Below are 72,089 nucleotides of genomic sequence, written 5' to 3'. Positions count from 1 at the left end.
CAACAGTTCATCCAAGCGACACCCTGACACCGTTCACCGCAGGGACTGGCTGGATATGAAATATTTTTACTAGCGTCGCTCATACATCTGCTGCTTTCGTATCTCACACATGAAACCCAAACGGATAGGTCAAAGTAACATTCTCTTCCTCTTGTTCTTCTATATTATTATTATTATTATTATTATTATTATTATTATTATTATTATTATTATTATTATTATTATTATTATATTTACTGTGCTCACAGATGCCTCATCTGGTACTTCACTAAAATTGCGTGAATTAATAATTATCAAGCACTATCATTACTGTAATCACAGCAATTTCTAAATTTTTACTGATTTTTCATAGTGAAACTTAAGCATAATTCCATAGGTGCTGAGAATCATGGATTTTTTTTTATGTTTCCGATCGTACAAATGGGCAGCTGAAGCTTCTTCAAGGACTGTTTCATGTTGATATGCACCAGTCCTGTTGCTCCAGTCACAACTGTTACAATCATTATTTGGTCCATCTTTACTTGTGCCTCATTTGATAAGCTGGCCGAATATATGAACTTCAGGACACTGAAAAATCGACCATCCAAGCTATGTTTGGCAGTGCCCTACCACAGAGTGATATCTGGTCTATTGCGTGTTACATTTTTGTCAGTCAAGACGGTCCTGTCCCAATACAGTTTGTATTTGCTATTTTCTAATACGTTGGCTGACTGGTGAGTAATACGGTCCCACTGGTGTTGTGACCAAACTATACTTGATGGCAATCGGGTCTTTCCTTGCAGTCTGTTGGTACCAGCACTGAACATCCAGATGTTGCATGTTTCTCTGCTTCTTGCTCCATATTGCATCGCGGCTACGGTTATTCTTGTCGTTCGGATCCTTCACCACTTACTTGATGTAATTTCTTGTACCAACTACGTGACCCTGGAGAGTATTCACGGATCCTTCTATTTCACAAGAAACATTTTGGTCGTTGTTCACCTGTAAGTTTCACGTGCCACCTGCTTTTTTGTCCCCACGTGGTTGTGACTGTCTCCAACGTGGCTACATTTTGACTGAGATTCAGTGGTGTATAGTTCCCATCAGGCAACCGTATCACTTTACGCGACTGAGAAGATTCAGAGTTGTTGATGAAAGTTGTGCCGCATGTCCTTCATCTGCCTTGACCAAAATTGTGTGATTTAAACAATCCTACTACCCTCGAGTTTCCTGGGGATATGAATTATCTCGACTGCACTATTCAGGTGATAGAAATGTGATCTTGTCATATGGAGACACGAATCAGTCGTCTTCAGTGCTTCTATGTTCGTGTCACTCCATTTTATTACATTAAATATTGATATGATAACAGGTAAGGTGTACGTATTCAGAGGTCAACCGAGCTTGCATGAATTAAGGAAAACCTCCATGACTGACTAGAGTCTTCGCATAAATTCATCTGGCAACTTCTCCTTAATGTTTGCATGTTCGACCAATTTACTTTGCTGACCTCTGACATACTTGTACCTGTCATCAAACTCCAAAGAGCAGATTTGTGGTAGTTTCATGAGCCATGCTCTGGGTCAGTTTCTGCTTTTCGACACACTGAATCCTTTTTAGTGCCTTGTCCGTTCCGGATGTCGGCGATCATCATGGCGACGTTGTCTTCTGATACGACAGCCTTGAAGAGCATTACATTGCCTGGATACTGCAGTTTCCTTTTCTTATCGGTAAATAAATAATAATAATCGTATGGTCTCAGCTACCGTGTGCAGACATTTCAATTTGACGCCATCTGGCTGTCTGTTCGTCAATTTCGACGTTCCGTTTTACTCTAGGCCCCCACTAGATGGCAGACCGAGTATACCGAAACTCTCTTGGGCGACTATGGCTGAGATTTAATGAATTTTGTCTGGTAAACACCAAATGTGTCACCAGAGATCTTTTACATGTCGACATCGTACGACATGGAGTGTCGAATGGACTTTTTTCCGTCCCTCAAAAATCCGACTACCTCTGCTGGGTTTGAACCCGCTATCTTGGGATCCGGAGGCCGACACTCTACCGCTGATCCACAGAGGCAAACACGAGTTTAGGCGTACAACCCATACGTCGAACGACATCTTCGTTCAAGATATGTTGGACCCACGTAATCTTGAACAGCCCCTGTAGATTCACATTTCGAAGGCTTGGATATTCTCCATGGCATTGGTTAATGCCCAAGCTTCTAAACAGTAAACAAGTGTGGAGTAGACCTAACACTCCACTATTAGCCTCTTCAAGTTCAGGCTGACGTCATGACTGCGTAGCATTTTAATTAAGGCGTTACTTGCTCGTTCTATCAGACATCTTCTAAAAAAGGATCCTAGTCTTCACTTAAGGTAAACCCCAAGTAGGTGAACTCAGTTACCAACTCAACATGTCGACCGTTAACCTTGAGTATACCAAGTCACTTCATGTTTGCTAATGATCATGTATTTATTCTCTTTATACATTAATATCAAGGTCGTAGTGATGGCTGTAATGGCACACTTCGTCTAAGAAAGTTTTCAGTTCCTTAATGCCGTTGGCAGTGAGTACGGTGTCGTCGTCATACCGTATACTGTTGATGAGATTATTATTGTTTTTCTTTTCTTTTCCCAAGTTTCTTTTGCAAATAACTGCAATTTATTTTTTTACTAGTGGCTTTACGTCGCACCGACACAGATAGGTCTTACGGCGACGATGGGAAAGGAAAGGCCTGGGAGTTGGAAGGAAGCGGCCGTGGTCTTAAGGTACAGCCCCATCATTTGTCTGGTGTGAAAATAGTAAACGACGGAAAACCATCGTCAGGGCTGCCGACAATGGGATTCGAACCCACTATCTCCCGGATTCAAGCTCCTAACCGCATGACCAACTCGCCCGGTAACTGCCATTTATTGACAGAGAAATGTATTATATATATCAGAATCTCCTTCCTTTTGAGCGACTGAAATACTCTTGACAAAGACCCTTGACAAAGAATACTGCAATGTATTCGAAACATCGAAAAACTGTACGTAATGTACAGAAAACAAGAACACGGTTCAACCCGGAAAATAAACTAAATATTTCTACACACCCTGGAAGCTTCACGTCCAAGATACGAAACCTATCACTCTTTTGCTTCTCTGAGAGACATCCTGGCACTAAAGCAGGCTTCGGACTCTTTTCGGGAACACTCCTGTTTGTCTCCCAAGGTCGATTATTTCCTGATAATTTCTTTCACTTTCCTCGATGATTCTTCCCAGCTGCTCTGGTATTGCACAAAAAGTCACAGTTTTTAATTATTTTAAAAGTGTACACTAATTTGCTATTACTATTTGGCAAATGGAATATTTTTAGGCAGTAAATTAATAATTTTGGAAGTTCAAAACAACCCACGACTACAAAATTACTTACAACGTGTTAATAATTATTACGACTGTTATTTGTTCATTGTAATAAACAATTACTATTTTCCCTAACAGTATTTCAAGTACATAAATAGATAAATGAAATGCGTAATACGTAAACAGACTTATTTTTCCACACACGGAAGTTAACTTATACTCAACTAGCTGATATACTCGTGCTTCGCTACGGGATTCTCAGAAAGACTGACTTGGTGGTTTTCCTAACTGAATTCAACATAGGTCATTACAAAAACGTCAGTAGGAATGTAGCGATTGAAAGCAATGTTATCATATATAATACTCGATCAAATGAAAAACCGCATACTTTCTCACTTTCAACGAACAGTACTACGGTGCCGATCTAACAGTCCAAAGTTTCAGAGCTGGAATAACCAGGTCGCAGACTGCCGTGAACACTCCTCTGTCATTATTCCGTTAAATATGCACACTACTCATTCCAATCAGTGCCTCAGAGTAGGGATTGAATAGCTCGAATGTTATGATGAAACCAGTGTGTTACGTAGTAGGTAACAGAAAATTTATGAACCAGAGGAATGGCATGCTAAAGAAGAAAGTTATCTAACTCCCCAGCTACTTCCCGCCAATATACAGGCAAGCTGTTACACTCGGTACGACCAAGCGTGTTGGCCGTGTGGTTAGGGGCGCGCAGCTGTGAGCTTGCATCCGGGAGATAGTGGATTCGAACCCCATTGCCGGCATCCTTGAAGATGGTATTCCAAGTTTCCCATTTTCACACCAGTCACACCAGACTGTACCTTAATTAAAGCCAAGGCCGCTTCCTTCACACTCCTATTCCTTTCCTATCCCATCGTCGCCATAAGACTTACCTGTGTCGGTGCGACGTAAAGCAAATTTAAAAGAAACTCGGTTCGCTGCAGTAATCCTATCTATCGGGGATGAGTGGAAACAGAAGACAAAAAGCACATCACAACAAACAATTGTCAATGTAATGTTATTGTTGATAAAGTTTATGAGCTTTCTATATTGCAGGCCTTCACATTAGTTTTCTTTCGACTCTGTGATTTTAGGGCGTCTTACAAAATTATTTGTATCGTAGACTGCAGTTCCTTATTCTCAGACTTTACATACCGATTTTCACTAAATTCTGTTTACCCATTTTCTCGGGACTCAGCGCTGATATGGACTTAGTAACAAAAATCCAAATTCATGAATATCTCTGTGATTATATGCGGTACGGTAACAATGTAGAAGACATAAGTGATCGGAAATTTAATAACTTCATACATAACTACTACTAACTTACGACATAACATAAATAACTTATTTGAGAATTACATTTTAGGCCTTCCCCTAAACTACCATTTCACTCAGCGTGAATAAAATATTTTGTAGCCTAGATTGTAGTGGTTCATCACCCGACTTTACATACCGATTTTCATTAAATTCTCTTCAGCCGTTTTCTTGTGATACGTGTACATACATACATACAGACAGACAGACAGACAGACAGACAGACAGACAGACAGACAGACAGACAGACAGACAGACAGACAGACAGAAATGACGGAAAAGTAAAAAATGCATTTCCTTGTTACTGTGGACATGACAGATTCAGAAATACCATTCTTTTCAAATGCTGAGCAATGTACAGACAAAACCCTTATTTTATATATATAGATGGTTTATGGTAAGTATGGCCAGGGCAGAGTACAAGCATGCGATATACAGTTGTTGATAACGCTGACCACGTAGGTCCTCCGAGAAATCATATTCTACGTTAAAAAAAACCAACAGCTTCACAGACTTCATCAAGCAAGTAATAACAAAGACTAAATAACAATGTTTGAACATTGACAAAAAAAAAAAAAAAAAAAAAATGGAGAAAGTCGGTCTCAAGAACTAGATAAAGTTAGAGCGAAAGTCTTCAGCTGACTGGGATGAAAACTCGTGTGTATCCTCATCTCCACACGCGTGTGCGGCAATATGATGACGGAAGCTGTGCATGCCCACACCCGCGCTTATGTCAAATACGGAGACCGCATACTGAGTGCAATTATAACTGTGGTGAAATCCATTATGTCACCGGTGGTTGCCGCCATTTCGGTTATGTACACCAGCCAGACTCGAACTAAAAAGCATCTGGAAGTGAGAGGTGTCGGGCGGACACAATGTTCGTTCATTTTTTACTTACAGGCTGATAGGGTTATTCAGATTCATTGAATAATGATATCCAAAGGGAAGTTCCTCATAAGTATTCGTATTTATCTGCATATTCTTTACTATGAAGCCAACTGGACTAGCTCAATAAGACGTCGGTCTTCTGTTCCCAAAGTAACACGTTCGATCCCAACTAAGGTAAATAGTATTTAAAGGCGACACTCCGTATGGTTGGCTTCCGGCACAGGATAACATTTCTAAACCCGTCAGTTAACATCTTTAGCAGTTATAACGAATGTTAAACATAAAGCATCACTATTTTAAGTATTTTTTGTTCCGTTTTTCGAATTGAGAATCTATGGACTGCGTGTTAACAACCAATCTCATTTTCAGTGTATGTGTCCTGTTCGTCTAGCGGCTTTGACATACTGTCAGTATCTTTTGAGTCCATCGTTCAGTTTCTTCCGCTCCTCTGGCAAAGGGCCTCTCTGTCTTCTGGGTACTTTTTCCACCTTAAAACCCTGATAGCTCTCCACCATCGTTCTAAACCTAACCCTGTCACTGATTTTATCATCGTAACGCCCAACTCTCTCAGATCTTTCCCACACTCCTGGAAGTATCTCAACTGGGATGCCTTTGGTTTTAAAAAAATTCCAGATTTTTGTGAGCCAGTCATAATTCATACGGAAGATGTGCCCATCAAAAAAAGCAATATTCTCTAATTGTTGTTGTTATCGGTTCCATCTTGCTGTATAGCCTACATTTTTTATTGGATTTCAGTTGAACCTGCCCGTCAACCCATCTATTGCCCACGATCTTCTGTAGTAGCCTGCGTTCTCATTTACGTACGGTATCTGATTGACTTGTCGTTTTCGATTTATTATTATTATTATTATTATTATTATTAGTAGTAGTAGTAGTAGTAGTAGTAGTATTGTACCAGGGGTACACCTTCCCCTCCTGTTTACAATGCGCGCCTTGTCTAAGGCCATCTATGTCAACAAACTTGAACTGGTGAACTCCCAGAAACTTTTGTCTTCTGCTAATAGATGCCTCTACCATCGATTTATTTGCTCCCTCTCGCGGGATAAACTATAATTATTTCATAGAGTAATATTTCTTTTTGAAGTTTGCATACCTGGTTCTGAGGATTGTTTTTTTAAGTTGTCAACACTTCATCTGGGTCCTCCTCGATTGTAAACAACCTATCGAATACTTGAAAATATTTTCTCTAGCCAATTAAAATCGTGGGTGTGTATAGTAATCCAGCCTATCAGTAAAGAGTTCTGGACTTCCCCTTGTGGTACTATAAAAGCAGGGCACTTTAGGACGGTCTTGTCTGAATTGCTCCAGTCTTTGGGGAGTGCGACGTGACCTAGCGAGGCGTGAGGAAGATCCAGCGGCTCAAGGTAATGGCAGATTTTCCTAGACATGTGATAGCTTCTCCGGGTAGTTTGAGGGGAAGGTTTCAACCTCTTTTCATTTAATGTAATTGTATAATCTGGTGGTTTTAAATGCAGAATTTTCGGCAAGTCTGAGCACTCTGATTCTATTCCCTACTGGGAAATATGCAATGTAAGGGAACAAAGAGTGATGACCCTCTGTCGTTTCCCATTCAACTTTGCATTGGATGACCAAAGCTTTCAACTCCTAAATTTCTTAAATCTCGTCTTGGCATTAATGCTTCCTCTTTAGTCACCCCGGCGTAGCATAGGATTAGTCTCTGTATCTGCGGGCTGTAAGCCCACTTAGAGTTTTAACAATTTCTGGAAGGATTGCAGGTGTTTCGCCTCCTTGCATTTTGTTTATGGCAGGTTATGTGCAACTAATTTCTTTTTTTCCATTAAAGCCATTTAGTATGGGCAATTATGCCCCTGTTTATTCGGTAACTGTTTCTGGTGTTAGCTCCCTTTGGGAACAGTGAATTATATAACTGTTAAGTAATAGATAAGCCCACACAACTGTGTATAAATACTTGGAACTTGAGTGCGCCATAATAAACTGATGTCTCCGCGAGGCTAGGCTATGGTATTTTTGGAGCGCAGACTCCCATGTAGTGTAAATGATCCGAGCAAATCGTACTCTTGTAAATTTTGTACTTGTCAAGATCAATAAGGCTATTTTCTATGTAAAGTAACTGCCTGCTAATTATTAAACGTTTTTGTACCTGATGATCCGACTTGTAAGTCCCTTAGATTATTAAAGCTGACGAGCTCATTAATAATCTGTTTTATTGGCTTGTTATTCTTTCAGATTCTCTATCATTTCAAGAAAGGAAAGAAATAAAATTTTGTAATTTGTTATCCTAAGAGTTGTTCGAAGTAATTCCTTATCCAGCCATTCAAACCAGGCGCTTCCTAATCCTCTGTGAGCCACGGAAACCCTGGAAAAATTATTAGCGTATTTTTTCCACCAGCTATGTCAAGATTACAATTTTGAAGTCCATTCAAGAAACCAAAGTCATGGTATTTAAAATAATATACCGTGCGCGAGAGTTTTGTTGAATGCTCGGTTTACGGGGAAGTGGGGACAGGCGAGGGGGAAGAGTGTCGTTTCAGCGTTCATTTCCGCAGTACAGGCAACTAAAAAGAGTGAAATTAATTGTGAAAAGTAGTAAATCGAGCTCAGTCTGAACAATGTGTACTTCGAACATGCATGTTTACTTAATGCATATAACTGAAGAGGAATAGAAATGAGAAGAAACACAGGCAAATGTGCAAACGTGCAGTGCAGTAGATGTTTGTGGCGGTCTTGCACGGACTTCGTCGTCCGAGAAACGTTCCCGGTAACATCACAACGAGATAGCCTACGTAGGAAATCAATTCGGAGGTAGGGGTGCAAATCCCGGTCAATCCTGGGATGGAATTTTCATCTCAAAAATCACGCGGCGTCAGGAAGGGCATCCGGCATTAAAATCCCAAGCCAAAACAAACATGAGACTGGGTGGCTCCAGGGACCCCAGAAATAACTGGGATAAGCTGAAGAAATGTTGATAAATTATGCACTAGAATGTCACTACAAATACTAAGAGATCAAGATAATAGACATAGGCCTATACTACGCGAATAGCGGGGATTCTACTACATGATGCTGTATTTGATTCCTCTGTTACGAAAATAAATCGTTTGCTCTTACATTTCACGCCGTTGTTATTTTATCAACTGCTGAAGTTAGCCAATCAGATCGCTTCGCGGGAGAATTCAAACGGACTTTGCGAGGTAGAGTTGCTATATCTGCACGTGGTTTAAGACCGGCCTTAGAGCACCACTGGAATAAAAAGAAATCGCCATGGGACGGATTTGAACACTGACCTCCGAAATGATAGGATCGCGCCACAGCTAGTACGCTAAAGTGACACCGGCTGAAACCCATAGTAGGTTCGTGTCCGATGGTGATTTCTCGCGATGGAGCGAGATATAAGATTTTTTCAAATTATTTATCAGCATGACCAAACTTCTAACGCTCAAATACCCTGTTCACGTTGTTTCTGACCACCCTGTATAAACAGAAATAGGTTGAACTCACAGAGAATGGAAACTAACCAACTCCCAAAATGTGCTTTGCATTAGTCCCCGTAAACGGTACCATAACAGGTTAAATGACCTAATCCATGAGATTATTATTATTATTATTATTATTATTATTATTATTATTATTAGCTATTATTACTTGCATCCCCTGTAATACCAAAACGTAAGACTCAGCTCAAATCAAAGGACATGTATTAAGAAAATAGATCTCGTGTTTACTTGGATCTGAGGGCTGGTTCGAGGTCCACTCAGTCTATGAGAATACACTTCAGGAACTATCTGACGGAGAATTGGCGACTCCAGTCGAGAAAGCCAAGAATAACGGCTGAGATTCGTGTGCTGACCACATCACACCTTGTAATCTGCAGGCCTTCCGGCTGAGCAGCGGTCGAGAAACTGTTCACTACAGATGCAAGAAAAAAAATTAAAACAGTTTGCATTGTTTGTGACAAGTATTATGATGACGATTGGATTCAATGCAATAGTTGCACAAAATGGGCTCAGGAAAACTGCGCCAAAATTCAGGATGAATTGTTTTATCATTGTCCTACATGCCAATTCATAGTGTCGAATTTTATTGCTTAGGATTTCATAATAAATACATTAAATAACTCGTAAGTGTTTATATTTACCAGTCCAAATTACACGATAACAAATTTTAGATTAAATATTACTTTTAAACAAACTCTACAGATAATATTAATATTTATTTTCACCAAATCATTTGGTAGGTTGTACTAATTATCCTGTATAAAACTGCAGAAATTTTCATTACAGTAAACAGAGTTGTGGTCGTTTAAAGTTAAGTGGTCCACATTACAAGAACTTACGCTACATCAACGCTGATTCGCAGTGTTATATTTTTATTACAAATATATTCAAGCATATCACAAACAACTACAATGATCAATGTTGACGTGATAGTAATGTATACAACTTGTGTGACCTTTCTGCATGAGTCGAAATATTTAAGCACCAGGTTCACCCTTCTCAAGTTATTGTTATTGTTATAACAAAAAAACAATTTTAAGGAAAGAAAAAGAAGTAAGGTTATAAATAACAATAGAAGTGTTGGGATTTCTTCGTTTATGTTGTAGTAAGCACGTACTCTTTGGCAGCGTGTATCATATTTGCGTGTCTTATGAAGTACGTACATGGAGACGACTATGCTGTATAGTAGGCCATGGATTGTTACTTACGTTAGAGGAGCCGAAAGGCTTAAGGCCGAGTTGTGAAGGCAGTGATGTAATAAGATAGGCTATGAACTGTGGGATGAAATTACTTTATCACACATGTGCGATAAATTAATTTTATTTCACAGTGTTAAGAAAAGGCCCACTTTTCAAACGCGAAGTTGTTTAGAAAGTATCTAGTTCTTGTTGTGGTAGCAGATAAAAGTACTAAAGGATTTAATGTTGTTCTTTCGATATTTATAAAACGGTAAATATTACGCTTTACAATAATACCAGCGTTCCGGAAACAAGTGAATTAAAAAATGCCCCAATCCACGTTTTCGCAAAATTAACTTTATGGCATATGCAAATAACTACGCTTAGAACATGTGCATTGTTCATATAAATAAAATCCCAATCTCAAGTTATAAGCTGTTTAAAATCATGTTTAACTTTGGGTAGAATATGTCATTCATTTCGTTCGTGTGTGCTGTACCCCGCATAGAATTTCCAGAGTCACACGGGAATTCTGAAGAAGAGTTTCTTTTAAACCATGAGTAAAGAGAAGTTCAAGGTGAGTGAATACAAAACATTCACATTTCCGCACTTCACAAATATGAAGTATCAGTTACTAAAGGTATGTCATCTACTGCTCCAACATACATGTTCCCTTCGATAAAAATACTGGTATCCTACAACTCACTTCTCAAGTTAAATGTTATGATGAGCAACACATCGCTGTGCAATCAGAGAAACTGAGCAGCCTGAAGAAACTGTGTGTATATAAATTTCGATGCCACAGATATGTTGAGAGAGGTGGGGACGGAATTTTATTCCACTTCCTCTTATCAGAGGTTGTCAAATTAAAAAGTACGATCACTAAATGAAATAATAGTTAAGTGTTATTTACCGGTATAAGCGATTTTTCATTAAAGATATTGAAACTGTCAGTGTAGTATTAGGTTTTAACTATACCCAATATTAAATTAAGATTAGTTCTGTACAATTTTAAGTATCCACTACAATTTTTGGAATGGTTCCTCCAGTAATTATCATTAATCCCACAACCTCGATGTTCCCATCAACACCTTACTTTATCTACTTCACTGTAAATACACATTTTATGTTCTTTCTACAGACGAGTTTCTAGTATTTATGTTCTTTTATCTCTCCTAGAAATATTAGTCTCCTGGAACTGAAACTTTTGAATTCACACGTTCAGCTGCAAAACAGGACTTACTTAGTAACCACCAGATGGCTCCTCTTATATATCTGCTTATTGATCCTTTTCCCTCTTTGTTCTCAGTTTTTAGCTAATCGCACACAAGTAGACTGATTACAGAGGAATGACGCTGTCGACAGAAGATTCTCGGAGACTCCAAACAGAGAATACGAACAGTTTCTGAGAAAAACTTGAGTGGAAAGCTAACAGGCGGTATGTTTATATTAGTGCAAGAGTAGCAGATGGCGCGATGACCTCAGGTCCAACGAGAGTTCAGTTGAACTGGAGACTGCGTACAGAGTTTAATTAATCCAAGAACCTGCCAGCACATGAACCTCGAGCAATAGCGCGTAACAAATGTGTAGATGTGTATAACACGCACTTGAGCAGCAGGACGTGACATAAATTTCATAATTTCTGAAGTTCTCACGAGGAGATCCCGTAGTGGCATATTAGAAAATAACTGTAATTTCAATCCTTCCGACAGGCGATCATTCTCACAAAGGAAAGGAATTAAAAGTAAGATTCTCAAGAGCTCACGGGGAGGGCTGGGGGAAAGGGGTATGGGGGTGGACAGCGGTATAGCTATGGAGTCATCGATTTCGTTAGAACTTTATAGAGCTACAGAAAAACCTCAGAAATAAAATGATCAGTTTGGCAACGGGTCGAGAGTCTTTAAACGCACCAAGAGCTTATCCTGCATGTGCGAGAGCTTCTCGCTTTACTCTGGAAAACGCCGGAATGGTTATGCAGTACTACAGTACTATGCCCGAGTACTTTCGAGCTCTCCCGATAGGCCAGTTTTGTGTTGTCACTGGATACAAAAGAATAGTATTCTTGCTCCAAAAGTGAGCTCAGCGAAGATAATTCTACAAGGTTGTCAAATTGGCACTGCGAAGCAAAGAACATGTGAAAGCAAAACTAACTGAATATAGAGTATTTATATTTTTCGGAACATTTCGAGTAGTTCACGTTCAGTTAGGGCAGAGTTCTCTCTAAGTGTGAATCTTCAGTACCTAAGTTATATTCAAAGTCTGCAATGTTTTGCCATATTAACGAATGGCTTCCAGTTCTTGTAGGAAGCGACGAACTTAGCAGATATACTTGATTTTAATACTGCAGAAAAAGAAGTTATGAGTATTAATAACTAAGGATGCTGGCAAAAACAGTTCTTTGCATCCTTGCCACCAGTACTTCTAGAGAAGAGAGAAAAACGCGATTACATCCAGAAACCGTGGATGCCATTCCCACCGCGCACAGTAATGCTAACATTTGAGTTTTGGATCAATATGCTTCCGTACAGTTTATCTTTATATTTTGATGGCTCTAGGCAACGTATTATGTGGTAGTTGCAACATATACATATAGGAGCATATTTCAGATTTCTTGAGAAATATAAATTAATTCTACTTCTTATATTTCTCAAAGATGTATAGTACGAATATTGTTTGTGTTTCCCTCCTTATACGGATAGGTTAGTTTTATGTTTATCTACAAAACTGCGAAGAACAACGGACTACTGAATTTTTGTTTATAACGTTAAATGTAATTCACTCCGATAAAGGCTCCTTTGGAATTTATACCCTCGTTTGTTATTTCATTTTGTATTTCCGTAATTCTATGCATACCCCTCTTCCCTCCCTCCCGCGGCTTCAGACTCCTACCGAATTTCGTTGCGTCAACTTTTCTAGCCTGCACTGCTACCGACAGACCGAATTATAAAATGCTGTCAAAATAGAGAACACTTAGATCAAGCTTAAGGTCTATAGAGACAAAGATAGATAATGATTGATTGTATTCTTTATGGTTGACGTGGAAACATATTATTTCTTTGGAACTGATAATGTTGTTTGTAACTTCATTTTGAGATTCTGAAGCTCTGTGCATCATATTATTGCTTGCAATAGTTCCAACATACTGACGACAATGTACAGTATATTTCTAAGAATGCATGTAATTTAGTTGCCTCCACTGAGCTACCACTTACAGTGCTAAATTATTTTCGTTTTTTTCTTCCGTTTGCAAATTCACAAGTTCCTCTCTTTGATATCTACACAATTGCCCTTTACATCGACTGTCGGGCGGGTCGCTCACTCACGGCCAACATTCGGGAGTGCGACTCTCGCCCTTGCTAATGTTACCCCCTCATACTGGCGAGAGTGTTTATCAGCTATTTTTTTTTTTTTTGGTTGACATTCTTCAGTTTGCAAATAAAAACTTAAGTATTCTATATAGTTTAATTTAGGAAACGAGCAACTTATCGCGTGTCTTCGAGTGTGAGAAAATTAATGTATAACAGATAATAGTATTTACAAATATATATAGTGTCTCTATAGACAGTTATTAGATCAAACCTCAAATTGGCCACATTCGGACATTCTGATACAACCTATGCGACCTTAAAGTAGGCTACGTTTAGCTGAATTCGGTTACGATTGCAATGTTGATACTTCAGTTATCCATTCCCCCTCTTCTCTCCCGCTCCCGGCACCAAACTCCTAGCGAATTTCGTTGTTAATTTTGCGAGCCTGCAATGCTACCAACAGACCGAATTATAAAATGTTGTCAAAACAGAGAACAGTTGGATCAAGCTCAAGGCCTGTAGGACAAAGGTACATATTGATTGTTAGTCTTGAGTCATAACATCAGCTACTCCATCGGGAACGTGCTGAAACCGTATTCTTTATGGTTGACGTGAAACATATTATTTATTTTTCTCTTAAAAAGTTTGAAGAGTATGATATATTAATACCTACACTTAACCTTCAGGGTTATTTTTCTACTCAAATGTTTCATAAACTTCTGTGCAATTCTGTCACATACCGGTCTAAATATAGCAGCTGAATTAAATTATGTTGGATAAGTTATGTAGGTCTCTCACTATCACGTCACTAAGGGAGAAATTGTAAAGATATACTGGTTGTATTGCTAGCTACTTGTGCTCAAGAGTGTCTAATCTTAGTATAAGACATTAATAATAATAATAATAATAATAATAATAATAATAATAATAATAATAATAATAATAATAATAATAATAATAATACCGAGCTCGATAGCTGCAGTCGCTTAAGTGCGGCCAGTATCCAGTAATCGGAAGATAGTGGGTTCGAACCCCACTGTCGGCAGCCCTCAAGATGGTTTTCCGTGGTTCCCATTTTCACACCAGGCAAAGCTGGGGCTGTACCTTAATTAAGGCCACGGCCGCTTCCTTCCCATTCCTAGGCCTTTCCTATCCTATCGTCGCCATAAGACCTATCTGTGTCGGTGCGACGTAAAGCAAATAGCATAATAATAATAATAATAATAATAATAATAACAACAACAACAACGGCTGCCCACTCAGATATTGGATTGTCATTTGGTCAGTGTGATGACTTGCTTAGCCCTAAAAGAGCTCTTCACTCGACTTTACGAAAGTGAGAGAACCCCGTTCCTACAACCGGCCGGGGTTGGGGACCTCCAGTAAGAGTAGGAGACGGTATCTATTGTGTAGCACGTTCATTTATGAACTGAAGATTTTGTCTTGAAAGGAGATTCCTGAAATTTTCTACAAGTCTACTACACAGTCTTCCATATTTAAGCAGCCGTACTGCGCCACGATTCGATACCACAGTAACGCGCGTCACACGCTGCCAACACAATCAAGGACAGTTGGCGCTGTTTTCGCTGGGGTCTTATGGATCACTCCCCTTGCTGTCAAGATCCGTCACCCTGCGGCAAACATTCCTTTGGTCTGCTGAAGAAAGGATGGATGTCCGGACATTTCATACCACGGACATTCCGTACCCCTTGATTTTTGGGGACATTTCGTACCAACTAGGTCCTTATCTACCTGCGAACGGTTTTCCCGTAATCCCCAAATATTTACGCCTGGACAATCTGTACTATCTGATGTCAAATTAGAATTCCATTTCCTCGCCAGCGGGTGTAATGAGCCTGACAGACACACTTTAGAAATCAGAAACAAAAATAATTTACAACGTTTACTAAAGAAAACTTCTTTATTATTTTAATAATTGCCCTTTAAACTACACTTACCACTTATGTTTACATAAATATTATCTTAAGAAAGTCGTGTTTTAGTATAAATTCTGAAACAAAATAATACAATAGAAATATACATCGTGTTCGGGCGCAATGTGCCTGACGAGCATAAGGATGGATAATATTACTATTATTATCATTTAGACTTTCACGGCCCGTGTAACTATTCATGAGGTATATTTTTGGGCTTATGCCGTGCAATTAATTATAAAAACACACTCAACGCGTTTCGAAAGGAACCTTGCCTTTCTTCATCAGGAGACACAGAGAAAATGAAATGACGTATAACAGGTTGCTAGGAGAAAGCAACAAGGAACTTGAAATGGTGCCCTAAGATGTAAACGGGACGCCATTTTAGCCCCAGACAGAGACAACGAATGGCAACAGTAAAGCATTACTCTCTAATGGTCCTGATAATAGGTAGCCATGATTCACTAAGGTTGTAGCCTGTATCGTGGTTGAAATTATCTGGGTGTTTACGTATTTCAACCGCCTCCCTGATAATTCTTGGGCGATATTGCTTTATACGGGCAAGAAAATCCACTTCTTGGAACAAAACATCATGACCAGGTGTTAAGGCATGATCAGCAACAGCTGATTTATCAGGTTGGTTGAGTCTGATACATCTGGTATGTTCTTTGATGCGAGTACATACCGTTCTTGAAGTCTGCCCAATATAAACCTTGCCACAAGTACAGGGAACTCTGTAGATGCCAGGTTGTTGCAATTTAGGCAAACTATCCTTAGTTGGTCGCAGGAGTTGCCTAATCTTAATTGATGTTCCAGAAACAGTTCGTACATGGTACCTACGTAAGATTTTAGCAATACGATCCGTCGTGTTATGTAAGGTAGGTAAGCAGTTCCTTTTACATCTTTTTTCTTAACAGACGTCCGATTATGTGTCGATTTAAGAGCCGTTGAGATCACAGCTCTGCTGTAACCGTTGCTCTCAAAGGTGGTTCTCAAGGTGTTAATTTCCTCTTGTAGAGCTGACACTTCACAAATCATCCTGGCCCTGGTGGTCAGAGTTTTAAGGATACCATGTTTCTGGGCAGGGTGATGGTGAGAATCTGCGTGGAGATATCTATTGGTGTGTGTAGGCTTACGATAAACGCTATGTCCTAAAGATCCATCCTCTTTCTTGGTGATGAGAAAATCTAAAAATGGTATTTTGCCGTCAGATTCCATTTCCATGGTGAAACAAATGGAAGGGTGCTGGCGATTAAGGTGATCCAGAAAATGACTAAGATTGTCTTCACCTTCCGTCCATACGACGAACGTATCATCCACATAACGCCACCAGATCTTCGGTTTGCAAGGTGCCGACGACAAAGCTTTCTCTTCGAAGTTTTCCATAAAGAAATTAGCCACAACAGGAGAGAGAGGACTTCCCATGGCCACGCCATCTGTCTGTTCATAATATTTCCCATTCCACAGAAAGTAGGAGGAGGTCATGCAGTGGTAGAAAAGCCTTGCGATCTCTTCCGTGAAAATATCGTTAATGAGAGACATAACACCATCAACAGGTACTTTCGTAAACAGACGCACCACGTCGAGACTCACCAAGATATCGCCTGGCTGAAGTGATATAGTTTTTAACTTCTCAATGAAATGTGTGGAATCCTTAATATCGGAAGGGGTGTTACCCAGGTGTGGTTGAAGTAGACTACCTAAATATTTAGAAAGGACATATGTCGGGGAACCAATCGTACTCACAATAGGCCTGAGAGGAACACCTTCCTTATGTATTTTAGGAAGCCCATATAGTCCCGGAGGAATAGCATCCCCTGGAAGGAGACTCTTCGCTGTATCTTCTGGAATAGAAGATTGCTTGACCAATTTGAGGGTCGCATTTGAGTAGCGAGTTGTGGGATCACGACTGTTAATCCTGTATATGGGATCAGCTAACAAAGACAAGATCTTGTTGTCATAATCATCCTTATCCATCACCACTGTCGCGTTACCCTTCTCAGCGGGGAGAACGATTATATCAGAATTGTCCCTTAGATCTTTTAGCGCCTGGATTTCACCTTGTTTTAAGTTGGACTTAGGTGGATTAGCGGTCTTAGAACTCTGGAACATTCTTGTCTAACTTCCTCAGCTTCTTCAGGTGTGAGCTTATGTACCGATGATTCTATAAATGTAATAAGTTCCTCAATAGGAATTCTTCTAGGCGCTACAGAAAAGTTTAGACCTTTAGCGAGAACTGCCTGTTGGGTTTCATTCAAAGGCATACCGGACAAATTTACAACAAGTTTGTTGGCCTCAGGACTAATGGCATGTGGTTTCTGCATCTGACATAACCTTTCATATTTGGAAATATGTCTGCCCCTTACCTGATCTAGTGTGCTGTTGGCTTGCACTGCAGTAATACGAACAAAGACCTTCCATAATTCCTCATTTACGGAGTTTGAGAGGCGTAGATGCAGCTGAAGCAACTCCTTCGAGATTAAATCCAACTCCTTGCGCGTCTGCTGTATCCTCTCTATCAAGGCGTTATTAAGTCTAAGTAACCAATCTATTTGATACCAGTGAAGTGCTTTTTCGTGATAGCCGACTTCACGAACAAATTACATTCTGACACACGGTCAAGATAGTACTTGATTATTGTAAATATAATTATATTCTGTATCTTTACGAGGTGATAATATCGCTAACTGGAAACATTGCGGGTGTGAAAAATGAATTTGATTAGAATGAGAGTTTACCTTGCGTATATTGATGGGAAGTTACTTCACTGGACAGTTCACGATGATACATGTTTGGAGTGTTGATATGGTAGGTCAGTTGCAGCCTTACACCTGAGTTATGCCGTGAATATCGTGAAGTTAGTGATTATTGTTTTCAGGGATATTACGTACTATCAAAAGAGAGTTGAGTTTAGATTGTATTGAGGAATAGATTAAACTATTCGAACATGTTATTTAATTTCAATTTCACGCTTTATTGTAGGAAATAGACAGTAATATTTCCAGGTTCGAGTTCAATTTTGTAGCGAATTTTACTTCATGTGTTAGAGTTTCAACAAGGATCAGATTTAAATATCCGGACATCGTGTTAAAAGTTTCCAATTCGCCTGGCAGTATGAATGACGTGTAGATACCATAACGATGGCTCAATGGTAGATTTAGGATGCTGCGTGCATTATATAACTTAAGGATGACTAGACACTGTGACTTTGGCTTAACGACAGGATTAGGGCGTCGTATATACGTAGTCAAGTCATGGATTAGGCATTTTTGCGAGCCGACTTGAACGATGTTAAGTGTTTGAAGTAGTGGATACGAATGTGAAAGATATTAGCGGGTACTATTTAGGCCATGTTTCGGCATAATTCTTACTAGCCAAAAGGTGCTCCTATAATAGCGTTGCATCAGTAGTGGCATAAATGAAAGGATTGTCTCACGTGGAAACCTGGCTAATGAGGACTGATCACTACTACTTAGCCGCGTGTGTTCAAGTTCGATGAACGTTTGTTCATATTTATTTACTTTTTCTTTAAGATATTTTATTGTTCGGATGTCCGTTATATTATGATAATGCCGTGTGTTGACACTTAATTGATTTTTGTGGGATTTACACTGTTAATATATATATATATATATATATTTTTGTTATTCACATAATTTATGTGAGACGTTGATCTACCGATCACTTGTAGTTTGGTTTAATGGGACAAGTGTAGGTAGAGAGATTTGTAATTGTAGTCGTAGTTATAGAAAATTGGAAAGATTTCCTTTTGACTGTTTTATATTGTGGACTTGTAATTTTAACCAAGATTAACGACGTAAGTGTTTCATAACCTGAATGTTGGTTTAGTAAGAACATTTTCAAGTGATTCATCACATTTCTGTAACTGCAGTGCTTGGCATTTCTTCAAAATGCATAATAAATTAATGTTTTCCTCCATTTCGCAGTTTTGTTCCTTCAGAACGATGTAACGTAAGATCCCATCGGATTAAGTGTTGTTGGTTCCTTCTGAACATCTGTTTGGGGTGACGCAAACTCAGGATCGGGATTCCTCTGTACCTCAAGGGTGTCACGAGAAGACAATACATGGTGGAATTTTATTTTTTGATTGCGACAATTGCTGTTAACTTGTAATGAATACAATGCTTTCAAGGAATATTTCGTAACCTATCCAAAGTGACTGATAGTCAATTTGGTTCGATTAATGATCCATTCGGGAGATGTTCCAATATCCGATAGGATAGTAGACTGGTGGATAACCTTAATTAAATGTAAATCTTGAACTCTACTTGTTGAAGGTCAGATTTTCCACGGATCGTGTGGATTAACTCTCAGTTATCGTTTAGATCAATGGTGCCCGATTTTCAGGCTTTATTCTTTTTTTCTGGTTTTTGCTGTCCATGAATTTTACATTGCATTTTCATTCTTTGGAAGACAATCATAAACAATTTCAATAAAAACTTTACGGCACATTGTGACGCTTTGTGACTGCGTTAAAAAGACATGTTGTGAAAATGTTAAGTGATTTTCTTGCCTATTTAATAAATAAATTATCGTGATTTACATTGAATAAGTATTTTAGTAAGCAGATATTTGCTTATCATTTGAAGTAGTTATGCTCGCCTCTGAACCCTATCATTTGGTCGAAGTGAGAGAAACAAACTCGCAACGACTCCAAGATCCAAGAGTACGATGTTGCTCTACTGAAGCTGCCGAGGCAGATGACTAACGATGGAACGGTAAGTTCAAGGGTTCAATATAACCAATCAAATTTTATACACACAGGCATTCACGGAGCTATGAAATAATATGTACACCACGAGTCCCTAAAATAGACAGTGAAAAATAAAAACCTAAGACAAGTTACACTTGATAGATATGGGTACTAAACATTCAAATATCTACACAAACTGATATCGACTTCTGGTTACATGAGAAGATAATATCGAGATCTACACTAATAATACCAAGGCTAAGTAATCGCGAACAGAACATGGAAACACTTGTTACTTACGGACAAGAGCCAGCCTTCTTCAAACAAATACTCACCTGAAAGAAAGAAAAATATAACATAAATATACATTATTTCTCACCACCTTTAACCGAGTTTTTGTCTTCAAAAAGTGCACATACGAAACATTACTAGAAATTCTTTGAAAGTTATGATAAAGAACTTATTTGGCACATATCTTCTTGCATCTCCAAACGGTGCAGCTCTCCAGCCCTACTGTAAAATCCTACTTGACTTCGAGGATAAGTGCTATAATTATATTAATAGGTGTACAGTTCTCATTAAATAACATACTCCGTTCTACATGATTTATCTCTGAATTTAGCATAATGTTTGCAAAAATAGCATCTTTGTTTTGCTAGTCGTTTAACGTTGCACAAACACATCGAAGGCGTCCGGCGACGAAAGGATGGGAAAAGGTTGGGATTGGGAAGGAATCGGCCGTGGCCTTAATTAAGGTAGAGACCGAGCAATTTGCGTGATGTGAAAATGGGAAACCACGGAAAACCATCCTCAGGGCTGCCCACTGTGGGATTGGAATAATAATATGTAAGAAACACAAATTCATTGATAAGCTTAGGTCTTAACACATATTGTACACTCATGTACATAAAAATCAGAATACCTTCAAGGACTAGAGATAGGAAGTTCATATTCACAGAACATGTGCATTAGTATGTTCTGCAGAAATGATTAGCATTTGAACCGTGTCGGCCCTCAGGTTCAAGATCCACATCGATATCTCGGCGCTTCACCACCGACTAGTAAAATGTGTCTACTGCTCTCGTTGTCGCTATAAACCGAGGGTAATGGATCGGTGTGACTTGAGCAGACGTGCATAATGCCTTACGGACGTATGCGAGAACCGAACCTTCAAATGAGTGAGTTTGATAGAGGGTGCATTATTGGAATGAGAGAACGTGATGCATCCTTGCGGAAAATTGCTGCTAATGTGGGACGAATTGCAGCAGTGCAATGGGTGTGTACAGAATGGTTCAAAGAAGGCCGTAGACCACGACGAGATGGGTCTGATCGCACCATCCAGACTCCCCCCCCCCGAGAAGATCGATCATTCGAATGGCATTGCAGGAGAGATCTGCGTCCTCCTCGGCTCTGGCGCAACACTGGAACAGTGTAACACATCGTACACTATCAGGAGTGACAGGCCGTCGCCGTTTATTACGGTCTGGGTTACCGCCGCGTCGTCCACTTCTCCGCCCACCTCTGAATAACGTCCATAAACATGCTAGAATGCAATGGTGTATGTAACGAAGTCACTGGGGACAGGAATGGGAGCAGATAGTGTTTGCGGACGAATCCAAGTTCAGTTTGTTTGTAAATGATGGTCGCATTTTGGTTCGCCGCAGACAGGGGTAGAGGCATCACATTGACTGCATTCGCACAAGACAAACAGTGCCAACTCAAGGCCGTATGGTGTGGGCTGCTATTGGGTACTACCACAAAACAAAATTGGTGCGTGTTCAAGGCACTGTGATCAGTTCGACCTACGTGAATGACATCCTGCGATCCGTAGCCATACCCTTTCTTCACGACACCCCAGAGGCCATATTTCAGCAGGACAATGCACGAACACATATTGCCGCACGAACACGTGCCTTCTTGTTGTGACAGGATGTCAGAATGTTGCCCTGCCCCACCCGATCACCGGAGTGACCCAGTGCCAACCACCAAAGAAGAACTGTGGAACCAGGTGAATGCATTATGGATCGCTATACCCCAGGACCCTATTCGCGGCTTATACGCGTCGATGCCATCATGCATGGAACAAGTTATCAGTGCCCATGGAGGATCCAGTGCCTACTAAGCAACAGAACACATGCCGAACCTAGGTGACTGAAATGCTAATCGTTTCTGCAGAACATACTAATGAACATGCCCTGTGAATATCAACTTCCTATCTCTAGTCTTTCAAGGTGTTCTGTTTTTTATAAAAATGAGTGCACGTAAGGAGTTTTTAATAAAACGAGTAGTTTCGAAGAAACGAAGCGAAGACCGTCGAGGTTACGTCTTAAAACATTCAAGTAGCAGCGTTTCTCGCTACCTTAAAACTATTCGCTTTACCACAAATTGTAATTTTATAAACTACTAGCAGTTACCCGCGGCTTTGCTAACGTGGATTTCGTAATTTGATGAAAGTAATCGTTCCTCGGTACTGTACTAACACATTATCTGAAAATCTATAAAGTATAACAACTCACCGAAAATTTGAGTTTCATTTACCCCAGAAACTCTTCGTAAACAACGTTTGTGGTATTGCCTTCTGGGGATAGGATGACCAAGCGACATAGAACTGTACATGGGAGAAAAAGTCTTCCCTCAAGTCGGAAAAAACTAATAAACATGTTTCTTTATTTTTAAAGCAGATTCCAAATACCTATTTCCACGCCTGTAACTTCTTCAGTTTTTGAGATATAAGTATCCACATAAAAAACATTCAGCCCCTTTATCAGTATTTCCCCACCCTCAGTCACACCCTGTAAGTGGATTTTCCGAAAACGAAAAAAAACGTGTTTCTTTATTTTGAATAGAGATTAAAAATGCCAATTTTCACTTCCGTAACATGTTAAGTTTTTGATATACTGTAGATATGCTCATTTCAAAATTTCACCCCCCTTTTAGTTTCCCTTAAGTGGATTTTCCGAAAACAAATCATCTAAGTTTCTTTCCTTTTACAGGAGATTCCAAATACCAATACGTCTGTAACATGTCACGTTTCTGAGATATACTGTAGATATAATATTTCTAAAAATTCATCCCATTTGTCACTCCTGCTTGCCCCCATTAATTGGATTTCCAAAAACAAAAATAATACCGGTATATGTTTCTTTATTTTTTAAAGGAGATTCTAAACACCAATTTTTACATCTGTAAACTTTTAAGTTTTCGAGATATAGATACACTCATTTTAAAAATTCACCCCCATTTTCACCGCGTTAGCGACGGAATATCCAAAAATCCTCCCTTAGGGAGCACATACATTGTAATATAAATGTATCCCCAAAATTTCATTTTTTTATGTCCCCTAGTTTTGGCTTGGCGATGATTTGTCAGTCAGCCAGTCAGTCAGGACAAGTTATTATATATAGAGAGAGATTTAAATTATCTGTATAAATACAAAGAAAATTACGAATGAGGCAATAACAAGAAAGGAAGAAACTTCAAACGAAGACACAGCTCAATTTTATACTAAAAACATTATAGTTCATATTTCCATCCCAATATTGTCTCCAATCAATTGCTAAACGGTAAAATATTATTTCATATTCACACTATATAGAATATTTCAAATAGTACATGGAAACGTTCTTTGGAGTTGTGCAAACAGGGCCATCATTGGACTGTAGAGCAGTAGAAGGAGTTATAGAGTGACTCATGGTACAGAGGGTAAAATAAATATTCATATATGTATGGTTTCAAATGATACACAAGCGGGAATTGTCGGTAAGCTAACTGGGTGTACGCACTATATTTCTTGATTTATAACAAAGTATTGTTTAACGGTAGACAAAAACGTTTTCTTATAATTAGACCGTAGTCATGTACAGTACGGAAACGTCGCTGACTGATGGCTAAAAACAAATAATTAATCGTGTATCTAGTAAAACAGTGAGTGTTAGTGCATGAAACTAATAGTGTATAGGAATGGGACGTTGATCGGGTGAATTGAAGACTGTTGTGGAGGACAAATTAGTTTCCTTATGGCAAGAGGGACTTCGATACCGAAACATCGCTAAGAAACTGAACCTCTCGCATTCTGCTGACCAGTAAGTTGTGAACAAATACAAACGAACACGATCTACGGCGAATGGGCGAGGGTCTGGACGTCCTAGAGCTCTGGAGGACCAAGAATCGCGACAAGTATTACAACAAGCGCCCAAGAACTCGGGCGTGAGCGCCCGAATGCTTGCTGAAGACGTCGCAACAGCAACAGGCAAGGAAGTAACACTTCAAACCATAAGTAAATACATTCGCGAAGCTGGCTTAAATGGCAGAGTGGCAAGAAAAGAACCATTAATTAACCAGCGCAATGGGGTGAAAAGTCCGGAGCTTGCTCGCGCATATCTCAACAAACCCATGGAATACTGGAAGAATACTCGAATGAGAGCTAGTTGAACCTTTTTGGATCTAATGGGCGAAGGTATACGTGGCGTAAACCAAATTAAGAATTTCACCCTAAGAACCCCAAGAACATTGTGCCAACTGTCAAGCATGGCGAGGTCATGTCATGGTATGAGGATGCATGAGCTACTCTGGTGTGGGAGAACTGGTTTTTGTTGAGGATAATATGACTGCCAAAGCGTGTGTGAGCATATCCCGGGATCATTTGTTTGGCCAGTATTGCAAAATTAAATCTTGAGGACTAGTCTGTTTTTCAACAAGACGACGATCTCATGCATACTGCTCGTACTAGGGTTGGAATTTAAATAGTGGCAACACTGCTGTGGAGACGCTACGCAACGGAATCTAATATTGTCGCTGATACCACACGTTGGTTACATACCTACCTTACCTCAGAGCAAATGGACTTGCCCTTCCTACATCACCTGCGTGCCCAAGCGAGAGAAACACAGTCACTTGTGAACTAGCGGTCTAACGCAACGTTGTCACTATGTTTTCCAAACAGGAACAACAGAGTTGGATCAAGATTGAATGTGTCAGAGGTCGTACAACACGACAGTGACATCAAAGTCTTCAAGAGGCTTTCGGGGAATCTGAATTGCCTTATAGAACAGTGGTACGTTGGGTAAAAGCCTTCAATGATGGTAGGCAAACTATGGCGGACATTCATCGGGCAGGTCGTCCTACGAGTGAAGAAGAAGTGCATGCTCTTACCGCGTTAATGGACAGTGATCGAAACCAGACGATTCGTGAGCATACGCTTCAGAACGCAGAGATTCGACAGGCAGTAGACCGCTCCATTCGCACCACCAAAGGAACAGTCTCTGCTAAAGGTACACTACGACTTCCATATCGCTGGCAACGGGTTATACACAACGCTGGTGACTACACTGAAGGACAGGTATCTGTTGTAAATAAATAGTTGCCACTATTTGAATTCCAACCTTCGTATAACGCAAGAACAGATGCTGTATAATGTTCGCGAGCAATTTCCAAAGCTTCCACAGTCCCCAGACCTCAATCCCACAGAAAATCTGTGGGCATTATTGGAACTGAGAGTAAAGAAATGGACATGCTCGTCGAAAGAAGACTTCATCGATTATCTGAAGAAGGAATGGTCAAAAATTAATACCGAAAACACATCAAACCTCGTAAGCTCCATGCCACGAATGCTTCAAGCAGTTATAGATAACCAGGGAATGCATACGAAGTACTGATTGTCAAACTTTGTGTGTTTGAGAACATTCAACAGGTATGAATATTGATTTTTCGGGCAGAAAATTATATTCGTTTCGTTTTGTTGAAAATATTGCATAATTTCTATCCGTAGGTTGTTCTTCACATTTATAATTCACGTACTGGGGCATAAAGTATTTGTGTTTATAAAGATACGTGACAAGCCGGAATGCAGTGTATGAATATTTATTTTACCCACTGCACATACTCTAGCACTCAGGTGGACGATTATGGACCTGGTGGATGCCTAGTGAACAAGGTTTACCAGAGTGCGTTATGTCGATAGTTAAGTGTGGTGGTGGTAGGGCCTGGGGATGTTATTTTTAGCTTACACCATTGATTTTAATCGAGGGAATGATGAACTCGGTATAATCCTAGACAGTTTAGACAATAATATGCTTCCCATACTGTAGCAACGGTTTGTAACAGGCTCCTGTCCATAAAGAAGGTTAACTGCGTCATGATTTGAAGAAAATGAGAATCTGCTTCACTGACCCGCTCAAGGCCCCGAACTGAACTCAATATTATACTATCTTTGAGATGAGCTGGATCGTCAGTTGCGTGCCACACCAACTCGATCAGCAAACACACGTCAACTATCCACAATGTTACAGGAATAATAGAAACAAATTTGCCTGCTGAGGACAATCATCAGTCCATAGCCTGCCATGTTGCTTTCTGCAGACATCAATGTAAACGAAAGAGTCGATGATGAGGTGTTCATAGCAGAAAATATAAATATTGTTTTAAAGTCGTAAGCTAGCTGTGCCAAACATCTAAAAATCATTTCGATACAGGGAAGGAGAGAAGCTGGCACACCCTGGATGGTGGTCAAAGAAGAAGTTGGATCTGTTCGTGACTGGCTGGCAAATAAACGGTCCTCCCTCCTCGTGGACTCCCGAGCTCATCCATGTGAGCTTGATCATGCGGATGAGGACGTCGTTACGCTTACACGTGACACTGAAATATCACCAGGCCACCACCTACAGCAATAGTCTTAGCAAATCAAGGTATAAAATAGGCTGCATGTGCCACGGGAGACCTACGTAGGTCGAGCCATAAGTCATGGCAACTATTTTTTTCTCGCGAACAGGAGACAACACGGAAAATCTAAGATATGCATTTGGAAACGTACGGTATGAACTTGCGTATGATGCCACTAGATGGTGTAATGTAAACAACAGTGTGGGTCTAAGCATGCTTCCAAGTTCCGTGTGTGAGTGAGAGCGTCACAAAATGGAAGTCAACAAGCAGGAGCAACGATCGTATATTAAACAAACACTTTTCCCCGGCAGAAATGCACACCAAAGTCCCCAAAGTCAAGAAGCCATTACGTGGACAACGGTTTGCTAACAAAGAGGACATCGTAACAGCATTTCGGAGAAGGTGTCACACGTTAGCGATGCACATGCAGCGAATGGTATTCAGCGCCTGCCCCACCGCTGACAACGCACAGTGGAAACCTTGGGTGATTATTTCGAAGGTCTGTAACCAGTGCAGACCTGTCCTTTGTACATCGTCTAGTGTATTTACTATCTATACCATAATAAAACAATGTTTAGCAATGGCCTGTGTTCTGTAACTTTCCTACGATAATCTCCTGAAGTCAGAATTTGTCTTCAGGCACTATACGTAAGTACATGCCCTACATTGCCAAATGCATATCTTAGATTTTCCGCGTTGTCTCCTGTTAGCGAGAAAAAAAAATAGTTGCCATGACTTATGACTCGACCCTCGTATATACAGAGTGGTCGGAACCGAGTATATGAGGGTTAGAACGTTGGTCATACTGATGGGTACTTTGAAAAAAAAAAAAAAACAATACGTCGACATCTCGCGCCGTTGTCTTTCTATTAGCTGTTGAAGTTAGCCAAACAGATCGCTTCGCGGGTGAATTCAAATGGGCTTTACGACGCGGTGTTGTTAAATCTCCACGTGGCTTGGTCGGGCTTGAGAGCCATACCTAGAAATGAGAATCGAACAATAACACACCGCGGGTTTCACCCAATCCATGTCCTTGTTCAAATCTCTCCCTTGGCGAAGTTCATTTCTCCTATTAATGCTCTCAAGCCGGTCATAAGCCGCCTGCAGATTTAGCAACACCGCCTCGCAAAGCCCATCTGAATTCGCCCGCGAGCCGATCTGGTTGGCTAAGTTTAGCAGCTGATAAAATAATAATGGCGCGAGATATCCAATTATTATTTTCCAATCATTTATCAGTATGACCAACCTTCTAACGCTCATATACCCGGTTTACGTTATTTTCTACCACCGTGTACAGTCCTTTGTCAATTATACATTGTTCACAACACCATCTGACTGTGCAGTCGCAACGGCCGAAATGGAGGGCAGTTCGGTGCACCATACACTCTGCCTCACATTGGCTGATTGCAAGACCTCTTTCAAACTCTGTTAGTTGTTCGTACTGACGTCTCGTGCGTCTTCGAGGTATGTGTCTCTCATGGATCATGCTAGTGTCGTGGATGTCACATCACACGTGTTTTTCTAGGGATTGTACACGTAAGACGGACTGAAGCGCCTTTGTAACAACTAAGTACCTATTAACAACCACAGCAACCGAATAATATGTTCGTCAAGTAGATTTTTATTGGGGACGTGATTATCTCAGTGGGTTAGCTGCTGGTTTCCCACCCGGAAGGCTAAGGTTCGAATGCCGGTCGATCCTGCGTCGAGAATTTCATCTCGAAAATCACGTGGCGTCAGGAAGGGCATCCGGTCAAACTAAAACGAGTCTGGGTGGCTCTAGCGACCCCAGAAATAACTGGGATAAGCTATAAGCCGAAGAAAGTTTTATTATTATTATTATTATTATTATTATTATTATTATTATTATTATTATTATTATTATTATTACTGCATTAATATGAGGAATTTTAACATAGAGATCATTGCCTCGTTATGAATACCTATACAGTCCATTATTTAAAGAATCCAATCGAAATACTTTGTCTATTTAAAAACATGTCAAATTGTAAAGAAATGGTACATGACTTATCTGGAGTCTCCCCTACACACACACATCTATAAATACTTCTACGGTTTGCGGGGACGCCGAGGTGTAGGAATTTTGTCTTCCCGTAGGAGTTCTTTTACGTGCCAGTAAATCTACCGCCACGAGGCTGACGTATCTGCGCACATACCGCCGGACGGAGCCAGGATCGAACCTGCCAAATTAGGCTCAGAAGGCCAGGTGTAAAGTAGAGAGAATTAATATCTCTTGCCACAGCTAATACTGTCGTAACTGTATTTTCCCTCCCTGAAGGTAGTGTGATATGGATGAAGCAGTCAGGCAACATTGTAGACAAGAAAGCAGAAGCTCATTCACCATCGGAAGTACGGCTGTCACACAGCTCCATCGCTGAAGTTGTTCTGTGACGCGGCACGAAGTTTAACAAGCAGACGTAAAGCGTTGTCAGTGTAGTCATAAAGAGCTTTACTTGTGATTGCATTGAAGATAAGCTCATCGCCGCTGTTAACTACAATTATAGTGATCCAACAACAAACATAATAATATGTAACGGTTTAACGGCCACAGAACAGCACAATGGGATGCAGCCATGCAGACGTAAACATGTCTGCGCCAGCTCTCTGATTTTCCCTCCCAAGAACCTCTCAAACTTGGCTTCCGTTTTAATCTGTCTTTCGGTTTCCATAACCAAAATACTTCGTGAAATAAATAAAAAACATGTTCTTCAGTTAATTTCCAATGACGAGTGAGATTTCGCATATAGAATGACACTCAGGTTTTTACCTGGTCTGTAAATATGTCAAACGATTCTCAAATAGTACTACATCGTCGCCATAAGACCTATCTGTGTCGGTGCGACGTAAAGCCCCTAGCAAAAAAAAAAAAAAAAAAAAATAGTACTACAGAGCTACAGTAGTTAATGCAAACACTCAACTGCTTTTAACAGCGTGTGGCCTTCCGAGAGACCTGGTGCAGGTCTTTCGAGATGACCCCTTACAGGTGACCTGCACGTCTGTGAGGATGGCGCCGTACCAATGATGAATTCTAATGCTGAAAATGGCACACATAACCAGCCCCCTATCCATCAGAATTAACCAATGAAGGTTAAAATCCACGAACTGGCCGAGAATCAAACCCGGGATGAAAGTCAGGCACGCTAATAATTTATCCATGGCGCCGGACAAAGAAAACGTAAACTCGTGTTCTCATCTTGAGGTGGTCTAGCTCTTATCAGGCACACCCCCATTTGAAGTGAGCTGGATGTACCGTTCTAATCACATATCAGGTCCGACTCGTTGGCTGAACGGTCAGCGTACTGGCCTTCGGTTCAGAGGGTCCCGGCCGGGTCGGGGATTTTAACCTTACTTGGTTAATTCCTACGGCACGGGGTTGGGTGTATGTGTTGTCTTCATCACCATTTCATCCTCTTCACGACGTGCAGGTCGCCTACGGGAGTCAAATTGAAAGACCTGCCCCTGGCGAGCCGAACCCGTCCTGGGATATCCCGGCACTAAAAGCCATACGACATTTCATTTCATCGCATACCAGCCCTCCTGCCGTTCATAAAATCTCTGGCAATACCGGGAATCGAACGCGGATCCTTGAGGACGACAGTTATTTGGGCGAACGGTTATGTTGAAGATTGTGATCATGTACCAATTAGAGAATTTAAGTTTTGTATTTTGATAGTTGATGTTGATACTGATGAAACAATTGACTCTAGCTTACTGTATGTTTATGAGGAGTAATAAACCACGATCTGTTAGTTTTCGTAACAAGTACGCGTTTCACTCAACACCCGTAAAACATTTCATGGTGCCGGAACCCGGGAAATTACTGAAAAGATAGCTTGTGTCCATGCGACGAAACGTCAGCTCTTGCAAGGAACAGCAAGATTTTACGATCATCCGGGCTTATTTCATCCAACTCAATCGTTGGAAAATGAATCTTCCAGGATACTTGGTGTCGAGGCATAGAGTGGGATGAGATTCTTCCCCAAGACATAGCCTTAAAATGGCAAGTTTGGATCTCGAGCATCAAACAGTTGTCACTTATAAACGTCCCAAGATGGACTGGAATGTATAAACAGATTTTAAACGCAACGAATATACATGTGTTTTGTGACACTTCTGAGGGAGCATATGGTGCCGCATTGTACACTAGAACGGCAGCAGACGATAAAATCTCAGTAAATTTGGCCTGCACCAAAAGATTGTCTCCAGTCAAAAGAATTACACCCCCACGACTAGAACTTCTGGCCACTTTGATAGGCTCCCGCCTCTTGAAATGTTTCTGCCAGTCGACAGGATTTGACAGCACATGAGCTACACTATGGACCGACTCTAAGGTGGCCCTCGCTGGATACGGAGTGATCTAAATCGCTGGAAGACATTCGTAAGCAACCGCGTGACAGAAATTCAAGACTATCGCCGGTTCAATGTCGATATTGTCCAGAGTGAAGACAACTCCGCAGATCTTTAGACGCGTGGAATGTTAGCGACAGATCTAAATTCATCTTCATTATAGTGGAATGGACCACAATGGCTTGCTGAGACTCTCACTCCTTGGCCAAGAGAAATCTCTCTTCATAAAGTATCACTACTAGAATTCAAGAATTCAATCCCTCAAGTCCTTGTAATCAGTGCCAATGAATCACCGATAAATATTTTACGATACAGTTCGTATTGAAAGCTAATACATATCACCTGTTGGATTTTACGTTTCGTGGAGGTGACACGGGGAAAGGTGCAGCATCCAAAGTATTTGACAACCACAGAAGTAGAAGCTGCAAGGCTCTACTGGATACACCGACTTCAGGAGGACTGTTTCAGTTCTGAGTTTGCTGCTCTGACACGAAAGGAACCGGCTACATCCACGATTGCACGATTCCATCCACTTCTAGAAGATAACCTGATTCGACTTGGTGGTAGGCTCCAGTTTGCAGATCTTTTCGAGAATGAGCGAAACACCTACTTTTCGATGACTCATCATTTCACTAAAATATTGTTAAATGTAACGCACGTAAGTAAGACTTCGTCACATGGGAGTTCGTGTTGTGTTATCGGAATTGCGCAGTAAATTCTGGATTTTGAAGGCTAGGCATGCAATCAAGAAGGACGTTTACTCATGCCTTCCTTGCAACATAATACATGCCAAGAGATGTGGACAGATTGAAGCCCCTTTGCCAATGGATCGTGTTTAGTTTGAACGGCCATTCACCGTTTGTGGTGAAGATTTTGCAGGACCGTTGTTCGTGAAGGTTGGAGCTGCAAAAAAGAGGTGCCGCGTCGTGTTGTTTAGCTGCGCAACGACGAGAGCCATTCATCTCGAGCTTACAACTGACTTGTCAAATGATAAATTCCTACTTGCCTTTCAGCGCGTGAAGACGTGAATTTCCGAACACCATGTATTCAGACAATGCTCAAACGTTTCACGCCGCCAACAGAATAATATCCGAACACCAGAAATTGTTAGAAGATTCAAGAGTACAAACTCGCATGTCACACCACCATGTTACATGGAAATTTATAGTACCGAGAATAGCATGGTGGGGAGGCTTCTGGGAAAGGACAGTAGGGTCCACTAAGATGTGCCTCAAGAAGATACTAGGACGAGCTCAAGGAGACGAGGAACGGCTAAATACTATTTTGGTGGGGATCGAGGCCACTCTAAACTCGCGCCCTATTACCGTAGATGACAGTAACTCCGATATCCTGACACCTTCACACTTCCTCATAGGAGAAAGGCTGACATCTCTTTCAAGCACACCAGATAATTCCATCAACCAAGATTTGACTAAGGTGTACAGAGACAAAAGCTAATTTTACACTTTGAGCAAAGATGGAAAAGGGAATACCTCCTTCAGTTATGGAGTTACCACGAAGTGAAGCAGACCAAGAAAGAAATCGAACTAAGGATAGGTGATGTAGTACTATTACAAGAGGACTTGCAGCCCAGACTGGCGTGGAAACAATGCCGAACTTGTGAACTGCGCCGAGGAAGAGATGACAGAATCCGAATAGTTATTCTTCTAGTCCCGGATCGCTCCATGGTCACAAGGCCAGGTGCAGCTGGTCGTTCCCTTACAAATCGATCGACCAGGGTGGGGAGGATGTTGAAGATTGTGATCATGTACCGTACCGGTTACGAGCGGTACAAGCCGTATTTTTTGACGATTAATTACATTTCATCTTCACGCAAGACATTCACTGCGAACTTGGTTTGTTTACGCTCGGAGAAGCCAGCCGGCTTGAACCAGTGACAGCTGTGTGTGTATGTGTGTGTGTGTGTGTGTGTGACGTAGCTGCAGGAACAAGATAGGCCACACGCCTGACGCCACGTGTAGCCTGCCTGACCTGCTATGTTACGGTGTGAACGTCACCCCTTCGCGAACATTCGATGTGAAAAAAATTGAAAATATATAATAATAATAATAATAATAATAATAATAATAATAATAATAATAATAATAATAATAATAATAATAATAATAATCGCAGCGACTCGAGAGATACGTCATTTTGAAGAGGATCACATAAAGGTCTCCAATTGAGAATCTCAAGTAAATCCGTCGAGGGATTCTCGAAATACTCAACTTCAAAGATATCACGCTATCTGATGACGTAGGAGCCCAACCTGAATATAAGGTGAGCTCAATTGACCCAAATCAGACAGTCACAGCTGGGAGGCCAGCCTGACTCTCCACGCTGCAGCATTACTGTTCGTCGAAGTACTGACAGAGTCTATCTTCAAATTGTTAGTCTTAGGATTGGACTTAAACTTTGACAGTCGAGTTGAACTTCGAATTTGTGCGCGTGTTGGAACTGTAACTGTGACAAGTCGTGTATTGGACTTCGGTGCTAACAGTCGAGTTGAACTTAGAATCTGTGAGCATGTAAAAACTTCTCGATGTGACCTACTTCGTGAATATGGAACTTATTGTGGAACTTAGTCTTTGAACAAATAGTATTCATTTCAATGCGACATTACTGCGATATACTATGAACTGTGATGTTCTTTTAAAATCTCAGTCAGCATAATTTCATAAGAGTGTTTATGAAAGTGTTCATACTTTCGCACTAATGTTAATGCAAGTGATTACCTATTGTAAAAGGTTTACTCGTGCGCTTCGACACAAGTGGTTCATTCGGAATTTAAACTGTGTTAAGGTACAACGGTACTTGCCAACTTTCATATTTTTCAATTTATAAATTGAAGTGAATGTTATTCGATTCAAACAGAACTACCTTCTGAACTGTGTATTATTTCTTCTTCAAAGGGTTCATTATTTGTGCGCTACTGTCAGCAGTGTCTTTCGATAAACTCTTGAGCAGTCGCATATTTTACTTTATGTCAAGTGCGCCCACCTTTCCGTGAAGTGTAACCACGAACTTGGCTTAATCATTTCCAACCTTATTTTTCCTCAAAGTGATTATTATTAGTGCATGACTGACAGCAGTGTCTTTGATAAACTCTAGAGCAGTCATACATTTCTTTAAATGTCAAGTGCGATCTTAATTAGTGGAAAGCCACCACGAACTGTGGCTAGTGCGTGAACAATTTCAGTTTCATCACTTCTATTCATGAACTGGGTTTTATTTATTTCCAAACTCAATGCTATCCGCATCTTCAACTTTAATGAAGTTATAAATTCTGTCTACAAGGGATTAAGAGAATTCGACTGCATATCACGACAATATTGAAATAAACAGTGTTGTTAAACAAATGTGTCAGGTGACTGTGCAATTGTGGACACTCGTGTGCGTTAAGTGACGAGTTAATACCCCGCAACATCGTCGGAGATTGTCGGAGACCGTCCCGAACATCAGAGATTCGAGCTCAATCCCATGTTGAGCCGACCTGGATGTTCCAGCCTCATCTCATCGTAACGTGCACAGCCTCCCGAACGAGTTCCAGTCCAGTTCAGCACGGTGACCTGAGAGCACGGGTCATCCGATAGACGATATTGAAGACTATCTACACTAAGGTGATGTGCACTACAAACATGCATTTTTCTGAATAAAACTCTATTCTTCAATATATGTTAACGTTTTCTTGTTGACAGGACCCTTCCTCCTGTACCAAGCCCTAGCTAGAAATTACGTGGTATTGCCCTGAGAGATACTTAATGCCAACTTAAAATAATTGATAAAGTCGGGCTATAGTTACTGGTACATTACCAATTAGAGAATTTTAGTTTTGTATGTTGATGTAGCTAGTGATGAAATGGTTGATTCTAGCTCATTGTGTGTTTACGAGATGGAATAAACCACGATCTGTTAGTTTTCGTAACAAACACGCGTTTCACTTAACATCCGTAAAACATATCAGGTTACGCTACTGAGGCGGACACGTCCACTTTTGTAAGTATAGCGTTATTGCATCGTTTCTCGGTAAATCTATTGTATCGTCGTATTTTCTGTTGCAACTGACTATGGGAGGTAAGTTAACTAAAATACATAAGAAAGAGGTTTAACTAACAGTTCCACATGTCTACAAACAAAGACATAATGAAACTAGACACATTCACTGATGTTAACTGATGTATATTCAAGGTAATTTTATAAATTTAATAATTACGTCGAATGTGGAAGTTGAAAATAATATTACTGTACATGCAATTCGTGACGTAGGGAGAATAGATCATTTTCGAACTCTTACTTCAGCCCTCTCTATCTCCGGTGCGCAAACTAATCCTCGATTGGACTGCATTCCTACTTGCATTTCCTGCATTTCAAACTGATTCGACGTGCTGGTAGGCTCCAGTTTGCAGATCTTTTAAGAATGAGCGAAACCCTTTACTTCTCGGTGGCTCTCATCATTTCACTAAATTATTGATAAAAGCAACGCACGTAAGACTTCATCACATGGGAGTTCGTGTTGTGTTATCGGAATTGCGTCGTGAATTCTGGCTAGGCAAGTAATCAAGTACGCCATTTACTCGTGCCTTCCCTGCAACATAATACACGCCAAGAGATGTGGATGGTGAACACATAAACGTTCGTGAAAATGTTATTCACAACTAGAATGACTTGAAGGAGTGATGATTGCCGGTGATTCTTTTGAAGGGACGTATTATAGGTACACCATCCCTGTTAACGACAGAGCTTTTGGTACGGCGAGCGAGTGTGTCAGGGAAGTAGCAGAAGCTGTTTCTCCTATAAGCTGCGTTCATTAGTCTCATTTTCCAATAGCAGTGGTCCAGCAGCATACTGATGTTTGTATGTCTACTCCACGTTGAGTGAACGTTGCATATTTTAGGGCCATCGAGGAGCTAATAGCGGTGTTCACAAAAACATTGCTGCTTGCAGTGTGCCGTGTCCGCTTAGATTTCTGGCTGAGAACAGCAATATCACTCGACAGTGTGAGAAGTGGCAACAGCGCACTGTTGAGAACTCAGTAGGTGGCACAGATCTGGATCGCTTGATGCGCTGTTCGTTAACGAGGATAGTGCGCGAGTATTACGACTAGATAACATTCTCCATGTTAACTGAAGCAAGCTTGTAGTTTTACATGGCTGCTAACATCGTGATCATGGAACTAGAAACACAGAGATGTGACTTTACATTTCAAAAATCCCACACACGTTGGCCGGAACTCAAACTGCGGCCACCTTAGTTAGAACCTAGTGACTATGCCACTCAGGTATGACACCTTCCCCACAGTTGAGAAACAGGAGCAGGTCCGACCTTTCGAAGAAATAAGATATCGGCAAAAGAAAGTAAACGCCCACCAAGGACACATTTGGCCTCGCAAACCTAACACCGGCAGGGTCAAAAGAGAAGAAGAGTTGAGTCTAAGCTTATGGTGCCATCTCCAATTGGTGTTCATCGAAGACTGTATTTCTCCACCAGTGGAAATAACACGAACGAATTTTTAAAAAAAAGGAATATCATAACGAAGTTACTTTCACGTATTATGTGTATTGCATATGTTAAAGTGAACAAAAGCATTAGAGTAAGTTTATTGGGGCCAGAATTTATTTCTACATGGGTTAATTTGTTTAACAATCTGGCCCAAACTGAGCTTGCCATTACGACGTAGAACAAGAAATGTGGGCTTCAGATTATAAAAAAAAATTGATATAAAAGTTACTAAATTGCCGTGCCGTAAAGGAAGAGCAACAGAGTGCTTTATAATGCACAGTTCAAAAAAATTAGGGGAACATGTTTTTGAACGTATGCCACGTTCCACAAAACAATATCTCACATCCAGGTATATTACCAATTAAACCTTTATTCTTTACCATTGAAGTATACAAAAGAACATCGATAGATTCGCGTTCATTTTCAGAACACAAACGGAAATGTTCTAATAGCGGCAAAAACAAAGTGATAACAGTCCTCCAGTCTACTGAGGTCACGTTGCGGTAGTAGGTCCCATTCTTCAATGAGAGCCTGTTCGAGGTCTTGTTTTTTTTTTTTTTTTTTTTTGCTAGGGGCTTTACGTCACACCGACACAGATAGGTCTTATGGCGACGATGGGATAGGAAAGGCCTAGAAGTTGGAAGGAAGCGGCCGTGGCCTTAATGAAGGTACAGCCCCAGCATTTGCCTGGTGTGAAAATGGGAAACCACGGAAAACCATCTTCAGGGCTGCCGATAGTGGGATTCGAACCTACTATCTCCCGGATGCAAGTTCACAGCCGCGTGCCTCTACGCGCACGGCCAACTCGCCCGGTTTTCGAGGTCTTGGAGAGTCTGTGGTGGAACACGGCGCCTACGAACATTTCTGTCAAGCCTATCCCATAAATGCTCGATGGGATTAAGGTCGGGACTCACTGCTGGCCATTCCATCTCTTGAATATCCAGTCTCGCAAGACTGCTCTGGTGATGCGCGCTACATGAGCCCTAGCATTATCGTGCATGAGTACAAATTCAGGGTCTCAACACCGTATGCAGCAACCACCACACGCTGTAGCAGTATCTGCTCGATTTACCCCGCAGCGGTAAGATTTCTACGGACGGCGACAAGATCAGTACGGGCGACAAGATCCGTACGGCCATCAATACTGATGCCACCCCACACCATCAGAGAACCTGTCCGAATCGGTCACCTTCCTGGACAATATTTTGGCATGCTCAGCTCACCATGGTGTCCCCACACACGTTGATGTCCATCACGCTGTGTTAGGGGAAATCTGGACTCGTCTGTGAACAACACAGGTCTCCACTGGCGAAGTTGCCAAACGGGCAAACAGAAGACGACCTGCGCGATGTTGTTGTGTTAAAAGGGGCCACTCGAACAGGACGTCTGGGTCGTAAGGACACTTCTCTTAACCTCTTCCTTACTGTCTGATCAGACACCTTGACTCCAGTCTTGTTGCAGTTCTCTGGCAGTTGCTGAACGACGCCGCAACGCAGAGATGGCCAGATATCGGTCATCCTGAGGGGTTGTCATGCGTCGATCTTGACCAACCCTCCATGTGAACTGGCCTCTCATTGTATCGATTCCATAAGAGGTGAATAACTGACGGACATTGAGATCCACAGCAACACGACGAAAATCCATCCTTGCTGGATCAAGGTGACGGCCCTTGCGACTTGAACCTCGTTAAGATGTCTCACGAGATGTGCTGGTTGACGTACAACGTGCTCAAATGACCGCAGGAGTCTGTGTACCTCACAACGACACACGGACGCAACGCTATTTACTCTGTTTTGAGGAGTCACCTGACACTTTAACGCGTGGCTACGCGTACAGATGGAGTATAACTTCGATTTGACATACCCTGAGTAGCTAACGTCTCAAGGTATGCTGTACGCCCATTGCAACCCCATCTACCAAATTAACGTTCACATACCAGACGTTACAAAACATGTTTCCCTAATATTTTTTTGAACTGTGCAGTAAGGAATATACTATTAGATACTATGTAGGCTCTTCTCCAATTTGTATATTTTCCTTTTAAAAAGGGATTTTCTCTCTATTATCTCTGGACCCAAAGAAGAGAGCATTGACTATGATTTAATTTAGATTAAATTAGTCCTAAAAACAGGGTTGTCGTTGTGAGGTACACATTCATTTCTTTATCCCTTTCTTTATGTCGTCTGCTTGAAATTTCAAACCGAACGATGAGATCCATAATATCTGCTTGGAAATGTATTTGGTTAATCGAGATCATGCCCGATTCTATGATTATTGTCATTTTCAGCAAGACAGTGTAACTCTTCATGAACCTCTTTGTCTAATCCCTTCGTTCGGGCAGAGATGGCAAATTCTTCATGAATGGTGATATGTCGTTTAGTCCACCGTAGTTCTCCCAGAGGCCACGTTCCTAGCACAGGAGGAAGGTTTCATATTCACTAAACCTGTTATCAGCAGCGGCTTATAATGGAAGAACACCCTGGAAGAGAACAGACAGGTGAAGCCATCGCTCTTATTTTTAACATGTTCCTCTATTCTGAAATGGAAAAGCCTTGATTCGTTATCACCTAGGAGTTCGCAGCTGTAATCTAACTGAATAGTTACTTTTATATTCCAGATCCCTTGAATATTACTTTGCTGTACAAAAATATTTGCATGGAATTCGATCAACATACGTTAACTATTTGCTTCATAATCCCAAAACTACACCTTTATTGCAGATATTCTACTTTCGAGATATAATTCCGACTTGATGGTAAAACTAAAATGAGAAACATTGTATGGCTTTTCTTATGAAGTACTACAAATTGCAGAACGCATATGAGGAGGGGCGATGGAATAACAAAAATAACAAAACACTGAACTATAGAGAAAGAGAGAGAGAGAGAGAGAGCGCGCTCACAATAGGGTGTATGCCGCAGAGATGGGCTGGGGGAAGTGATGCAGCCACCTACACTTTTAACGAGGAAATGAACTCCACAGCAACAAGCTAGTAACAGCCTCGGGGAGAAACGTTCGCTTTTCTTTGAGCGCAAGAGTTGGAAGATAACGCGGTTAGAGGAAGAAGCTCTGATTTACTTCATGTTGCACCGTCCTTAGTCTCAATGTATACAGGTTTAATAGGAATTAATTTGAATAATGCCAATGGAAAGGAAATATGATTTTCCTCTTGGTTTAATTCATTAAATCACCAACAGTTAAATATCTATGAACATCCCTTCTTGAGACCGCTTAACTTCACGAACCTGAAAATTACAGAATTTCAAACATTCACATCACCAAAATAAACTCTAGACTGAGTTATGAAGGAATAATCTTATCAACATAAAATTCATTATTATTATTATTATTATTATTATTATTATTATTATTATTATTATTATTATTATTATTGTTGTTGTTGTTTTCGAATGAGTCTACTATGAACCACGTTAAGCATCATTCATTTACGGCTCTTCCTCTTTCGATCGGCCCAGTACTTCTTCATCCTTTCGGAGTGGGCTTCTTTACGTTCTCGTGACCAGTTGTTGCCGGTCCGTTTTTTGCTACTTTGATCTTGGAATCCCTTAATTTTGTTGGTGATTTTTCTGTATTCCTGTCGTGGTGCAGCCCTTATTAGGCAGACTCTCCAACGAGGGTGGGCGGCATCTGCCGTGTATGGGAAAGTGCATGGTATTGTGGTGTAAGATAGTATAATGATAATAATAATAATAATAATAATAATAATAATAATAATTTCGTGTGGCTATTTCTAGCCGAGTGCAGCCCTTGTCAGGCAGACCCTCCGATGAGGGTAACTGCGTGTTAATTTAGAAAAAGTCAATGGAAGAATGGAACGTTTTGGTGTCTTTTTGCCTGAAAGCGCTCAATTATTTTTTATACTATATGTGATCATTCTTCACTCTCGAAAATACTGGAAATGTGTAAGTCCACTCAACACACACACACACACACACACACACACACACACACACACACACACACACACACACACACACACAGATACGTCTTATGGCGACGAAGGGATAGAAAAGGGCTAGGAGTAGGAAGGAAGCGACCGTGGACTTAATTAGGGTATAGCCCAAGCATTTGCCTGAAGTGAAAATTGGAAAACTCGAAAAAGCATTTTCAGGGCTACCGACAGTGGAGTTCGAACCACGCAGTCATTTGCTCGGTACTTAAGTTATAACTTGAGTCTGCTTTTATGTGCTGACCAAGACAGCAAATAATTCAAGTCAAACGACGAACATTACGCGAGGTACACAGCAGAGTTGTGGTCATATACCATGCCTACTATGTTGACTGAAGTACACACTTCTTCATTAAAATGCAAATATCTAAGAAAACCACTGATAATTTTTTGCATCAAAATTGGTACAAATGCAGGAGATGTTATCTATCAGATAAACCTACTTTAAACGAGCAACACGTTCTTTTAGTTTACAAAGCCCTTTGATTTTGTTCTTAAAGTTTTACCGCATAGCAGTCACCTTTCAAACAGTGCTTTTTTTTTTTTTTATCAATGTCGTAGCAATTCTGTCAAAAATAAATATTTATCTGATAAAACATACGCAAACGCCAACGATTTCACGATCTCAATGTTTTATTCTTACGCCTTGCATATTCATCTCTCTTCATGGGTGTCTACTGTAAGGATTTATTTAGCAAACTCTTCCTCCCGCTCAATACAGTGAACGTCCGCCGGAATCCGGAATATTTATTCCTATTAGGAAGAGGAGTTAGGGATTGGTAATAATTTACCACGGGAATGTTCAACAAACTTCCAAATTCTCTGCAATTATTAAAAAACAACTAGCTAAACAACAGATAGGGAATCTGCCACCTGGGCGACTGCCCTAAATGCACATCAGTGGTGACTGATTGATTGATTGATTGACTGATTGATGTGAAACAAACCATTCGGGACGTAACTGTAAGAAATCGTTCATGATAGCTCAAACAGGAATGTGTTTGATTAGGACAGGGAAGCCAGTTATTTGCAGTATTGCCACTTTAGGAACAGTCTATACCCCGGCGGCAGTTCGCTGTGTTAACCGAGAGGATGAGCTCGCTAGAGAGGTCCCTGCGGTCAGTGAATTTGCAATATTCATGTTCCAGGAATTATCTTCATAGGCCTATTGTTACGGCATTTCAGAGCGAATTAACAACGAAGTAAATGGTATTGGTAGTATTGCAGGATTCGACATGCTGATACGCTGATCACTTTTGCACGATATTTACTACAGGCAAGCGAATGTAATATAGTAAGCACACAGGTTTTATCAGACAAGTTGGAAACACAACTGCATGGTACTGACGACTTTACCACAACAAACAACAACAAATCCGTGGCGCAACAGCCCTCTGTCAAGACGGTTGTTGTTTGCGTATGTTGGGGTGCCTCGTTTCCAACGTGATGGCATACTCAGTTGTTTGCTTGACTTCTCGGACCGGGTTCGCTGCTTCTCCCCTCAGCCAGCCGCTTAGTTGGCCACATAAAGCTAAGAGAATCCCGTCTCAACCTTCAATCCAGAATTACATAAAATTTTGAACGGGCCAAGAGTCGAGCCAGAAATATTGTCCTATGACACTGTGTTTAAATGCTCAAGCTATGATGAAGATTGGATACTCTCCAATACGTGATATGGCTCAACTCCTACACCTTCAGACACACACACCATTCCAATACACGTCTGCTTTCCTATTATCTTCTGTCCTACGTCTGAGAGCAGGAAGCACACCACACGTCAAAGACCCTTGTTTCTATTTAAAGTTCACGACTGTCTCATGTAAATGTTTTATTTTTCTATGTCTCATAAGAGGAACGGTGCATGCTACTAAGAGGTGGTTGCGAGATCAGATCTAGCGGTATGTCTTTTGTGTAGTGTTCCTCACGTAAAACTAACCTTGAAGTGAGGCGTTCGAGAGCGGAAGAAGCAGACTGTGCCAACACTGCACCTGTCCTCCAAATATCAGCTATGTCAGGCAATGAGATTAAAGAAATTCTTGGAGTAAGGGCACAGTAATCTTGGCATCACCGCTATTAGCTTTTCCAAGCCACCATACTACCATTACATGAGCCGTCCCCAAACACTCGGCACACAGCGCACCAACGATCCTTTTTAATATAATATGAGACAAGAGCTTGACTATAACATTAAGCACAAGTATGCTCCAGAGAAGTCTTAATATCTTAAGAATAAGTTGACGTGAACTGGTTTTGCCAGCAACTTGACCTAGGACGCCTGGCTATAACAAGGACATCCGCATGGTTTACAATTTTGACAGTTATTATTTATAGGCTGTACCTGATCTCTTACGTTTGTTACATTTAATTATTAAAGTTTTCACTTGTTGATTCGTCTGTTGACAGTACACATGAGAATTGCTCAGTGTATAAATAAATAAATAAATAAATAAATAAATAAATAAATAAATAAATAAATAAATAAATAAATTCGCAAGAAGCAAAGAAAAACGCAACAGACAGACAAAAATGGAACTGAACCTCCTCTCGACTTTTGTAGACCTAATCCGAGATAAAGAAAAGTACGGGGCAAAAATCTGAAGAGTACAGAAATAATTATAATTTTATTTATATAGATTTTGAAGCTGGCGTGTTCTATTTTCAAGCATAAATATTTCTTGCCGTATATTTTGAAATTAATAAAGAAAAATGTAGCATTCTGACTGATCAAAGCGCTTGCCAGTACAAGGCCGCCTGAATCATGACAGCGCTGAGGCGTGCCGCACTACAGATGAGGTGGAAGGGGGTAAGCACGCATGCGCAGTCAGACGTCCTCCTGGTCAGCTGTATTTCATGGACAGGATTAGCCGCTGATTAGCTGCCGAACTTTGAACTATGCACGTTACATTCAAAATTCCTCTAAATTCAAATGAGAGTTCGGCCTCTGGACTAAAATTAAATTCCAAAGCTGCCGACAATATTCGATTACCACGGCTCAATATAGGATAACGCCCCAATGGCAAAATGGTCGTTCATTAACGTGTGTGAATCGTCTTCTAAAATATATCACAGGTAACGACATTTCATACCTTCTGCTGGGAAAATAATTATTCATCGTTCTTTACCTGTTTTGCCACATGCTTATCGCCAAACAATATTATTTGTTTATAATTGTATTAAATACTCTCCTCTTTGAACTTTCTTCAAAATACACCGCTCACAAAAAATGTGCGAGCAAAATCACAAACAAACAAAAAATAGAATTCGCTGACCTTTTTTCAAGAAATCGGAAACGGGGGGGGGGGGGACTATCTCTTTGTAGGTGGTGACGGAACAAATATTACTGAACTATTAGCCAGAATTTTAACACATGATGATACAGTGATTGAAATGTATAGCCAAACGTTCGTTTCTGAGAAATATGTCATCATTTTCTCGAAAGTTCACAATCTTAATTAATTCATTAATTAGAAAGTAATTGGGCTTATACGCGGTAGTTCAAAACCATACCGTAGCGTCAACAGATTAACACTGAAGATGAAATCTAGCTACTTCAATTTCCTACATAATTCTTGAATTACTTAGAATTAATGGTTTGCATCCACATGTTCTTAACCTAAAAATTGGAGCCATAGTTACGCTCCTTAGAAATCTGAACGTTTCCCAACGCCTTCTAACCGGAACCAGATTAGGGACTAGCTCTAACACGTATGTACGAAAACTGTTTAGATTTGGAAATGCTATGTGGGGATAATACTCTAATCCCTTGAACTGACTTAACAACATCCGTTAAAACACTTCCATTTTCTTTCAAGATCTACACTAGTGTCCAAAATTTAAGCATAATCATTAAACGAGGTCATACCGCCTGATAGGAATGTCAGACGGATTGCTGAACAAACGGAAGCTGACTCTCACACTATATGTCACACAACTTGTCAAAAAAACACACACCCAGTGTCAGAAAGGTTCTGATAGCTAAGGTACACCTTTGACAACAACTAACAAAACTTGGCAATGCCTTCCACAACAAAATATGCCGTTAATATGATGTATGGTTACCCCGAACGGCCACACATGCTTCGCAGCGACGTGGCATGCTCTCTATCAGATGATCCAAGAGCTCTTGTGGCAGTCGACCCCATTCCTCCGAAAGGGCAATGCGAAGGTCTTGGAGGGTCCTTGATGGAGGCTAAGGGGATGGAATTCGCCTCCCAAATGCATCCCAGGTATGTTCTATAGGATTCAGATCCGCAGACCTTGCTGGCCACTCCATGCGATGAATGTCTTTCCCAGCCAGAAATTCATCCACCAGAGCATCGCGGTGCGGTCGGGCATGATCATCCATGAAGAGGAAGTCTGGACAACCGAACCTCTGAGGAGTCGAACATGTGGTCTCAGTACCTCATCCCTGTATCTCCGAGTGTTAACAGTGTTCCTCGGACCACCCAAGAAGATGTGCAGGCCCGTACGGCCATTGAACATGATGCCGTCCCACACCATGATGCCACCACCGCCACAATACTGGTCCCGTTCCATGATGTTCCTGAGGTTTTATCGGTTACCCGGTTCTCTCTAGATTAATGTGCGACGGGAATCGTTTTGCAAACTGAAGCGGGATTCATCTGTGAAGAGCACATGCCTCCAATCATTCACGGTCCAGTTTCGATGTTGATGGCTCCACAGTAAACGGCCCCGTCTCTGAGCTGGAGTGAGCGGGACGCACACCGCTGGACGTCGGGCAAACAGCCCTGCTGTTCTGAGCCTCCGGTACACAGTTTGCCGGGAAACGGCAACCCCTGAGACGGCTGCAAGCTCCGCCGACATATTATCTTGCAGGTGCACTCCGATTTCGCCGGGCGGTTAAAGCCAGATATCGGTCCTGGTGAGGGGTGGTTACCCTTGGTCGATCTGGTATTCGCCTAAGACTAATATCTCATGTGTCTCGAAATCGTCTCCAAAGCCTGGAGATGACCTTGTGGCACATTCAAGGATACGGCGACTTCGGTCTGTGTCTGGCCTGCTTCCAGGCGACCGAGTATTCTACCCTGCAAAATGGGTTCGAAATGGCGTCGTTGTGCCATTATGTTGTCATGTCCACCACGAGGCTACACTCCGCACACTATAACGGGACAAACGCGACTGAGGGAATATGGGGCGCAGGCACTGGCTGTGTTTACCTTGCGGTTACGCCGCTAGTCAAAGCAGGGAACACTCCTTTCCTATACAGAGCGAACGCGTAAGGTTGGTAGGTGCATGTGTCGTGCGATTTGCGATCTATTTCCTATTGCCCTGCTTACTCATAACTTATGATTAACTTTTGGACACTTGTGTATTATTTAATGAGTATCCAATTAGCTTGGGAATGTGTATCACGATCAATAAACCTTAAGGGACGTGAAGGTCTCTATTTACCTCACCCAGTTTCCAGCCATGGCCAGTTAAATGTTCAAATGTCAAGAGAGCGATATTTTAAAGTTGCAATAGTGCCAAAAGGTAATGGTACAAGGAATGCACTGAGGAAGTGGCTGCATGGTTTGGGCCACGTAGCTATCAGCTTGCATTCGGGAAATAGTGGGTTCGAACTCCACTGTCAGTAGCCCTCAAGACGATTTTCCGTGCTTTCCCATTTTTCCACCAAGCAAATTCTTGGGCTGTACCTTGATTAAGGCGGCAGCCGTTTTCTTCCCACTTCTAGCCATTTCAAGTTTCTTTTCCAAGCTGCTTTACGTCGCACCGACACAGATAGGTGTTATGGCAACGATAATAATAATAATAATAATAATAATAATAATAATAATAATAATAATAATAATCGTATGGCCTCAGCTACCGTGTGTAGACATTTCAATTTGACGTCATCTGGCTGTCTGCTCGTCAATTTCGACGTTCCGTTTTACTCTAGGCCTCCACTAGATGGCAGACCGAGTAAACCGAAACTCTCTTGGGCGTCTATGGCTGAGATTTAATGAATTTTGTCGGGTAAACACCAAATGTGTCACCAGACATCTTTTACATGCCAACATCGTACGACATGGAGTGTCGAATGGACTTTTTCCGCCCTTCAAAAATCCGACTACCTCTGCCGGGTTTGAACCCGCTATCTTGGGATCCGGAGGCCGACACTCTACCGCTGATCCACAGAGGCAGCTATGGCAACGATGAGATAGGGAAGGCCTAGAAGTAGGAAATAAGCGGCCTTGGCCTTAATTAAGGTACAGCATTTGCCTGGTGTGAAAAATGGAAACCACGGAAAACCATCAGGGCCGCCGACAGTGGGGTTCGAACCCACTATCTCCCGGATGAAAGTTCACAGATGCGGGCCCCTAACCGCACGACCAACTCACCCGGTTCTAGCCACTTCCTGTCCCATCGTCACCGTAAGACCTACTTATGTCGGTGAGACGTAAAGAAACTTTTTTTAAACGCAAGGAATGCTGTACATAAGGAAAGCCTTCAATACATATTTACCCCAATGACCGACATGTTTTGACGGGTTTCAGATAATAATAATAATAATAATAATAATAATAATAATAATAATAATAATAATAATAATAATAATAATAATAATAATAATAATAATAATAATAATAATAATAATAATAATAATAATAATAACGGATTTGTCACACTTGTAGAAATGTAAAGTAACCTCCTGTAGAAATGGCTACACTGCTGTCAAGTTTCGTTACGACGAATACAATACTCTGCAAATCTCCTGAGCTGTTAGAAAATAAGTAGTTTACGCGTGAGCGCAATAATTAAATATACGAACAATCCTACTGAATTGTCCTCACATGTTAAAAAAAATGTGACGCAATTATAAATATGAACTTGTTACTGCAACTTGCTAAAGTTTAATGGACCCATTTTTCCTTTATTTAGAAGCTGAACAAGTTTTCCATATAGCTGCTTATATCATGCAGGTTGAAACACAGTCATTACGGCACTGCTTAACGCAAGCATACGGAAACAATTTATAAGTTCGGTAGCACAATAGGATGAACTTTTAATTGACTTGCATACTTTGACTAATTACTTTACACATAATACAATTTTAAACGAGTGTTTTATAATTACACAGAGATCTTGACTCAGCACCATCACCTTGCACTGACGATGTTCTTGTTTGTTCTCTACTTCAAATGAATTTCCGATTTGTTTCTTTTGCAGAAAACAAATTAAATCAGTATAATATGGTAACTACCATGAACTTACTTTTTTCCGTTCTTCCTCTTTTTCATCTTGCTCATTTCCCTTCATTTATCGTTTCTTTTTCCTCTCTACTTCATATTCCTTCCTTTCGTCCTCTCTATCCCATCATTCATCTCTTCCAAGCTTCCTCTCTTCTGTTCCGTCGAGTTTTCTTGTTCTCCTTCTTTAGAAGATTTATTTTTTTCCTTTCACCATATCGTATTGTTTCTTGTTCATTACCCTGTACGCATGGGCGTAACATACATCTACAGTTTCCCCTGCCTGTAGTACAAGGCGACTAAAAGGGGAATCCCCAGAGGCACATCAAGACGTGGGTGGGATTGCTTCCATTTACATGCACCAGCCTCCTCGATTTCGTATTTTTTATTTCCCCCCCCCCCCCCCCGAATCAACTTTTGCTCTCTTCCGTGCCCGGGTTGTATTAGGTTCGAGATGCCTAGGGCCCTTCGTTTTCCTTTGCTGCTACCATATCTTCCGTTTCTTCCTCTGACGACCGGAACTACCAGCATTTCTCAAAGATATTTCTCAAAACCCTGACATTCATTTCTAGAGGCGTATATGAGAGAGAGAGAGAGAGAGAGAGAGAGAGAGAGAGATAGTGCGTTCATGCGTGCGTGTACTTGAAAATCATAATGACACGTGCAGAAGAGCTGAAGCTGAAGCCTGAAATGACACAGGAGAATGCTTCAAGTGAGGAAAATACATCGAGCTACAAACTGAGAGAGAGAAAGAAAACCGACTACACGAAGATAAGTCGAAAGAACGAATCTTGATACAGGCAGAATATATGACGACGCTACATGAATACTGAAAGCAGATATTAGAATATATTCACCCATTACGTTTAATTAAAATGGTAGGTAACATCTGCGTGGTTTGTGGAGAGAAAATGTACTTCCTTTATTTCGGTTGTTACAAAAAAAGATCGAATATACTTCAGTCCTTGCTCTGTCAAATTACAAGAACAGATAACTGAAGTTAATTTAAGCGCTTCTCAGAACTGACCATGTGACAGTTGACGAATCACAAACACATACATATTTTAGGAATGACATCACAGATCCAAGAACATTTAAAAGAAACGCGAACATCTGAAAGGAAACACTCAGGACAGCCACTGTTAGCGCGTTTTAAGATATAACTCACCAGTCCTGTTGTGAACGTGAGCAAATGTCTTCGGCTATTAAAGTGGTTGATTATAACGAGACCGATCTCGATAGCTGCAGTCGCTTAAGTGCGGCCAGTATCCAGTAATCGTGAGCTAGTGGGTTCGAACCCCACTGTCGGCAGCCCTGAAGATGGTTTTCCGTGGTTTCCCCATTTTCACACCACGCAAATGCTGGGGCTGTACCTTAATCAAGGCCACGGCCGCTTCCTTCCCATTCCTAGACCTTTCCTATCCCATTGTCGCCGTAAGACATATCTATGTCGGTGCGACGTAAAGCAAATAGAAAAAAAAGATCATAACGAGGGTTCGTCAGAGACATGCTCAGACCTCGTGGCGCCCAACATAACAGGTTTCATGTACGTTGCAAGGAAACCATTAGTTAGAAAAGCATAAGCAAAGCCGTCCTTTTATCACGTCTAATCATTAATCAAGTGTTGCGGCCCATCAGCTCATGTACAACATCCCACCAAGCCACGCCCTGGAGACCGAACACTAGCTCGATATTACATCATTATTATTTTTCCTTTATAATGCACCGGTCCTACTGCATTACAGAGTCGTTCATATTGAATTTTCTATATACCAATGTCTGTAAATCCTTACGTATTTGATTACTCGTCTGACTGGGGACTGTCTGCCGAGAAGATAAGCGTGCCTGGTTTACCTGAAAGGCCAAGGTTCTATTCGTCGTTAGGAAATCCAGGAACATAAAAACGAGACTACATCATCTGGAAAAGCATATGGCGCTGACGCTCACCATGTCTAAATTGAAAATGACCACCAAAATAAAACCTGGCGACAAAGGCGGGCAGACTAAGGTTATGAGAAAATGCCGTTCCTCGGGGTCACTCTTCTTTTAAATCCATTTATTGTCCAGGGTTGGTTTTTTCCTCGGACTCAGCGAGGGATCCCACCTCTGCCGCCTCAAGGGCAGTGTCCTGGAACGTGAGACATTTGTTCCGGGATACAACTGGCAAGGAGGATCAATACCTCTCCCAGGCGGCCTCACCTGCTATTGTGAACATGGACCTTGTGGTGGATGACAAGACCGGCAGGGATAGACAAGGAAGAGGGAATGAAGCGGTCGTGGCCTTAAGTTAGGTACCATAATAGAATATAATATAATACAATCAGTCAGTTAATTCACAATATCTATTGTATGGAAACATTTATTTCAGAAGTGAAGCTTCCACGGTGTGTAGAGTTAGCTAGTTAGTTTCTCTTCCGGTTGACATTTTGAACTACATCAAATTTGACACCTAGGACATAAAGGAACAACCTTATGGTAAAATTACAACTTCGTACGTTAAACGGTTTTGGAGGGATGAATAATTTCGTTTCCGGAGCTAACATCATTTAATCCCTTAGGGATGGAATGTTTTAAAATATTTCCTATATTACATCTAGTATTTAAAAATATATACCACCATTTGGAATGTTTCACTGTATACACATGCCAAGTTCAAACATTTTATCTTAATCTTGCAAGTATGTTAAATCACACAATATTTGATAAGCGCGCTTTTTTTTTTTTTTTTAATTCCAAGCCCGGTTTGCCGTTTCTATCTAAGATACCGTCGATGACTTCACCTCCCGTAATGCTTATTAAATGGATGTGTCCTTTTTATTGGTCTTACGTGTTCGCTGGTTGAGTCGAATCCCACTGTCGGGAGCCTAGAAGATGGTTTCCTATTTACAGACCAGACAAATGTTAGCGTTGTCTCTTAATTATGGTCACGGCTGGTCACAGAAATACCTATCTGTATTGTTAGTAAGATATTAAACATATAATAAATAAATAGGCCTAAACAAATAAATATAATAATAGACCTCATTTTACCAACAGCATTACATACTCTGAGGTGCCTCGAAGAAGCTGCGATACTCAATTGAAGACTTGAAACTCCAAAATGACTAAGTATCATATTTAAAAAGAAACAGCGTTTATAGGAGGCAAGTACCAAGGTCAATACCTCATGACAGGAGCTAACCCCGGAAACTCACCTGAGTTATATGGCTGCTCAGATAACGTTGGGGCTACGACCAAAGGGCTTGAAATGTCTAAGTGTGCTGAGTACAATTGCTACTACTCAGCACTCGGCTTTTTTGTTCAGTTGTCGTTCGTTATCCAATTCTGATATAACAGAAGAAGCGATAGAAGGGTGGGACTGGTGGTGGCTACGACTGGGGTGATAACGGGTTGGCTTTAATCAAGATATACTCATCTGGTGTGAAAATAGGAAAACATGGCAAATCATCATCAAGATTGCCGTGATGGGGTTCGAACCCACCATCTACCGAATCCAAGTTTACGGCTACCACGGCATATACCACGCAGACAACTCAGTCGGTGTGCAATGAAGGGAAAACATGGAAGTGGCTGTAATAGCCATTCAAAAGAAACAAAGTGTGTCTCTAGTTTAGCATACAAGACAAGGAAAGCAGAAAAAATTCCTTCCAAATTACAGAAAAAAAATACAGTTAATGCTCTGCATGCAAGTAAATCATATTTGCACAGCACCAACATTTACAGTATTACAACAGGAGACAGCACTCCTTTAAAACGTGAAATTTTATAGCAACATGCGATTTTGATGAACAAGAAATAACCACATGGACTTAACCTATTTCCAAAGTTCAATTTGATATTACGTGACATACTCATACTACGTGTCCAGTTAAAGTATCTGGGTTGGAAAACACACTGCCTGGTTTATTTTGAGAGACGGAGATATTCTACGGTCTTCATGCATTGTGTTTTTTTTCCCTTTTGCTATTATCTGGAAAGGCTTGATTTTGCTACATAGTTTCTTGCAATTTTAAACTATTTTAACTGTTAGAGCTGTCAAGAAACACTTCGTAGTTCACTATAATGTTAATTACAATTTTCTCATAATAATAATAATAATAATAATAATAATAATAATAATAATAATAATAATAATAATAATAATACAGAGCTCGATAGCTGCAGTCGCTTAAGTGCGGCCAGTATCCAGTATTCGGGAGATAGTAGGTTCGAACCCCACTATCGGCAGTCCTGAAGATGGTTTTCCGTGGTATCCCATTTTCACACCAGGCGAATGCTGGGGCTGTACCTTAATTAAGGCCACGGCCGCTTCCTCCCCACTCCTAGCCCTTTTCTGTCCCATCGTCGCCATAAGACCTATCTGTGTCGGTGCGACGTAAAGCAACTAGCAAAATAATAATAATAATAATAATAATAATAATAATAATAATAATAATAATAATAATAATCCAAAGAAATATTTCAATCACGACGTTCGTGAGACAGACACCCAAGCAACTACGAATAGAATACAGAGGGGAGGGGGCAGTTTGAGGAGCGCGAGACAAACAATACGCCAAGAAAAACAGCGAAACACAAGGTCCTCCTCCCAACTGTGACATTCTGAAACTAATCCAGCAGCTGCGGGACATTAAAAAACTGGGGCAAGGCAGTGGTCGGGTAAAGGCCTGTCACAACGACTCCTAGCGTGCCACTCTTCATTAAAATTCTTGACCGAATGTTGGGTTTGGTTTGCAATGCAGTTCACTACCTATAATCGTAACTAATTACTGTAGTCACACAGTACACTATGTATTCCTTCCATAATAGACTTTCAAGATTCTGGGAATACTCAAATAAAACACAATCACAGCAGCCCTTTAAATACTGGGCGATTTCCGACAAAAGAGTAGCGTTACAAAAAATGTTGCAAAATTTGGGCTGGGAAGACTTGGGAGAAAGGAGACGAGCTGCTCGACTAAGTGGTATGTTCCGAGCTGTCAGTGGAGAGATGGCGTGGGAGGACATCAGTAGACGAATACGTTTGGATGGTGTCTTTAAAAGTAGGAAAGATCACAATATGAAGATAAAGTTGGAATTTAAGAGGACAAATTGGAGCAAATATTCGTTTACAGGAAGGGGAGTTAGGGATTGGAATAACTTACCAAGGGAGATGTTCAATGAATTTCCAATTTCTTTGCAAATCATTTAAGAAAAGGTTAGGAAAACAACAGATAGGGAATCTGCCACCTGGGCGACTGCCCTAAATGCAGATCGGTAGTGACTGATCGATACTCTTATCGATTACTAGCAATCCGCACTGGAACAATTATAAAGTATGGTGACAGGTCGTATACTATTTCCTTGTAGACATTTGTTGCTCTTTCTCCTGATGTACGAAGGTTGTAAATAAAGTACTGGCAACGTAGTCCAGTGTAACGGTTCAAATCCCGTTACAAATATTCCTCTGTATTTATTATTATTTGTATTATTATTTTTAACTATTACTATATTTTGTATTCAACTCCATCATCTGATTTCGCTATTTATTTTTAAGGTCTTCCACTGCGTTTTGTATCCAATACTGGACCAGTTGAGAACGTCTGCCTCTTCAGTTTTCGTACATTAGCTTCAGTTCGGGCTGCTTAATTGAAGCGATGAGATAAGTTTTCTCTGATTGTTTTTTTTCTTTTTTTTCATACGTTCCGCCAGTTCGGATTTTTTCATGAACCTATATGCTAACAAGGCGTTCCTCAAGTGTGCATTTGCGTGCATCCGCTATCACTTACAGAACAACGACGAAACAGCGTAGCGCAACAATCAATAATCAACTGAGAAATGTGCGCCGAAAAAATACCTGGTTATAATATTAACATTCACTGAAATCTACCGGGACAGAGACTATCGCAGTCCAAGGTATCTGAAGGGAGAAACTATCCCTCTCGGTACAAAAAACCGTTGTACGTTAGTTTGCGCTTGCGACAGATGTTTATTTCAATACAAAGTCTGTCCGATCGTGACTCTGGATCCACACTGTACATTCTCAACACACAAATAAAATGCAAGGATATTTATATCAAATGCCATAAATACTGATACTTACAACATCAAAAATTACATTACTGCAGTTCCAATTTAAATTAGTAGCCTATTTTACAATGCCTAAATACGTGTTCCTTGTCTCATAGCTCTTGAGAAGACATTCCGCAACATGTATTCTCTTTTGAGCCCAACGACCTCGAGAGAGCTATTCTTCAAGTCATTGTTACAGACGTTCCTGAGGTGCTGAAAAGCTTCCAAAGCCGCCCGGTCGCCAATACTTCCCGTACGCCTGTCTAAATCCGTCTTCGATTTGGAAGCACCTGCGCCATTAAAAAACCGAAACAACTAATTTATTCTTCCAGAAAACAAGAAACACGGCGAGAATCTAATGAACACAACACTATTTTTAACAACACTGCGTGGTTAGTGCCAACGACATGAAAGGCAATTTCTGGCGCCAAATAACCAGTCAGGCTCGGAAGATGTATGGTTATGAACAAAATAGGAGCTACAAGACCAGTGTCGGATACAAACGACATGCATATTGCCATGCACTGACGGAATTCATAGCATCTACTTTGCGTTGATCTAATAAAGAATTCGCTTTTAAGAAACGCTGGAGTGGTGAAATCTGCCCTTTATAACGGTTCTTTTGTATTCAACATCTTTTAACTGACAACCGATTGTTATGGGATTCCATTGGTGCTAGTCGTGGTGGCGATTAATATCTTAAGGGGGGAGAACTCCCCTTAAGTTATCATTCATTTTTGTCTGCTTTGCCCCAAATTTGGAAGAACAGTTAATATCCAAATTAAGAATAAATTTAGTTTAATTTGAACAATCAGTTTCGGAATTATGGCCATTTCTTTTCTGAAGACAATGCTCGTATTCGAAATACTCCAAGCACACCAATTCTTTGTTTCCTAGTTTAGAACGTGTTTATTAAGCTTAGGAACGTCATTTTAACAATAACTTGAAGTATTATGTTTGGTTACCGATTAAAAGCTTATAAATAGCATGCTTATTAATTTGTGGTATCGCATCTTTAAAAAATCCAGGATTTTTCCATGCGTTGATACAATGCGTTTAAAACTTATTCTTAAATACTAAAATGTATGAACATATACATTCACGTACATGCGAAGTTTGCAGCTAATCAGGTAAAAATTGATAATTCCCTCCCCCCCCCCCCGGGTGTGTGTGTTATGTCCCACCGACACGGACTGGTATTGAGAGGATTAGGAATGAAAGTACAGCCGGGTGCGAAAGCGGGAAATCACAGAAAACCACCTTCAGGGTTGCTGACAGTGGGTTCGAACCCACTATCTCTCGAACGCTTTCTCCTTCTTCTTCTCTGATCAGACTCTCATAGAAGTAAATGCAGTCAGATAATATATTGGCTCTAAGTTGACATATCTGTTAAAATTAGTTTCGTTCAGTTAAGCAGAAGTAAAACAGAAATATTTTAGTTCATATATCAATGACACACAAACAGATTACTTACACATTTCAGCATTATTGGGGCTCGGACATCTATAACATGTTATATTTTTATCCTGGTCTCTTATTACAAAAAGCCGGGCTGAGTGGCTCAGACAGTTGCGGCACTGGCCGCCTGACCCCAACTTGGCAGGTTCGATCCTGGCTCAGTTCGGTGGTATTTGAAGGTACTCAAATGCGTCAGCCTCGTGTCTGTAGATTTATTGGCACGTAAAAGAGCTCCTGCGGGACTACATTTTGGTACCTCGGCGTCTCCAAAAGCCATAAAAGTAGTTAATGAGAGGTGAAGATATATTATTATTACACAAGTTAAATTAACTAGATTTGTAGCTTTTGTGAACACAATGACGCGATTTTCATTGGTCATATGTACATATTCCACAATATTTTATCAAGCCATATCTGACGGAAAACATGGTATAAAAGCATACTTTGGGTCACAGTTATAGCCATTTTCGAAGTATATTTAAGTTTACAAGTTTCGTGTTGGTAATGCCAAATGTTTTTGTTTGGTTATTTTGAATTCTCCTTCCTTAGATACGTTTTGTTATTCAATGAAGTTTGAACGTAACGTACTCCGTCAACAGTAAGCTGTCAAAATAGAAAGGACAAAAAAAAAAAAAATGTGAAGAGTGTATCAGTTTGCTGCTGGTCGTCTAAGTAAATTTTCGTCAATATTTCCATGTGCGCCGTCATATTTTAATATTTTTAGGCCATAGAAATCCGTACCTTACGGCGTATATTACCCGTCACCGCCTGATCCACTTCCTTCGCTCTAGCACCGAAGGTACGGCCATATGATGCATGCGAGGACTTATTTACTTTACGTGCCGGGACTATCAGAGGACAAGTTCTGTTCGCCTGGTGCTGGGCTTTCCATTTGACGCACAAGGATAACCTGTGGGATGATGATAATGAGGTAAGGTGAGGGTGAAACCCGGTGTCGGCACGTAGCCTACTCCTGCCGAATATCACCAAGGGGTCTGCTCGAGGCTTTACGTCCCCATCCGACGGATGAATAACTATCAACAGCGTCATATGCTCTCACTTCATATGATCATTGCGGAGAGGTCTGGTATATAAGCCAGGCTTTTAGCACGCAATATAGTGATTAGAAATTGTATACCACCGCCTCTTCTACCCTGCCGAACAACATTCTGACGGTGAATATATTTTTTGACCAACGGAGCTCGAACCGGATAACCGTGGTGTCAGACCATTTGGACCTTACACCTTAACGACCATGGCCCGCAGGCGGGCTGCATGCGAGGAATCAGAGCACGATGGTGCAAGCAGCTGACAAAGTCTGCTGTACCGTATAGACCTTTCTAATAGATTATTAACACATCGATGCGGGGAGTAGGAGGTTTGCGTTCGAGGTAGTCGCGATTACTTTCATTTCATGTAATGGCAGCACTGCTTAAGAAAACCAAGTAGCACATTAATACTACAGCTGGCAACAGAAAACTATGTTAAATGCTTACTGATCCTTCACAGGATGACTTCATACCAAATACTGAGTTCCTGAAGGACGTGTTCGACGAAGCTGAGAAATGTAATAGAGAAAGAGATCAAAAACCGTTATGGAACAGGGAGAGAGGTAGTGCAAGGAATAGAATTCTCCTCTCTATTATCAATATGTAGCGGTACTCGTGCAGTTCGCTGCACGTACAAAATGCAAATTAATTTTAAGAAAAAAAGTTCAGTCATAGATATAAAGACAAAGTCACGTCCGTACAGGCCATGAAGGCCCTTGGAAGAGTGGAAGGTAAAGGCGTCCACCATTGTTAACCTCGGCACTTGATGGGGTAGAGTGGTTAGCTCTACGCCCGGCCGCCTTTGTTCCCAGGAATTAACCTGGTACTCATGTTTGGTGTAGGCTGAGTGAACCTCAGGGCCATATGCACCTCCGGAAGTGGAAATCTCGTTTCTTTTTTTTTTTGCTATTGGCTTTACGTCGCACCGACACAGATGGGTCTTCTGGCGACGATGGGTCAGGAAAGGGCTAGGACTGGGAAGGAAGCGGCCGTGGCCTTAATTAAGGTACAGCCCCAGCATTTGCCTGGTGTGAAAATGGGAAACCACGGAAAACCATCTTCAGGGCTGCCGACAGTGGGGCTCGAACCTACTATCTCCCGAATACTGGATACTGGCCGCACTTAAGCGACTGCAGCTATCGAACTCGGTAATCTCGTTTCTTAAATTTTACGACTTCCTGACGGGTATTCGAACCCACGTCCTTCCGGGCGAGCCGAGCATGCCTATACCGCCTAGGCCAGGCAGCCCCTGTCATAAATATACAGTTCCTAAAGAAATGGACCTTTACATGTACTATAGTTATTTGTGCTATAAGAGAGGTAATGAGTTCTTCCCACAGTCAAGTATGATTTTGAGCCTAAGGAAGAGAGAGACCTGGTAACAAAATTTAAGAGTGGTCAATTCTCATGATTTGCTGCACATAATATTTTTGTACTTCTACATTCCAAATAATAGGTTCTCCAGTACCATGTTTTAAGTTTCAGGGACTGGAAGTCCCGTATTAATTCACGATTATTTTCATTTGTATAGCTGCCTTTATAGATTGCAACACTTCAACTCACATTTATTAATATAGATAGGTAAATACTTCAACATTCCCCATTTTCCTGACAGACAGAGGTTCACAGCACTGTTCTAGTTACACCCTCAATGCTTAGGAAATACATCGTCGCCTTTCACGAACTGTTCCATAAGGATTGAACTGCCAAGCGTAAATCATATTTAGAACAATGAGCGTGAACTAATCAGGACCTACTCAGTGTATTTCCTCCGAGATCAATTTGTATAATTAGGTACTGAGTAGCCATTGCCTAGGTTATAGGCAACGGTGTAGTGCACGATGATACTAAGACAGAAAAAATCAAGGGCATTCCTCATATGTACTTTCTAAATTACATTTATATTATATTTCCACCCTTTCTTGTGTTTCTTTATTTCTCTTTTGTACCACATTTACATATCCTTTCTTTGCCAAAAGGGTTAATGCGGTTCTTTTTTTAGAACCGTGTGCCTGCGATTTTTACTGAGACGATTCACTTAATTCTTTTTATGTATATTTTAAATTGAAGAAGTTTGCGTACAGATGCATTATCGCAACATTCCCCAGCTGATTATTGATTTTATTCACGATAAATTGTCGTTTTGAATATGAACATGTGTCACGTGTTTACTTCGCCGACTGGTCGAGAGGTTACGCTCTGTCGTTAAGATGATAAATAACGAGTTCCCTAACTTTCCATCCATACCTATTGAGAGCTAATGTCCCATTCAAAGCAATTCTTAGTTCCTCCCCTGCTAAGTAGCATATTGGGCAACGAAATTTCTCTAACGAATTCTGTCTGTCGCCAGATTTTCAGTCTCATTTTAGTGGACACCCAAGTGTGAAAAGTCCTTCGCAAACGTTCAGTGCCTCGCTCTTCTTCAGTGACTGCCTGTAAGTATCCATATCAGTGCAGTTTATTTAGGACTTTTCAGTCCGTACTGTTGTACTACCATCTTGCATGAATTTATATGCCTTCTTCGTCTTCTCAGTACATTTTCGTGGCCTGACAAAACCGGCCATCCTATTCACCTTGGTGGTCATCTACTACAGGGGCTGCCTGGCCGAGGCGGTAAAGGCGTGCTCGGTTCGCCCGGAAGGATGTGGGTTCGAATCCCCGTCAGGAAGTCGTAAAATTTAAGAAACGAGATTTTCCACTCAGCCTACACCAAAAATGAGTACCAGGTTAATTCCTGGGGACAAAGGCGGCCGGGCGTAGAGCTAACCACTCCACTCCATCACGTGCCGAGGTGAACAATGGTGGAAGCCTTTACCTTCCACTCCTCCAAGGGCCTTCATGGCCTGTACGGCGGTGACTTTGCTTTTTGGTCATCTACTACAAATTTGTTCTTATAAATGAAAAGAAAGGCAGTGGTGTCTTCTTTGTTCTTGATGCTACAACTTAAATCGAAATACGGGTTCTGGAAAATGCCGACAGAATAATCTACAATTCCATAATAATTCGCGATGTGCACCATCAAATTCCTCTATGGAAGTCAATAAGGCACGGCGGATGGTTGAACTCTATACACCGCTGAATTACGTTTCATAAATTTTTTAAAAAATCCATTCTTCTCGCAGGCAGTTGTCTCTCCCAGCTAGTATTCCTTTAATGACAACCAAACAAAAGACTTTCCCGGGTACTGAATAAAGCGTGACACCTCTCCAGTTTAAGTATTCGTTCACGTACCTTTCGTTGACTAGTTTAACAATGAGACCTCGTCTCCACCCACACTTTTCCCAAAAATCTGCTTCTAATATACAGTAACAAAGCTCGATAGCTGCAGTCGCTTAAGTACGGCCAGTATCCAGTATTCGGGAGATAGTGGGTTCGAACCTCATTGTCGGCAGCCCTGAAGGTGGTTTTCCGTGGTTTTACATTTTCACAGCAGCTGGGGCTGTACCTTAATTAAGGCCACGGCCGCTTCCTTCCCACTCCTAGCCCTTTCCTATCCCATCGTCGCCATAAGGTCTATCTGCGTAGTTGCGACGTAAAGCAACTTGTAAAAAAAAAGTAAAATTCAGAGCCCGATATATACAAATATCTGATACAGAAGTGCTTTAAGTTAGGATTAGTTGTTACAACCTGTGTTAAATTTCCTTCACTCTGATTAGAATTTAAGATATTTCAATTGTTTAAAACACGCGAACAAAACCGTACGAATTGGAACCCTCCGATTTCTTACTTCAAATAGGGACTGGAGATTACCGTCACTAAAATGCCAATATTCCGAAATATCCAGCGTTATAGATTTACCATCCATTTTAGTAGCGGAAGAAGAAACTGTTAAAGAAATTTCGGAAAGAAAATTTATATCTTAAAATAGGGTATTGAATATTTTCTAAATTTGCCAATTTTACCCTCAAAAATGGAAAATGTTCAAAACCAGAAATTTCCTTCTTTAAGACGATTAACAAAGGACACGTGAAAACTTTAGATCTTATTGGTGTCTCTATGCCAGCCAGTATTTACTCACGGCCAACTAATTAAGTGCAAACAGTACCTGAAGGTCACAATGCCACAAATAATGTAGTAAATATATTAGAAAGAAGAATTATAAGGAAAATATTAGGTCCTCTAAGAATTGCAGAGTTTTGGAAATTAAGAAGTAACAATGAAATTTACCAGAACGTAGAAAACATATCAGAAACAACAAGAAAAAGGAGATTGCTATTTCTTGGACACATTTACAGAATGGATGACAATAGACTAACTAAACTAATCTTCCAGTACCTTTGGGAAAATAAGTCAACTACCACCTGGATTCAAGAAGTCAAGAAAGACCTGGAAAGGAACAACATACGAGAAGAAGAATTATTGGAAAGAAAGATTTTTAGGAAAAAAGTCTTACAAATGGAAGGATTCCAAGGGAGGAAGGAAAAGAAAACAGGCACAAAGTGGACTGAAGACAGGAAAAAGAAACACAGTGAAACAATGAAAGATTACTGGAAGAAAAGGAAAGAACAACTAAGGAGGAACAATTGAAATTGTAACGTGGTCCTTAGAAGGCCGAAACGCAAGAAGAAGAAGAAGAAGAAGAAGAAGGAGAAGAAGTGATTTGAAAAGAACATGGAATGCTTATGAATACCAGGTCCATTACCCATCGTTTATAGAAAATGTTTAAATTATTTCTATCATTAAATATTTCCTACTTATTTCTACATTATTTTTCAAAGAAAGAGAAAACACCACTCGTCCAATTTAAATCGGGTAAATCTAGTTATTTGCTGATTTGAAAATGAAAACCTACAACCTGTTTTCCAGTCACTGACCGAGTCAGAGATTTAATGAATGTAGCAGATTTAGGCTATTAGTACGATGAGGTCGCCACTCCCAAAGTGATTTATTAATGACTGACAGATGCTATGAAAATGAAAATGGAGTGTGTTGCTGGAATGAAGGATGACAGGGAATACCGGAGTAACCGGATAAAAACCTCTCCCGCCTCCGGTTCAGCACAAATCTCACATGGAGTGACCGGGATTTGAACCACGGTATCCAGCGGTGAGAGGCCGACGCGCTGCCATCTGAGCTACGGAGGCTCCTTGTTAATTCGAATTAACCTGAAATACAGAAAGCGCAGTTCAAGAAAATCTATAAAGGAATTAGTTGCTTTTGCCATACCAACGAACAGGCTACCGCTATGGGTGGAGTCAGAGAAATCATGTACAGAATACCTTGTCTGTCGTAAAAGGTGACAGGGACTTATTTCGACTCACTCTGGAAAACAAGTCAATTCTAAGGCCTAATGGCCACCACAATCACCCGATCTTAACCTCCAAACTTGTACTTATGGGAATATCTTAAAGAAGAAATTATCCGCGGCAGGTCCCGTATCTTACAGCATATAAAAGGACATGAGGATTTTTTCGGTGATTAATTAGTAGACGTAAAGGGAAAGATGGAGCGGCGCAACGAATATGTCTACTAGGAAATTACCGTTTATTCCCATAATCTAACATGACACCAATCTTTTACTAATTTACCAATTCATAAGGTATACGGATAACATTAGATTGGGGCCAGTTCTACAATGGTAATTCAAAACAAAAGTTGCACATGTCGGTATGAGTTCAATAGAGTTTATATACAAGACGTACTCGTTAGCAAGTTTTGTTGCCGTAGTAATAAGGGATGCAGCGTAACAAGGATGAAAAATGGTTCATCAGCTGGAATGTTACCCCAAGATCAAGGTGAGAATAATTGTAGGATTTCTGTAAGGGGAAAAACGAGTCAACTGTTCAAACACTTATCAGGAAATAACAGCGATGTACGGTATATGCCACAATTCATTGGAACATCCTGCCATATTGTAAAGGAGCCATCAATCTGAACTCGGTCACACAGAGTTTGACTGACCAACATCGATCACAGAAGACAGTGAGTGCGAGGCAGACTTCCAACTTTTCAGAAGGAACATTTGGCCGGACGAAAATATACCAGTGACGAACAGGTTAAAACAAAAAACAAAACAAAAAAAAACAACAACCAGCTGTTATAGAGTGGTTCGATGACGAATGAGCTGATAAATATGGTGATAGGACCGATAGTGTAGTCTCAAGTTTAAACAAGTGCTCGGACTGCGTATGTTGACTACGCGGCACATGTCCGCTGGCAATAAGCTTGAATTTTATTCCAGATATAGTGGCTCCGAGCCCCATTGTCGGCAGTCCTGAGGTTCTTTTTTTTTTGTGGTTTCTTATTTCCGTACTAATTCTGACCTACTCCTGCTTCATCGTTCCCCAACATTTTCAGATGTTATTGCGATGTTAACCCATGCGTTTTGGTGCAATAATCAAATGACAAGCTCAGCTCGCAATGACGTAGCGCCTCGCCTATCTTCGCATACCTGTTAGATTTCCTTTGCAGTATAATTTCCATCAGTGTACACTGAAGGGAACTACAGGCATGTACTCGTGGTACACAATGGTTTTAGTGGGCGATTATGGCAATAATGATGTTTTGGAAAATTAATCGGAGTTCAAGGATGGTGATAGCAACAGTAAAAGTTACTGAAGTGAGCAGAATATTGATGAAAGTGCAGCGCCAGGTTCTTCCAAACGTAGTGATTGGAAATAGGAGAAAAAAGACGATAATCCTGATATATATCCATTTCTTGGATACAACGGCGTATCAGAAATACTTACGAAAAATGCATGGTCGGCCCACCGTCTGAAAATGCAAAGTTTTCAGAGTACGCGGATCCGCTCTTTCTGAAATGATTTCAAATGAAGCATTCGTACCACACCCAGCAGTCACCCAAGGAATGAAGATGGGTAACTTAAGTCATAACCTTCAATGGCATGAAAGCGAAATTTGAGTGAATTATCTGCATTAGTTTTTTAATGCATGTTTTGTGTGACAGGTACGCTCAAATTTCGAGCGGGCCAATTCAATCTGATTCCACAGTCAAGAACGTGGCCATCTATTGTGAGTTGAATGAGTTAGTAACGAAAATAAGCTGTTTGACTGTTTGGAAACGTAGTTCAATATACCTGCCCTCTGTATAGTGGACGCATCTCAATAAAAATGTCTTGACCTATAGTAAGGGAGTGTAACTTATTTTTCGAATCATCCTCATACATTAAATAAAGACCTACATTCTAAGGATGGCGTATTAGCTCGAAATAAAACATTTAAATGAGGACTACTGGATCGATGGGGTGAAGAAACTACCAGAAGACAAAGGAGTGGGAAATAAATGCGGAAAAGTGATGACTGGAGATTGTGTAAGAAGGTGATCGAAAGAGTAAAAGACAACGAGTAAGGACAGAGTGTAAACTCAAGATAACTCAAGTAGAATTTTGTAAAATAAGTACAAGGACATGGCAATAAGGACGAAAATGACAACTACGAGGAAAATGAGAGGGATAATTGGGTTGTTGATGGGAGAGGAGAATCCCCCTTGCTAGTACCAGTATTAGTAATATATAAATCTGAAAGTAAGCTTGTTTGTCTCTCTTTCACGTAAAAGCTACTTGACAAATCGTGTTCAAATTTGACAGGATTATAACTGGTAAATCCAGTTGACATTTAGGTCTGTTTTTTATTTCGATATCTTGACCCATTTCAAGATGATGGCCAATTCTAGATTATTATGTAGGTGTATGTGAACTTGCGTATAATGTATATGCTAAAACAAAACAAAATACTGGGCCATTAGTCCTATCATAAAATGAAGCTTAGCACATCTGCTTAAACATCGAACTTCTACAAAAAGATCATACAAAATGTCTTTGTAACTCCAATAGTTTTTCGGGAAATTGTAAATTTACTTGCCAAAGCACGCATTCCCGTGGCATAGAAAACGACGGGTATAGACGGAAATTGTGACACTGCCATCAACGACGGGAAAGTTCCCATTATTATTATTATTATTATTATTATTATTATTATTATTATTATTATTATTATTATTTATTAGAGTATATTATTGCCCGCCTGGTGGCCCAGAACGTTAAGGCGCTGAAGTCTAAAACGGTCTAACACAGAGGTCAGCCGTTTCGAGTCCGTTGGTCGAAAAAAATTTCACCATCAGAATGTTGGCCGGCAGGGTAGGAGAAGTGGTGGTATACAATTTCTAATCACTAGATTGCATGCCAAAAGCCTGGATTAAATTCCAAACCTCTCCGCAGTGTTCATATGGAGTGAGGGCATATGACGCTGTTGATGGTGATTCGTCCGTCGGATAGGGACGTTAACCCTTGAGCAGACCCCTTGGTGCTATTCGACAGTAGAAGGCTATGTGCCGGAATCGGGTTTTGCCCCTCTTCCTACTATCATATATCACGCAATTCATTTCATCTCATTAACTCCTTTGATGAGGTTAACGTCAGGAAGGGCATCTGGTCATAAAAACCCGCCACGACAGATTCATCTCACCTCATATCCGACTACGTAGGGAAACGGGACAAGGGTTGGACAAACATTATCATTATTATTATTATTATTATTATTATTATTAGAGTAGATGTAGGAGAAGCAGTTACGTAAAATGAAAAGGTTAGCGCAGGAGGGTTATATTAAACCATTCTATGGACTGATACCCAAAACAACAGTATTATTATTATTATTATTATTATTATTATTGTTATTATTATTGCTGTTATTATTATTATTATTATTATTATTATTAATCATAACCATGTTTTCATATACGCCTTGTCCGTGACTGAGAATTATTCATTAAACCAGTCATAAGTTTTATAAAATTATTTACTCCGCTACGCGTTTCACAGACTTTTGCTCAATCGTCCGGTAGTGAATAATGACATAACTTGCTCTACTTTATATATCATATTTTTTTTGCCGACACTAACTCCCGAACGCAAGCTGACAGCTACGCGACTCAATCCACGCAGCCAATCGCTCGGTAGCAAAATATAAAGATGGGAATGAGATAAAATTGAAAATGAACTTCAACTTTACATTCTTGTTAAGTTATTAAACAGAGAATGGAGTAAACCACGAAGAACATCAAAACAATGTAATATTAACACAGGAATGTGAGAAAAATGTATCTAAGGAAGAAGAAAACAGAAGATGCGTGAAGCTAGAAGTAAGGATATATATGGGGACGTATGCTAATCTCATAATTTAGTTAACTCTAGGAAATATCTCAAAAATATAAGTTGCTCGAATCACTACCAAGAAGGAATAATAATAATAATAATAATAATAATAATAATAATAATAATAATAATAATAATAATAATAATAATAATAATAATAATACATTTTAGAAAGACCGAAAAATTAGCAAAGAAGTTCTAATTCTATATAAAATACGACAAATTAACCAACAGCAAATTATATTTTACAAATGTTCAAAGAGCATAAGAAGGTTTCAACACATCGAATAAAAGGGGGTAAGAATCCTTGTGCATATACATTACAATCAAGAAGTTAAAAACTCGTATGTTCATACAATGAATTCCTCTCAAGTTCTCAGTCAGCACTAGGTCATGATATTTCTAGGGCGTATAAATAATTCCATGAAAGTAATCACGAGTCAATCCAATTAGCTTTCTGCTTGCTCCTTTAATGGCTTTATCAATATGTTCTAAGAGACCTAATGTGATTATTGTGAGAGATGCACAGGGAGCACAGAGAAGAGTGATTTACGTAAAGTAGAAAGCTCTGTAATAGGTTTTCCTTATATTAAAAGTTAACAAAACAGCAGGTTCAGAAATTAAGGTTTGTATGAGTAGTATACATGGCGAGGTCGGAATCGACCGAGCAAAATGATAAAAAGAAACGAAGGAGAAAAGCACGGAATAAAGTAAAGCTGAGACTACACGGCTGAATACATGGAGACCGAAAGCAGTTTGTTCCGAAGAGTCCATTTTTGGTACGAAGCTGTCATTACAGATCATGAAATGGTAAAAGAAAGATAACATAGTCCAAGAAATTCTTAAAGGCAAACTTTCAGTTTCTCATGTCTGGTGATATCGTGATCACAACCACGTAATACCTAGTTTTACGAGGAATTCCAACCACGGGGATGTGGTTTTCCGTTTCAGAAGTCCCTGTACTCTGACTATTATTATTATTATTATTATTATTATTATTATTATTATTATTATTATTATTATTATTATTATTACTGAGCCATGAGTTAAGCCTCCCCGGCTGTCAACTATGATGTTATCTGTGTTCTATAAATCAACTGCGATACTGCAGAAGTAACGACTAGATGTCTCTAGTGTCTATTTATAGTGAATCATAGTGATCTAAATCTCTATCATCGAGAAGGTTATTGCTTTGAATTTGGTAACTTAATCTGCCTTCAATTGTTCTGCTGTTGCTATCCCTGTTATTAAATTTATCAACCAATCATATACCTTGACACTTAAATCCTATCCTCCAGTCACTATTAGACCCTACTCTTATCCTTCCTGAAAATCTCTGCCGGCCTATTATATAAGGAGTGTCCGGCTCCATGGCTAAATGGTTAGTGTGCTGGCCTTTGGTCAGAGGTTCGATTCCTGGCCGGGTCGCAGATTTTAACCTTAAATGGTTAATTCCCTTGAGTGGGGAACAGGTTGTTTGTGCTGTCCCCAGCATCCCTGCAACCCACACATAACACTATCCTGTACCACAATAACACGCAGTTACCTACACATGGCAGATGCCACCCACCTTCATCGGAGGGTCTGCTTTACAAGGGCTGCACTCGGGTAGAAATAGCCACACGAAATGAATATAAGGCGAGATATTTCCTGAGACTAGTATCTTGCGACAGTGGATGACTGAGTGTGCTACGTGAAGGAGCGATATTCAGAGGGGGAGATACTGGTGGTGGGGCGGAGGTGGAAGGGCGAACGGGCATGAAGAGGCAGTCTTAGCAAGGTATGGCAGAATATTAAGCATGTGAACTATGTGCGTGTGATTAAAGGGAAGATTCCTACGCACCCCTTAGAATGCAACTGCCGGGGTTCAGTTTCTTAACTTAAAACGTAGGGTTATTTTGTCACGTCTCCAACTTAAATTGAAATGTCGGTTTCCTTTTTCAGTCTTTAAACTTCTTACTTCTTACTTGGTCACCTCGTACGCATTGGGTTAGCCTCTGTGTCATCGGTCCTTAAGCCCACATAGGTTTGCAATTAAATTAATATTTTCGAATGCTTAAATTTCCGCCTCCATTCCATTTTTCTTCTCGGCCTTTCTTTTTTCCCCCTTTTATTTATGGCCGTGTAGTGTGGGCCTTATGCCCCTGAGTATTTTCTGTGTCGAGGTAGCGTAAGTATTTAAGTGGTAGATTATTACAGCAGTGTATAGTATTTTTGTGGTGACTGACATTATCACGTGTGTAATTTCATATCCCCATAGCATTGGAAATGTACTATTGGGAGCGAAAACCCATCTGATGCTAAGTTAATGTAGAAGCTATGGCTCCTTTCACTATTTGCTATTGACAATACTTATTATATCCTATACAGGCTAGCCTTTTTCTCAAAATGTAATATGTAAAAGACTTGCCTAGTCAAAAAGATTTGGCAATGTCATTTGAAATGGGAGTCTCCTCCCCTTGAAATGATATTCTCAGCCTTCATGCTCACCTATTGTAATTTATCCTGAGCTGCTAGCTCCATTTTCGTAAATTATTCAGAGCTTTCTCACTGTGAATAGTTGGAAACTACATAATTTTAAAGATCACTGAGAATTAACGCTCCTCTTGTTATTATCTGAGTTTCCTGCCCTCTCGTCTACCCTGTTAACTTCTGGCGTTGTGTAATAATAGTTATCCATATTAGAAAAGAAAGAGAGTAAGTTTAACTTTGGTTTTTGTTGACAGTACTTTAAGTTTGTATAGTCCTTTGTCCAGCCATTCACCCCACACACTTCCTTCCCCTCTGCGAACCACAGACATAACTGTAACAATTATTATTATTATTATTATTATTATTATTATTATTATTATTATTATTATTATTATTATTATTATTATTATTATTATTATTATTCTGCTAGTGTCTATGTCGCACCGACACAGATAGTTATATAGCGACGATGGGATAGGAAAGACCTAGGAGTTGGAAGGAAGCGGTCGTGGCCTTACTTAAGGTACAGCCCCAGCATATGCCTGGTGTGAAAATGAGAAACCACGGAAAACCATATTCAGGGCTGCCGACAGTGGGATTTGAACGCACTATCTCCTGGATGCAAGCTCACAGCCGCGTGCCCCTAACAGCACGGCCGACTCGCCCGGTATTATTATTATTATTATTATTATTAATATTAATCTAAACATTTATTATGTTTTCATTTATGCATACCATAGGTCCATTCAATTCTATCGATTCTATGATTACACTATTCTACGACCAATTATTGTAATCCACAACGTCACATTATTCTATTGAACACCACACTGTACTCGTGATAAATTCCTGGGGAGAACTGCAAAGTTTTGAAGATCCCTATGACAACAGTCAACTACATCAATCATCTCTTCCTGCAAAGCAACAGAAGTCTAAATTATGAATATCTCTGTTATAATCACCGGTACGGTAGAACCGTATTAGACAAATAATTGGAAATTTTACTACCTATAGAGACCGTGCGTAACAACAAATTTTCGACCACAGCGCCCCTAGCGGAAGAGACGATTATTCATCGGTAGGAGAAACACCAGAATAACATCAGGTGCCGTTGTTTACTTATTGAAAAGTGTTGTGAACACGTATAATTTGAATTAATCAACTATGTCGATTGCTGTTATTCTTGTGGGTTTTCAGAAAATTACGTGGAGTTCACAGTATTTTAGGAATTCTACTTTGAGGAAAGGAAGAGAGCTTAAATGATAGCCATCACATATATCAGGTGGAAGAAAAACTTTCAAACGAAGTATCTGGTTTATGTTTGAGAGAGACAAATGTTAGTCAAACCCCATATAATATTAACATTAGGATAAGAATAAAGAATTTGCTTAATTTAGATACTTTTAATAATTTATAAATTTGTTATAATCTTAGTTTTAACATTATTAGCCTAAACCTATAACCTTAATGTTCAGTTTAATTTTTCCTGTTCGATAGCTACCTTATTTAATTTATTTATTTATTTATTTATTTATTTATTTATTTATTGTTTGTTTGTTTGTTTGTTTTAGATTGACTGCAACAGAAACCTAGTGGAAGCTGTCTGCATTTGCAAGGCAGGTCTATCTGGAAGATGTAAACATATAGCATATAACATATATGTGCTTATATTAACAGTGAAAAACAGAAGTCTCAAACTTCAGTTCTTCAGCAGTGGCATGCACCCAAGACCAGCATACAAAAGGAATTATATTCAAAGGGGGAGTGCATTGCAAAAATATTCCATACAGCTCAAGATCTTACCCATTCTGATCAAAATACAAGTAAGCCTAATAATGAAGGAAATAAAAGTTAACTTTATGATAAAATTAAAAATATTGACTGTGCCTTCTCAGCCATATTAAAGGCTGAGTGTGAAGGAGAAAATTTTGCAATATGTGAGTCAGTGCTAAATATTATTGTAAATAATGCAGTTTATTTCAGTGAAAATGAAGGATTAAAGGTTCTTATTAATGAATTAGAAACCCAGAATTATCAAAATATACACAATTGTTATTTTATTCAAAGACTATTCGATCTGCAAGCAAAACTATTTCCAGTTAATTATGTGCATAATTTACTTACACTGACTGACAGAGCAAATGCAACACCAAGAAGGAGTGGTCAGAACTTTATGCCAATTACAGGGTAGACTGACGTCACTGAGGTATGCTCATGATGTGAAATGCGCCGCTGTGTTGCGCACGTAGCGAACGATAAATGGGACACGGCGTTGGCGAATGGCCCACTTCGTACCGTGATTTCTCAGCCGACAGTTATTGTAGAACGTGTTGTCGTGTGCCACAGGACACGTGTATAGCTAAGAATGCCAGGCCGCCGTCAACGGAGGCATTTCCAGCAGACAGACGACTTTACGAGGGGTATGGTGATCGGGCTGAGAAGGGCAGGTTGGTCGCTTCGTCAAATCGCAGCCGATACCCATAGGGATGTGTCCACGGTGCAGCGCCTGTGGCGAAGATGGTTGGCGCAGGGACATGTGGCACGTGCGAGGGTCCAGGCGCAGCCCGAGTGACGTCAGCACGCGAGGATCGGCGCATCCGCCGCCAAGCGGTGGCAGCCCCGCACTCCACGCCACGTCAACCGCCATTCTTCAGCATGTGCAAGACACCCTGGCTGTTCCAATATCGACCAGAACAATTTCCCGTCGATTGGTTGAAGGAGGCCTGCACTCCCGGCGTCCGCTCAGAAGACTACCATTGACTCCACAGCATAGACGTGCACGCCTGGCATGGTGCCGGGCTAGAGCGACTTGGATGAGGGAATGGCGGAACGTCGTGTTCTCCGATGAGTCACGCTTCTGTTCTGTCAGTGATAGTCACCGCAGACGAGTGTGGCGTCGGCGTGGAGAAAGGTCAAATCCGGCAGTAACTGTGGAGCGCCCTACCGCTAGATAACGCGGCATCATGGTTTGGGGCGCTATTGCGTATGATTCCACGTCACCTCTAGTGCGTATTCAAGGCACGTTAAATGCCCACCGCTACGTGCAGCATGTGCTGCGGCCGGTGGCACTCCCGTACCTTCAGGGGCTGCCCAATGCTCTGTTTCAGCAGGATAATGCCCGCCCACACACTGCTCGCATCTCCCAACAGGCTCTACGAGGTGTACAGATGCTTCCGTGGCCAGCGTACTCTCCGGATCTCTCACCAATCGAACACGTGTGGGATCTCATTGGACGCCGTTTGCAAACTCTGCCCCAGCCTCGTACGGACGACCAACTGTGGCAAATGGTTGACAGAGAATGGAGAACCATCCCTCAGGGCACCATCCGCACTCTTATTGACTCTGTACCTCGACGTGTTTCTGCGTGCATCGCCGCTCGCGGTGGTCCTACATCCTACTGAGTCGATGCCGTGCGCATTGTGTAACCTGCATATCGGTTTGAAATAAACATCAATTATTCGTCCGTGCCGTCTCTGTTTTTTCCCCAACTTTCATCCCTTTCGAACCACTCCTTCTTGGTGTTGCATTTGCTCTGTCAGTCAGTGTATTTGTGTATAGTCCCCTGGGAAGTGTAAATGTGAATATCCAGAGAAATAAACATTTTCTTGCACAAGTCATTCCAACATTGGAAAGGTTTTATTTTGAACACTATATAACACTACTGTATGGGCTGCATGTACAGAACAGGCCACCAATAATGTAACAATGTTTTGTATAGTTTTCTGTGTGTCTATGTTTGTAATTTTATTATGGGAGAGTTTAAATTTGCTAATATTCCAGCAACATGAACAATTTTGTCCACATGTGGCAATAAATCTATAGTAAATTTATTACGAAGTATTTTGTATATTTTCAGTCTCTGGATAGCTCGCTCCACATGAATACGCACTGATGCTATGTTATAAGTTGTGTCTATTTCTTCAGAAGAGAACTGAGGGTTAAATGCAAATGGTGGCATCACCATTATTGCATTTTTGCTTTCCATACATGTCTTTATCTGAGGGAAACCTTTATCAGACATTATAACATCACCAGGCTCTATATGATCAAGCAGACCAGAATTAACTGTA

The sequence above is a fragment of the Anabrus simplex genome, chromosome 7 (assembly GCF_040414725.1).
Source record: "Anabrus simplex isolate iqAnaSimp1 chromosome 7, ASM4041472v1, whole genome shotgun sequence".
Classification (NCBI taxonomy): Eukaryota; Metazoa; Arthropoda; class Insecta; order Orthoptera; family Tettigoniidae; genus Anabrus; species Anabrus simplex.
The sequence above is the reverse complement of the archived record's forward strand: the minus strand, read 5'-3'. Positions refer to the sequence as shown.